The following is a 72089-nucleotide window of genomic DNA, read 5'->3' as shown; positions in this document are numbered from 1 at the left end:
ACAGGCTCATTTGTATTTAGAAACACTCTCCAAATCTTTTGTTTCCTCTAATGGATCGTGCATTTTTTTCTACCTTAACAATCTAGACTATGCTCAATTTTCTTTCTTTCTTTTTTTTTTTTTTAATTTTTACTTATTTATTTGACAGACAGAGATCACAAGTAGGCAGAGAGGCAGGCAGAGAGAGAGAGAGGGGGAAGCAGGCTCTCCGCTGAGCAGAGAGCCCAATGTGGGGCTCGATCTCAGGACCCTGAGATCATGACCTGGGCTGAAGGCAGAGGCTTAATCCACTGAGCCACCCGGGCGCCCCTATGCTCAATTCTCTTAATGATTGTGTAATCCAATCTCCTGGATAAAGAGCAAATATTTTTATCATGTTAAATAGATAAAGTCTATTACATGTCCTACTCAAACAGAAAGAACATTTTTTAGAGCTTTTTTGGCAAAGTCAAAAGTATGAACTATGTTTTTTAGTGTGTTTTTTAAAATTTTTCTAAGCTTTGCTTTTCTCTTCTATAACATAATACCCTAATGGGGTATTAATAACATATATGTAAAATAGCCAATTGATTTGTTGGCACATGATGGATGCTCAATAAATAGTGAGTTCTGTATCCCTACCTTGTTGTAATTGTTTATTCTTTTGTCCACTTATCCTTTCATGCATTTATTCTTTCATCCTTCTATCCACTCATCTAACAATTCCACAATTCCACCACCCTCCATCTTTCAATGCACATAGACATCAAACATCTTTTACGTTATGAGTGACTTTGCTAATTGCTGAGGATAAAGAGATGAAAACTGATTTCTGCCCTTAAGATCCCAGCCCAGTGGGCATGGCACCCATGAGTCACAAATAAAACACAACTTTTGTTATGAGAGAGAAATTAACGAAGTGCTATCATTTACGAAGGAGAGTAGCTAAAAAACATTTGATACATTTAAGTCTCTGCTTTCTTGTCCCTGAACCAAGCTGTGCTAAGCACTTTACCTAACTTATTGCATCTGGTCCTCACAATGACACAAAATTATACTTACTTTAGAGGTAAAGATTCTGAAGCTTATGTAAGCAAGCCACATGGTTAAAGTCAAGTTGCAAGTATTTGAGCTTGGATTTGACCCCAAACTGGTTCTCAAAACTTGTGCTGTTCCCTTTATGCATCGGGGACTTCGAGGCATATGTGAAGAGCATCGTGTTCGAAAAGTGAGGAAAAACAGAACTGCATTCTCCAGTTTCATATTTATATTTTCCAGAATGGAGTGAAAAAAGAACCTGGATACATAATGATTAATGACGACCTCTTCCCACTAGGAAAACACCTAAGTTCCTGAGAGCAGTGATTAGACAACTGAATAGCAAATAGAACGAGGCAGACTAAGGGATCATAGCACCATAAAATCCACTATATATAAAACACACACACACACACACACACACACATATATAATGTATATAATAGATGTATGTAGTGTATGTAGAATATTGGCTCTTTTGCTATTAATGGGTATTAGATTATATACGTGGAGTATATCCTAATTGTGTTTTGTTGAAAGAAGCACGTTCAGATGAACCATGTTTTTGTTGTTGTTGTTGTTCTTTGGACATGGGCAATAATTCCTGTGGAGTGTAATGAGAAAGAACAATGTGTTCAACATTATTTCAGCTAGCAACACTTTAAGTTACTTATCTCAAATGAAAGAAAATGGTTTCTCTATGTCTTTTATTTATTTTTTTAAGATTTTTATTTATTCATTTGATATATGGAGAGAGATCACAAGTAGGCAGAGAGGCAGGCAGAGAGAGAGAGGTGAAACAGGCTCCCCGCTGAGCAGAAAGCCCAATGTGGGGCTTAATCCCAGGACCCTGAGATCATGACCTGAGCCGAAGGCAGAGGCTTAACCCACTGAGCCACCCAGGCACCCCTATGTCTTTTATTTTTAATTAGAAGTTATCTAATGGCCTTCTTTCCTTCCTCCCTTCCTTTCTTCTTCCTTACTTAATAATTCTGTCTAACAGCCATAAGGTGGGATGGAGTAAGCTTAGGAGGGTTAGAGACTGCCTGGGAGTGAGGAACACCCACCTGGAGGTGAGTAGGGCACAACCATGGTGGGAAGGAGTGTCTGTGGTGGCCAGGCAAGGGAAGTGAAAGCTTGAATAGGTAGGGGAGGAATTTGTCCAGGAGTATTGTGAGTGGCAGCTGAAGCCCACACAGGATGTTGGAGCACAAAGAGCATGAAGAAGGCTCACAAACACCATTTGGTCAAGTGATCCATGTTATTATCTTCAAAACTGGGACACACTGAATCTGCAGACCACCTGTCAGCAGTCAATGACAAGAACAGAGCAGCATTTCTGTCACATTCCTGCCCCAAGCATCGTATAATGTGAATCTAATCATGAGGAAATATCAGATAAACCCAAACTGAGAGAGATTCTGTAAAACAGCTGACCTATAATCTTCAAAAGTGACAAGGTCATGAAAGTCAAGCCAAGAATGGGGAATTCCGAAGATTGAAGGAGACTGTACAGATGGACATACGATCCTGGACTGGATCCCTTTCCTACAAAGACATTTTTGGCACAGTAAGTTAAACTTGAACAGAGTCTTGAATTAGAAAACAGGTATTAATTTCACTTCTCTGACATTGATGGTTGTGTCGTGGTAAGGCAAGAGAGTGTCTGGGTTGTAGAATGTTACTTGCTAAGGTTTCCAGGGGTTATCATGCATCGTAGCGACAATTTTCTCTCAAACAGTTTGAGAAAAAGAAACTGCTATTCTTACAGGGTTTTGGTAAATACTTTCATAACAATAATTCAAAAAGTTTTCATCTGTCATTAAGATGAAGACTGAAGGGACGCCTGGGTGGCTCAGATGGTTGGATGACTGCCTTCGGCTCAGGTCATGATCCTGGAGACCCGGGATCGAGTCCCGCATCGGGCTCCCGGCTCCGCGGGGAGTCTGCTTCTCTCTCTGACCTTCTCCTCGCTCATGCTCTCTCTCACTGTCTCTCTCTCTCTCAAATAAATAAAAAAAAATAAAATCTTTAAAAAAAAAAAAAAGATTAAGACTGAAAGTCCAATCTCTAAAGTGTCATAGAAACCTTGGTTCAAATTCAAGTCCATCCTTTACTAGCTGTGTGATACTGACAAGTTATATGACCTCCATACACATGTATGGTGGGGGATATTGTTAAGTTTCCAGCAAAGCATAAAATGTCACAAGGTTTCATGTGAGGATTCAGTTCTTCAGTGCATGAAAAGCGATGAGAAGAGGGCATGACATAAAGCACCAAATCAGTTTAGCTACTGTAATCATTATTATTATTATAAATTACCATCATCGTTTTATTGACTGGCTCAATTCTAGGAGCTCATAAGACATAAGCTGGCATGTGTAGTCATGGAAACCTGGGTTTAAATGATCACTAATTAGCTAGGTGGCCCAGAGGATATTTCATAACTTGTGAAACTTCACTGTTTTCCATCAACTTCTGTGACCTCACCCTGAGCTATAACTCATCTTTGCTCACTATGCCCCATCTATACGGGCTTTCTGTCAGTTTCTCAAAAACATCTAGTTGTTTCCAGCTGTGGACAATAATGCACTGTCTTCTCTCTTCTGGGAACATACATTTGCCCTTTCCTGGCCAAGACAGCTCTACTACTTCAGAGCCCTGATTAAAATTAAGTCCTCACAGTCACTAATCAATTTTCTTTCACAGTCTCTATTTTTTAAAGAACTTACTAAAATTCATATTTTTTCCCATTTTTATTGTCTGCATCTTATCCTAGACAAAAATATTCCTGAAATTGGTGCTTAGGTCTTTGATTTCCCTGATCATTAGGCAATCCTCCTTCACAGTTTCCATTTTTTTATAGAGCTTATTAAAATTCATTTTTTCCCCATTTTTATTGTCTGCATCTTAAGCTAGACAAAAATATTCTTGAAATTGGTGTTTAGGTCTGTTGATTTCTATCGTATTTCCCATTGTGTACCCAGGATATAGTACCAGACCCAGCATGGAGCAGGTTTTTTTCCAAACTATTTTACAATGAATTAACACATAGAAGAGGAGAACACAGCACCGGGCACTTGAGATTCACTGTCTCAACTCTGCATCATACCTCCAAGGCTGACAGTAAAACAGGTACCAGTACCACCATTTCCATAAACACAGTCTTGCTCCTTACCCCAGGCAAAAGCAAAAAGTGTCAGTAGATCTTGACAATTCTCACAAAAAAAACAATTTTCAGGTATTAAACATCCAGGCAATTGAGTAAAGGAACCTCACCCAAATTATGTAAGGAGACAATGCGGCATGCAAATTTCCAGTTCCCACTAAAAAATGAATGATTACTTCAGAAGAAAATAATTGCTTTGGCACTAAATGCAGCTGTTATTTATGTCACATTATTTATAAGACTGATGTACATAATATTCTTCCAGTCCTACTATAAATTAAAATAATTCAGGAGCATATTATCTACAGACACTTACAAGAAGACATGTGTACAGTTGCTACACTGCTGATTCTAATAAGAATAGGGTATTTTCTTCAAGATAAAGACATTTTATGTCAAAAAATGAACAAATAACCTCATCATTGTCACACGGGAGTGATGGCCAACCGATGACCAAGTTATGCGGTATGAAAATGTCCTCATGATTTTAAGTCACTTCGCTTTAGTTATTTAGCCTTAGATGAGAGTAACATATAAAGAATTGTAAATGGGCATTACAACCAGAAGACATGTCTCCAACTCCACCCTCTTGTGTATTAGCTCTAAAACTTGGGGCATGTTATTCACCAAAATAAGCTTTATCTTCCCCACCTATAAAATGGGAATGACACTTATCTTGTAAAGTTGTTTTAGGGATTCAATGAGACAGTGAATGTACCACAGCTCAATGCTTAGGCTGTGATAACAAAACACTACAGACTGGGTAGTTCATAAACAGCAGAAATGTACTTATCATAATTTTGGAGGCTGGATGTTTTGAGATCCATAGTTTTGAAATCAAGGCATCAGCATTATTAGGTTTTGATGAAGGCCCTCTTCTGGATTCAGGACTGTCTACCTCTGTCATTGTTTCCTCACATGGTAGAAGGGATAGGTAACTCTGTAGGACCTCTTTTATAGAAGCACAAATCTCAAACATGAGGGTTCCACCTTTATAACCTAATCACTCCCCAAAGGCCTCATCTCCAAATACCATTAGCTTGGGGATTAAAACTTCAACATAGGAGTTTTTTGGAGGGAGACACAAAAATTCAGATCTTAGCAATGGCCATATAGAGAACATCTAACAAACGACCACAATGGTGATGAAAGTTTTGAATGCAACCATTTAACCCATTCTTAAGGAGTCTGATTGGTTATTAACGACACCTAATGTGACAGCAGTTTCAATGTACTGGCCTATTATTTAGTATTAAGAGGAGGGAAGAAAGCTTGATTTTACTTGGTGACCATGATCCAGAACATAATGAAGATGGAAACAAGATAAGAAAGATGATAGTACATCGGCTATCATCTCAGTTTTACCCTATCACAGATGAGGTCTTGCCAATAGGGGCCGGAGCAGCTGAGACACCTCACCTACAAACACCCCATGTCAGGCACGTGATGTGAGGCAATGGCGCCCAGCAGCCCTGCAGATGGGGTTTCATTGTCAGCACCCTATCACTGATGAGGGAAACTGGTACTTACAGAGATGCAGCAACTTACCTAAGAAAACCTAGAGCTGGCTCAGTGATGAATTTGGCCAGGGACTTGAGGAATTGTTCAAAAGTTTCTTCTCTGATAAAACCAACAGGGAAACTTGATTTCTCATCCTCTTCTGGCAGAAGCTATGATGCTGGCGGGGCATATCAGCTTTTAAGTGAGTTTAATGGTGTGCTTGCATGAAACAAGGTGCCTCTGAGTAGAAATGTCTTCTTGGGGTGTCCTATAAAACAGATACCTAAAATGATCCTGGAGCATAAGCATCTGTCTGCATGTCTCATTACAGCCTCCGCCAGACCACACGTAACCAGCCAGAATCCAGACCCACGTCCATCTACTTCCCCGGGCTTCGCTGACACCCTTGCTTCGGGCCCTTTTGATGGTATAACGACTCTGTTTTACTTCTGAAGAATCTCATTCTCTCTTTCTATGATGGAAATTTCTTGGAGTAAGGACCAGAATACTGAATATCTATGTGGCAGGTACTACGCTACATGCTTTAGATACATTAACTTTTTTTTTTTAAGATTTTATTTATTTATTTGACAGACAGAGGTCACAAGTAGGCAGAGAGGCAGGCAGAGAGAGAGGAGGAAGCAGACTCCCTGCCGAGCAGAGAGCCCGATTCGGGACTCCATCCCAGGACCTGGGACCATGACTTGAGCTGAAGGCAGAGGCCTTAACCCACTGAACCACCCAGGTGCCCCAGATACATTAACTCTTAAAACAAACCTGGAAATAGGATAAAGGGCGTTGTCCAATGTCGTGGACTCTAAGAATGAAACCACAGGGTTCATTAGGTCGGTCTGATTCCAAACCCATGCTTACTATAGCATGCAACTACAGCACAATACAAATTTATAATTATCCTAGTACTTTCTACTACCATTATGATTAGGGCAATTAAAAACTAATAAATACTTCGGTGATTCACAGCGAATCATTATTCTGTTCATCTAATGGCACTTTAGATTTACGTTATGCAATCTAACTCACACGCGCATTTTATGTGATTTACATCCTTGGTCCTCACGCCCGTCTGGTGTTTCTCGCCTCTTCTCCCCCCACACTTTCAGGACCATCTAGATGCAGCCAGAGACTGGAACTGAAGTTGTTGGTGTTTAGAATCCTTATTTTTTCTTGTACCTGGGCATTGGCTGATGGGATGATTCAACCTAAGTAGGCCTGAGGTAAAGAAGTAGAAAAGCTTATACATATTCTTTCTTCCCTTCATTAAGTTACTCTTTCCCACAGGTGAAAACAATTAAGAGCCCCTATCATAATCTAATTGATACCTCTGAGCTAGCATTTGAAGTTTCCCTCACTCAGGGGGGTTATACGCCAATTGTGGGAAACTGGCTTACCCAGCTTCAACTAACAGATGTTGAGTTGTAGCTTTCCACTAGCCTATCCAACTTCCCTGTTATTTCCCTAATGTAATATAGATATAGATATATAGATACTATACTATATATATATAGATACTATACTATATATATATAGATGCTATACTATATATAGATATATAGAGATAGATATCTCTCTATATATTTATTTATCTATAGATAAATATAGATATGGATATAGATATAGATATAGATATAGATAGATAGATAGATATACCTTTTCTTCTAACCAGCTAATAGGCAAAAACATTTTTACATGTATTAGATCAGAACTGACCAACAGATTTCAGGTGCGATCTCAAAACTGAGTTCTATCATAGGGGAGAGATTAGCTTGCCTGGTGTGGAAGCAAGACTGAATGTGAAAGAAGGAAGAAAGGAAGAGAGACATGTGACTCCAGAGATCATGAGATGTGCATGTAGATTACTCACAGACTTTCAGATTTAAAAAGAAATAAATATTATCTAACATAGAATGCCCATGATTACATGGTTCAAATGATCTGCCTTTACCCTTTGCTACTCTTAATTTTTTTTAAATGAAGCCTTCATGAAAGAAATGCAAACATGTGACTCGCTCCACAATGAGAATAAAACTGGCACCCATTATCTGGATTCTTTTGTGGGATCGAGATGCTAATGAGCAGTCAGTGTTCACAAAAGTCCCACCTTAGTATAATGAGAGATTAGTAAACTAGATTGCATTGCCCCTTGAAATTGTGCGTTTGAATCATCTCTCCCTACAATGCAGCTCTTTCCAAATGACACATTCTATAGCAGGCCAATAACTCATTTCTGCCTCCCGGAAGGTTTCTCTCCCTATCTCCGAACCCAAAATGCATTACTCATAAATATTAACATTTTGTTAGTGTGGGATCTTAGGCCAATTTGAATTGTGGAGACTGGGATGTGATTTGACTTGAAAAGAGTAATGAAGTTATTGTGAGTCCAAGGATAAAAATGAGTTTTGCAGAAGAAAATATCCGGAATAGCACATAAAATAGGTGACAACCTTTGGCTTCTTTAATTAAACTCCAAAGAAGGAAAATCACAATGAAGACATTAGACCCATTTTTACAGCCTTAAAACTGGATACTGACCCTTCAAACTCATTTTTTTTTCTCTCTTCCATAAGCCACGAGAACAGTCTTTGTTAAAATTAAAGAATGCTTAACACATATTAGTGGTTACTGTTAGTATCTCTACATAAAGTTAGCCGGATAATTATTGTTATTATCCTCCATGAGACTTATTGTCCTGCTACTTAACTTCCCTACTAATTGCAGAGGTGAGGTTTGAACCCAGAGCCGCTGAAATCCAAAGCCTGGGATCCTAGCCACTAAATGTACATACTGCTTAAAGTTAACAGTAAGAACGGGGTAGGGAAGAAATCGCTCTGTCCTCTGCTTTGGAAAGCTCTTCCTCGCTGTTTAGAGAATCATTTTGAATTCACATTTCTCCTAGCGTAATGATGGCACACATCATTAGGCTCAAATAGGTAAACTTAAACTATTTTTACATGCTTTTTTGGCAAACTAAGATTCTGTATTAGACACCTTCAAGGCGGTATTTGTGAGCAGTGCACATTGGATATCTCTAAATGTCTCTATATTGATGGGCTCTTTGACTACTTAATGTTTTAAGGTAATTAAACCACAAAAACTCATTGGAATAATGTTTAGGGCTGACTTAAACCCTTAAAAGCCATTAGCTGTTAACTGCCAAGTTGCTCTGAGTCTCTGTCTGCATGAAATTGAATCATATTTGAAAGGTTTTCTGGCTGGTGGCAAGATTCATAAAACCCCAACAGCTTTACATCCTTCATCACAAACCAGGAAATCAGAGGGAAGGGAAACAGCCCTTGATTTTTTCATCAACTGTGTCTCGAGGATCTTCAACTAATTAACCCCATTTTGCATTCATGTGGTAAAATTGCAAATACTCGTTTACCATTTGTTGAATTCAATTCCAATCAAGGAGTATTGGCGCTATACCTGTAGGGATCAATACAGGGGACAGATTGATTAATATGAAGGACCCTGCCCTCAAGCAGCTTTAGAGTCAAGAGACACCAGCAGATGAGTACACTGAATAAAAACATTTCGTGTGATGCGGTAAACTCACCAACCAGAGGAATGCACAAAGCGAAAAGGGTTGGGGGTGGGAGGGGTTGTGAGTGCGGTCAAGGAAAGCTAATAGGAATTGCCAGGCGAAAAAGCAGCAGTCTTTCAGACCAAAACAAACAAACAATCCAAAATACACAAGAAAAAAAGTAATGGTATTTTTCACTCAAATTAAGATTTCAAACAGAGTACCTCATCCACACACGCGCACACACACCTACACTAGAGTAAAGTTCTGACTTTTGAACACCTGGCATTCTGATAAACATTATGAGACCACCTGCTGACCCTGCTCAGCCATGACTCTCTGAAGCGCTAGAAATGCTTGTGTCACAGAGGACTGGCATGCTCACAGCCCTGTCCCTCCTGGTCCCTATGCACACCCACCACCAGGGCTGCTGTTGGTCCAAACAAACCCTTCCACCTGTCTCTCCAGGAAAGCTAAGCTCTCTCCCAGCAAGGACACTCCCACAGCCCCTTCTCTAATCACCCGGTCCTCAGAGGAGAGCCTCAGGGTTTTGAATTCCCTGGTCAGACAGAGACGGTGAAGCCCATTTAGATTTCAAGGAGATTCGACATTATTTCAGCTGTAAAATAGGGTAATATAGCAAAGAAAATAACTACCATTCACGGTACCAGTTTGATGGGACGGCATATTCATTTCAATCAGTGTGGTCAGAACTTGGCATGTATAAGGAACTGAGGTGTGGGGAAAAGCATATACCTCTGGACTGAAATACAATTCCCCTACATTGTTTCACACTCCTCCCAGAGACTGAGTTGGTGTGTCTTCATCTTTAAAGTAGGGATATTAGGGAGGCCTGGGTGGTTCCGTTGGTTAAGTGACTGCCTTTGGCTCAGATCGTGATCCTGGAGTCCTGGGATCGAGTACCACATCCCTGACCCTCCCACTTCTCATGCTCTCTCTCTCAAATAAATAAATAAAATCTTTAAAAAAATAAAGTAGGGATATTAATATTTACTTTCTGTGGCTGTTATGTGGATTAATAAGATACTGTATATATAGTACCTGTAATATAGGCAATGCTTGTACGAGCTACACAGTAAGTACTTGTTTTAATTAATACTCGGGTTATTATTAGAAGATGGGCTGAATGAGGGGCCCTGAGTGGCTCAGTCAATCTTCTGACTTGGTTTTGGCTCAGGTCATGATCTCAGGGTGGTGAGATGGAGCCCCATGACCAGCGTCCTGCTCAGCGGGGAGTCTGCTCAAAGATTCTTTAACTTCAGCCCTCCTCAGATAAATAAATAAATCTTAAAAAAAGAAAAGGGTGGGGGAAATGGGGTAACCGTGATGGGCATTAAGGAGGGCATGCAATGCGATGAGCCCTGGGTGTCATAGGCAACTCATAAATTACTGAATTCTACATCTGAAACTAACGATGTACTGTATGTTGGCTGACTGAATTTATTTATTTATTTTACAAGATTTTATTTATTTACTTGACAGAGATCATAAGTAGGCAGAGAGGCAGGCTGAGAGAGACGGAGAAGCAGGCTCCCCGCTGAGCAGAGAGCCCGATGGAGGGCTCGATCCCAGGACCCTGGTATCATGACCTGAGCTGAAGGCAGATGCTTTAACCCACTGAGCCATCCAGGCACCCTGACTGAATTTAAATTAAAAAAAAAAAAAAGAAGAAGAAGACAGGCCATATGATTCAATGGTTTCCTTTGCTGACAGAAAAAAAAAAAAAAAAAAGTGACCAAAATTGATCACCTAGCTCTAATCTTCTACCTTGTGACAACCATTTGACTACACACTCCTTCCTCAAACATATGTTCTAGCTCAGCAAAAGTAGATGAACTAACTTTCCTGAATGTGGGATTGCACCTCTTCTCGTTCTTTCCCCCAAAATTCTGTTAAGAAAGATTGAAAAAAGCACTGGACAAGTTGTTTTTGCCATTGGCGCTATTGCATTTAGCCAAGACATCAGCCCAAGGTCCTTTGGTTGTTGCTTTGCCCTATGACTGCTTGCCATCCTTCCACCAACAGTATATAGGACAGTATGACGGAAACCTTTTTTTTTTTTTTTTCCCCCTCAAGTCTAAGCTCCTCAAGGAAATAAATTTTGTAAGAATTCTGATAACCTTTTCCCCTGGGTTCAGGTTAAAGAGTGTTCCTGGAATACTCCTGGAGCCCTCAAGGTTAGACAGGACCACGTTGGTTCCCCAACCCCATTATCCCTATTGACATTTTATATTTTAGGATAATGCTACCCATATGGGAAAAAAGCTCCAGTAGCACAGCCATTGAAATTTAGCAGCAAATCACTCTTTAACCTATACTATGTGGCCCTTTTTACTACCTGCAGTATGCTCTCCATAATATGCAATCATCAACTTTATGTACTCATTTACCATTTAGTTCCCATTCCCATATAAGTTGCTTAAAATCAGTGACCTTGTCAATATGGTCTAACATTTGAATTCTTACTACGTTCCAGCTACTGTGCCTGGGGAGAACAACTACATAAATAGTTGGTGAATGTATGACTGAGGCTTAAATGCAATTATACCTCTAAAATAACTTATAAAATCCAAAATACCATGAAATATTACATCCTTTTTGTTAACGCTTCAATTGTGCAATGGCTCTCAAACTTACAGCCATGACATCTACTACCACTGTACCCCAGCTACCCTTTATTGAATATTTATTTATCTATGCTTACCTGTTTACAGACCTTATCCCATTAATCCTAATGTAATATCTATGATAAAGGCTTTTTATTTCCTCCCTCACTTCCATTTTACAGATAGACAAATTGAGATACATAGAACCTAAGAGATTTTAAAGAGAGAAGTGACAGGAAACAGGTCTGGAGAAAATAATTAGCTCATATTAATTTCTCTACTTCAGAGTTCTCATTCTGTCTTTGGGTAACAGAACAACACTGAATGGTACCAATAGTTTTTGTTTGTTTTTTTTTTTTTAGAAGTCTCAGACTATGTGAAAGAAAAGATTGAGAAGAATGCACATACACACATTTACATGGTATTTGTATATGCATAGAACACACAGAAGGACACAAAAAAAACTAACTTAAACTCTGAGACAGGAATTTAGGCTCCAAAGTGGAAAGGATCTGCTTTTTATTTGATATCTTTTGTTATTTCTTAATTTTTTTTCTCACATGCATACATTAATTTTTTTTCAAGATAAATATGGAATGGAATAGAATAGAATGGAATGGGATAAAATAAAACAAGATAAAATAAAATAAAATAATAAAAATAAAAATAAAAAAAGACAGAAAGGAGAACCAAAGGACCAATCCAGATTAGTGGCAGTGAGGAAGGAAGAGTGGTCATGGATCAAGACTTCCAGTGGAAACGTGGTCCAGTTGTGATGTGAAATAATAAGAGTTATTAAGTCTAAAATAAAGATTCTGTACTCCAGTATGACTGGGAATACTACTGGTAAACAAGAATGATGACCTCTCAATAGTATCATTTTTTTCAGGCCATTTAAATGTCTGATAGGTGTACATTTCATTCTCTAGGGATTTTTTTTTCCCCCTATCGAGTATTTCTTGGATATAAGATCCTGGGACAAAAAAACTTCGGCACGGGATCATCTAGAGCAGGGCTCAGCAAACTACAGCTTGTGGACCAAATTCAGCATGCTGCCTGTTTTCATAAATATGGAATATAGATCGTCATTCCCAATTGTTTTCATTGTCTGTGGCTGCGTTGGGACTACAGCAGTGGAACTGAGAAGTTTCTGCAGAGATCTTAGGGTCTGCAAAGCCTGACACCTTTACTATCCGGCCCTTTAAAGAAAAAGGTTGCTGAGCTCAATTCAGAAGATAAAGTTGCCAGAACTCGCTGGTCAACTAGAAGTAATGAGGGACATAAAGAAATTGAACAGACTTTAAAAACTCAAATTCTTACCAGACCCAGACAGGAAATACCAGTGAGGGAAGTGGAGGAGGTATGAAAGGATAAACAACAGTGGAGACTAGCAAAAGAAAAAGCAGACACATCTTAAAAGGGGCAGCACTTGTCAGCCAAAGCCATATAGAAATCTGGGCCAAATATCGCCAAATCTACAAAAAATGACAAATTTTCACACACAAAAAATGACAATTTTCATATTTGTGTAAACTGCTCTGATTATATTCTTTTTAAGTTTGTGGTTAAAGAAAACCTAACTGTATATGGAGTACAGCCAATCAATGGCCAATTTGAAATCTCCAGTCTAAAGAGAATTCCAGGTTATTAGATTGTTTAATTAAGTGGTGCTGATGTTTTCATTAAATGCAATTATGTTTGAAAACATTCAGTAAATTCCAAGCATTTGCCACGGACTCTCCAAATGTGTAAATACTACTACTACTACTATTACTACTACTACTACTTTTTCTTCTACTACTACCAACAACATTAATAATAAGTATGATTTGACAGTATATTCTATTTCCTTGAGAGGTGAATAGGGAGGGAATAGACGCTTTGCTGAGCTTGTATTATGCTGATATTCTACAGCTGTGAGAAGAACCATGTTTCCAGTCATAAACCAGAAAAAACAAACGCAAACACAAAACAAACAAACAAACAAAAACCTAGAATGGAGGGCAAGGAAAGCCAGGTTCCCTAGAAGAAAGTGTAGGGGGTGGGGAGGAACTTGAGCTAGAAACTCTGGTAGTACTGGTAGAAAGTGAAAAGCAAAACAAGCAAGCAAGAAATCAGACAAGAATAAGACAAAGCAATGGAGAGGATAAAGAAATGGGAGGACATGATAAATGTGAAACCACGATAGTAACTAAAGCTAAGGGCTGGAGGGAATATTGCAAGGTTTCCTTCAAAAAGAAAAGATTTGGGACGCCTGGGTGGCTCAGTTGGTTAAGCAGCTGCCTTCGGCTCAGGTCATGATCCCAGCGTCCTGGGATCGAGTCCCACATCGGGCTCCTTGCTCCTCAGGGAGCCTGCTTCTCCCTCTGCCTGCCATTCTGTCTGCCTGTGCTTGCTCTCTCTCCCTCTCTCTCTCTGATAAATAAATAAATAAATAAAATCTTTAAAAAAAAAAAAAAAGAAAAGATTTTCTTCAGTGAATACATGACAACCAAGACTTTAAAATGTCCAACTGGAAGTGCAAATAAATAAGAACAAGGGGGTCTGGCTTTGTTAGCCTATGTTACTAGATGGGTAAAATATTTTTATTAGAATTAAAATGCAGCTAGTATCAGGAAGGAAAGAGCTTTTCCAAATGATGAATCTGCTCCATGGTAATGAGTTCAAATATTTGAACACAATTAAAACTTTTGGATTTTTTAAAGAATTCACACATACACACACACACCCCATATACACACAGACATACATATATAGATGTTTATAGATACATGTATATTTATATTACTTTTTGAGAGACAGACCAAGAGAGAAGGAGAAATGTAGTTACTATGGTGTATACAAGAAGCACAAAAGCAAAGAAGAACATTCTGGCTGAAATGAAACCTTCTTCATGAACACTTATGGAGTCCAGCTCTACCCACTGAGAAGTAGAGGATTTGGTGTACATTACAAATGGGTCTAAAAATGAAAATGAAATAATCTTGGCCAACCACATTTTTAAATCAAATTTTAGAAATGTTCACGGTAATTGCTAAAATCCAAGTGCAACCTGCCAAAGGAGACCTAGTTGGTACTAAACATTTCAGCTTTCACCTTGGGGTTGATGAATGGTATGAATTCCTCAAAATAATGTTGCTGGAGACATATCCCTGTGTTTATAATTGGACTTTCATCTAGAAAGATGGTTAATATTTTTGCAGTTGGTTTTCCAACTGAAGTGACAGCTAATCTGATCCCCAAATTGAACCTAGGCAGGTTACTCCTACCAGACAGCAGGCATGGTTTTACTCCTGGATCTGATGTCCATGAACACTAATGATACATCTGTTTACTCCTTAATTCACTTGAATAGAACCCAAATTTGTATAAATCCACAAACGCAGTGAAAATGTTTAAAACGTAAATTATTTTAATAAAGTTTGAACGTAATTCTCATGGCTAAGATGGATTGAAATAAACATGTTACTGACAAACTTTGCCTAAGCACAACTTCACTGCCTTTTAATTGGGGATACCTCAAAATCTGGAATGACAATGACTTCAGTTCTTGCATTATCAAGGTCAAACATGACATTGTATCAAGACCATTTCCTTCAAAAATTGGGTTTTAAAATATTTTGAAAACAAAGGTCATAACCATGTATTGTAAAATTTTATCAAGTAACAAGTTGCAAAAATTCTCTTCCATTAATGCATTTTCCCCCAGTGTGGCAACCTTCAAGAGAAGAAAATCCTATCATCACCACTAAATCCTTCTTAAAGTTCTCATTGATCATAGCCTTAGAACAAGATTATAAAAAATAGTCCTACACTGAGATAATGTGTAAGAGATTTTGGAAAATCTCAACACTCCATTTTAGATTATATCTAGCAGGTTTTCAGGCTCATGTTCCATTCCATTGATAAAAATGGATTATCAGTGTTTGTCTCTTAATTAAAGACATACAATACCTTTCGCTTCTTTAGTTGTCACACAAATACCATAACCTTTCCCTTCTGTATTAAAAATCCTATATTTGATCTAAGTGTCATTTAAGTGAATAATACAACTATTGTGCCTTTAAAGAATCAGGTATTGACTTAGGAAGGAGCAATCCACCTTAGAGTATGTGTTTTCCATCATGATTGGATTTAAAACTTTTCTACTATTGCCATTAGTTCAAAACTAACAAAAGAGAATAGTCGAATTTTAAGTCAGCTTTTGATGGTAATAATGGAGATACAATTTTGTTTAATTGAAGTATTTTTTATTTGGAAAACAACAAGCCAATTAGGAAGACACTTCATGCTTTAGTCCAAAATTACATAAGTACTTCTGGATCAGAAGTGTTAATGATGGCAAATCTTCAAAGATACTTTTTGTTGTTGTTGTTATGTTGCAATATGTTGGTATCCATGAGCCAAAAATCAAAGCAATATTTACTCTTTGATAAAACAATATTTGTTCTTAGATCAAAGAATAATTTACACATGGAATAACCATTTAGCACCACTCTGATCTAGCACTGAAATACAAGAAACAATGTGTTACTCCACATTATAGACAGCATTTGATAACTCTAGAATCATAAAATGAAAGCATTAATAGAGTCATCTACTATAACCCTGTCTTCTTTCAGGTTAGCTAAAAAGAGAGAGAGAGAGAATGAGACCCAAGAATAAATGAATTATTCAAAGATCATGTTAACTGGAGGTGAAAATCCAGATGTTGGGGACATTATTTTTGTTAGAAGTCGAGTCAGTATAAGGGAAAAAAATGGGGAAAGGGAGCCTCGATGCACCATAAGAGCTCCATTCTGGTTAAACTTCTGTACAGAGAGAAGTGAAGAACACCCAGAAAAAGCATTAGGCTGCAGTACTGTTGTAAGAAAGTTTTGCCAAAACAAGGGAGTCCTGGAGCCAAGGCATGAATCTTCCTATCAGAGGGTCCTGTGTCTCCCAGCAACCAGCTTGCTTTAGTGTCGGCCTGCGGGTCTCAGATCTCAGGCTTGGAGCGGCCAGTGGGAAGCCTCACTCCACATGCAAGAAAGAACTTGAGGCAGCTGGAGTCTGAGCAGGGCATCTTATTGGCTGCCACCGTCCCCTCACCTACAGAAGGCCACTTGGGTCGTACATCTAAAGATTGTTCTCTAACATTCTCCACCTGCGCGGGCAATTTTCCTGCCTTCTAGAGAGAGATTTTATTTTACAGTAGGTGACGATTCACTGCTGCGGAGAAACAAGGGCCACGTTATTAGGAGGCCTTCCCAGGAGGAAGCAAAAAGAGCAGTCGATTTAGGTGACGGTGATGGTGCTAATGAACAGGAACTGTGATCATTAGGAAGTGTTTTCTGTTCACTAGTTATTCTAACAGCCATTTCACATGAATTAACTCCAAAGCTCACATTAGTTAATAATAATTCCACAGGGGGTTGTTTTTTCTCCATTTTAAAAAGGGAGTGCAGGGACTCCTGGGTGGCTCAGTCGGTTAAGCGTCGGCCTTCTGCTCAGCTCATGATCCCGGGGTCCAGAGATCGATCCCCAAGGCGGGCTCCCTGCTCAGCAGTGAGTCTGCTGCTCCCCCTTCCCCTGCTCATGTTCTCTCTCAAATAACAAATAAATAAGTAGATAGATAGATAGATAGATAGAATGAACCCAGACTCTGTGTGCAAGGTCATGGGTGACCTAATAAGTGTCAAGTCACTTACCTTCTCTCAATCTGATTTCCTTATCTGCAAAATAAGATAATAAAACTACTTTCAAGGGGCGCCTGGGTGGCTCAGTCAGTTAAGCTTCTGCCTTCAGCTCAGGTCATGATCCCAGAGTCCTGGGATCAAGTCTAGCATGGGGCTCCATGCTCCGCGGGGAGTCTGCTTCTTCCTCTCCCTCTGCCATTCCCTCTGCTTGTGCTTCTCTCAAATAAATAAATAAAATCTTAAAAAAAAAAAAAAAAAAAAAAAACAAAACTACCTTAAAGCAGGTGTTAGGAGGATTCAATGGTATGGTAATGGTAACTTGGACTAAAAACCTACTGTATCTACCAGCTGCTTTTATACACCTCTCACTTCCTATCTCCTGTTAGATTCCCATGGTGCAGCCCCTTTTCCTCACTCAGCATTTTCTGAGCACTCGTCTTGCAGAAGCCACTGTGCGACTCTCAGCCATTTGTGTATGAGTCTACAGTTTTCTTTGACTAAAGGGCAATACCACCAGCCCACAGCAGTAAAGACAATACATTCTGGAGTTGTGGAGTCAGAAAGTCAACTTTGCACAATTTCCCTCTTTTTAACCTCTAATTAATCATCCTCAAATTGACACAAGCTAGCTGTGAATTTTTCTACTTAATTTTCCTAAGCCTCCGTTTCTTTGTTTCAGGTAAAGAAAGCCAATAATCCTAATTTTGTAAGGTTCTTAGGATTAAATACAGTCCATTTATGCAAGACGTCTGAATGGTAGGAAAGTGGGAGCTATTACTATAATAATTATTATTATATATATTTTTAAATACAGTATAAAGTGGTAATTCTCTGGTTCGTAGTCTACAACTCATCTTGAATTCTAGCCATTTTCTTATTTGTCTCTCTCGTTATGATAAACATGAGGGTGCTAGTCAAGAAAGTCACTAGAAAAAAAAAATAGGACACCTGGGTGGCTTAGTCAGTGTCTGACTCTTGATTTCAGCTCAGGTCATGATCTCAGGGTCACGGGATCGAGCCCCACATCAGGCTCTGCACTCAGCTCAGAATTTGCTTGATATTCTTTCTCCCTCTCCTTCTGTTCCCCCCCACCCCTTTCATGCCCCCTCCCCCTAAAATATATAAATAAAATCTTTTAAAAAAGAAAGAAAGTCAATAGAGACACAGGAGCTATTCACATGCTAATTCACCAAAACAATAAGAAACTATCCCCAAAACTTGTCTTATTCATGGTAGGGTTAATGTAGTGTTTCTTAATTTTAAAAGTTCAGACCCCCAATTTGGAAAAATCAAAATACTTCCTGCAAATAAATTTTAATAAAAACTCCCAAGATTTATACACTGAAAGCATGATTGATGGAAAACAACAGTCTGGCAACATAAAATCCATAAATTCAATCCATAATATGGTTGATTTCTGCAACTTTCTCCTTTTGTGGCATATGGAAAGCAGTATCAATTTAATCAAAATGTGGACAATTGGCTGCTTTGGAGATTTTCTGTGTGTTCGGGAGATGGAGACAAAGAGAGAGGAGAGAATGAGAAAGAGAAAATTCAAATAGGTTTGTATTTGCAAACTTTTTGAGAAGCCACTCTATTGGCTTTTACATAAAGGCATCCAATTTTCAATAGCTAAATAGAAATATAAGGGAGCTAAGGCCCAAGTAGAAAATGCACAACCATAAACCCATTTGCTTTCCTTTCTATACCCAATTTCAATACCATATAATGAAAATAAATATTCAAATGAGATTTGATGCCCCAAATTGCTCCAGTGTTTGAGGGAGCCTTCTAATGCTTCAGGTATGAATGCATACAGTTTAAGAAATATGTTCCCTAATGAATTTAGCTCTTACCCCACCCCACTCATCTTATATACTCTCTCTGTATACCTTGATTATTTTCATTATAGCACTAATCATGAACTCTACTCATTTTAATTTTTCTCGTATGTTCTTTACTACAATGTAAGCTCTAAAAGCCAAGCATCTCTTCTTTACCCTTAAATGCCTACAGCTAGCAGAGTCTCCACACCTAGGAGATAGTGCAGTGCTTTCTGGGAAGGAATGGAGAACGGGAGATTGTAAGCAAGAGATGGAAGGAAGGAAAAGAAAGGTACGGAAGAGAGGGAAAGGCAAAGAGAAGGGCTAAGAAAAAGGAAAGAAAAGAGAAAAGGAAAAGGCAATAACTCAAGCCTCCTCCCATGGATTGAGAGGCTTACCTATTTCTTCAGGGGTCCCCATCATCACTTGCTTTATCATGTTCTAACAATCCTAGCTTTCTTTCTTCATCCCACCATTCTATCTCAATGGCCTATCGAGTCTCACTGTGGAAACCATCATTCCCTCCATATCCTATTAATTCAGGCTGTTGTAGCAGCAAGATTTAGCGAAGGTTTGCTGTGGCGGAGGGAAATTCTTTAAGGCAGACAAACCCATACATGGAATATAAGATTTCTCTATTTCTATAAACCGATGGACGGTTTTCTCTCTGGGAAACATAATCGTTTTCTACTTCGGCCATCTCTTTACTCTCCTTGTTTCCAGAAAATGCCCTCATCCCCAGTCTAGTTTGTCATGCACATTTAGATCTCCTTCCTCCCAGTCCTGTTTCTATATTCATTTTTCTTCTTCTGCAAAGGTATTGCTTACTTACTCGTAATTTATTTATACCTTGCCTCATTCCACAAGGGATTTGTTGTACTACAGGATCACCTACAATAAAAAGATAAAAAATAAAATGTAAGTACGATATGAACAAAGGATTATGATTAATCCAGTTCTGTCCAGCTGGAGTCAAAAATAGGAACAGGGCAAATTAGTTAAAATAAGAAATTAGGGGCAGGGAAAGCATACGTTAAAATGTGAACTCTAGACCTGGACTGAGTGATGAATAAAACACCAAAAAAGGTACTTAGAGTAAATTTTCGGACTCTTGATGAACCTGAAGAGTTGGTTCTGAGCTTCCAGGCAGCCAAAATTTAAAGGCAGACACGGCCTGTTTTTATAATATTTTTATTTTCCACATGCAGTGAACATACCAGCGTCTTGGGAAAAAGCCAAGCTTTCCCAAATGCTTCATTCTTAAAAAAAAAAAAAAAAAAAAAAAAAAAAAATTCCATGTACACAGATACTGAGACATAATAAACGGAAGACAGAGAAATTAGCTCAAGGCAAGATTCCAGGCCTGAACTAATAAACCTGCCTTTGAATGTGCCAGTGAAGAGCTAATGGAAAGGATAAAAGACTGGTGGACAGGAGATGGGAGAATGAGCAGGAAAGGAAACGGGTGTCTGGTGAAGAGGGAGTTTGATTTGGGAGTGAGAAGGCATCTCGTTCCTTTGGGCTCCCTGCAGGCCCCCACCTTCCCCAAGCTTCTGCTTTCTGGCTAGATTCCCTTGTATTTACATCTCGAAATGGTAGGAATGCAGCCTCCTCCCTGAGCCACGATCACTTACGCTGGAACCAGGGGCTGACAGAGCTCTGGGCTAGAACTTTAATATGCCACTCACTGAAATAGCTATTTCCCTTAATGGTATCAATCCAAAGACTAGCCCAGTGAAGGTGACATTGACTATTAACCTATTCTGAATGTGGGAGGCCCCCACAAACAACGCCTGAATTGTTCTTCAAGAACAATTTGGGTGTGAATAGAAACTGCAAAATAGGCTCTGTCACCCATAAATAAAAGATCCCTATCATATATGCAGAAGTTATTCTTCAAGATTCCCTAGTTAAGTAAGCAGGCGGATAACCACGAGTAGATCTATATGAGGATGATTTTTCAAACCAGTAAAACAAAAGTAACAGGCTTTACCACTGATTGTGTTTATTAAATTGCTCAGCATGACATTGTTAATAGTCTCAAAAAAACAATTTGGGTGTACAAAGTGACCCAGAATAGAGCCTATTATGATGCCTAAACTGTTTTAAATATCCACTGAGTGTTTTTTATGGGTTGCCCTTCAAGGAAGGAGATTTTAAAGGCATAAGAGGTAGCTTCTCTCCTGCCTCCATCGCTGGGTAATCTCAGACTAATCATGGAGACATTCACGGCTTTCCAATGAATATAGGTCAGGAAGACACAGCTCAGTCTTAGGTCTATATCCCTGCGGGGAAAAATATGTGTGTAGTGTACGGGTGTATATGTGGTATATGTGTGATATAGTTATAAATGTGTGCATATATTATGATATATGGACACATCTATATTACTATATGTACACATTTATTTAGAATACGTGTATGTGTTATTTGTACCCAAACCACCAGTACCTGATTCTGTAATCATTATGAATTCAGAAAAGGGATTAAAAATGATGACTGTACTTGGAAAAATCTTTGTTAGGGAATATTCCTAATGAATTAGACTCAAGCCATTGACTTGAATGTCAGAGACAGCTTTAAATAGCAAGTCAGGAATTAGGCAATTCATAGAAAGGGAAAGTGTAAGATGAGGGGGGAAGAGATGAGAATGTCTGGGGCAATGGCAGAAATCTTGTGGAGGAAAGGCTGTTTGGAAGTCCAATGCCCTATGTGAAATCAACGCCGAAATAGGGCTTTTCCACAGGGAGAGTCACTGTTGGAAGCCGGCATTTCTGGGGAAGCTAAAAATGGGCTGCATGTTAGGGAGAAGGGAAAAGTCAAGGTCAAGGAAGGATGAGCATTTAATATGCATCCAGGATACAGCAAGATGTTTGCTAAGCATTTAAAATATATTACCTCCTGTAAGATATATGATAAATTTCCCTTTTGAAACCCCAAATCTCTTAATAATACATTTTTGTCACTTGTTCCTGCAAAATCTGACCTGACCTACATTCACTGTGTGGCAGGACCTGACCTTATAATTGATGTAAGTCAATTGTAGTATTTTAGAAATCTGTCTTAATATTTTTAAAAAAGTTATTGAATTATTAATATGTCAGTGCTATATAATATAGAATATATGCTCAATATTATCTTTCTAAAATCTGGAAAAAAAATTGCTGAATTCTGAAATGTTTGACACCAAGAGTTTAGACTGGAGATTGTGGTCCTTTTTTTAACTAATGTAAAGACCTCAATATGTGAGATCTACTTTTTATGCCTTTTAAAGTATTTGTTCATTTAGCCTTCATTACACCTCTTTGAAGTACATGCGATGATCCTTATACATAAAGATATATAAAGCTTATGAGGATTATTTACTTGCTCAAGGTTACACAGTTCACAAATATCAAGAATGTCATTCTGGTTTTAAATGTCATTCTACACCCTAGGATTCCTATCAGAAAAGTGTCTACATGAACATAAATGCAGGAGAAAAAAAAATCAAGAAAAACGTTAAAAAAATAGATTATTTCTGTGATATCAGCACTCAAGAACATTGATCTAATGAGCCTCAATGTGTTTTGCTTTTTAAAGAAACAAACAAAAAGTAATGAATAATATTAGAAAAAGAAATACTTCTCAAGATCTGGTTAAGTTCTTAACCCAGGAACATTAGGAGTTCATATCTGAGGTTCCTGAATCGGTTTTGCAAATATAGCACCTCTCTTTGCTCTGTGATCCAGCAGTTTTCAAATCTTAATGGGAACGAAATCAATGATGAATGAAACTCACGTGTTCCTGCCTTCCTATATATTTTGACAAATGTAAAATTACCAGCACTCTGGCTCACTCCTCCTTCACATTGAAGGTACTTGATAACTATATGTACTGAATGTATCAATGCTGTTTAAGTAATAAGATTTTTTTGGCTCTATTTTTTAAAGTGTATCATTAAGCCTCAAAACTGTATTAATGGTAATAAACTGCAGAAAGACCTCACAAACTGGATGAAAAGTGCCCCTACAACCTAGGACTTCGAGATCTCCTTCTCTAAGGATTAAAGCAGGACTTGCTTGGGTAGCAGCCTCCAAGTGGCATCTCATCCGAGGGGTTTGGGAATATGGAGTGGTAGAAGATAAACTGAGGCATATCAACAAAATGCAATCAAATCCGTTGGAATGGGGCAGCACCAAACCACAAGTAGTTAGGAGCACTCCAAAGACAGAAGCCAGGAGAAAGGCTTATATAGAGAAAGTGCAGAAACTAAAGAAAGGAAATTATTCCGTGGGCTGTAGCTTAAAACCCAGCTGGCTGTTTGTGACTGGTTGTCCTGAGTTTCAAGTTTGCAATCTGGAAGCATGCATAGGCTTCGATTTGGGTTTGCTTGTGTAGACCACCAGGGCACTGAGCCATTCAGCCTGGCCTCCTTGTTTAATTAGTTCCACAGGAAAAAAACAAAACAAAACAAAACAAAACACTGTATCTATCAATGAACGACAACATACACACATGGAGACGTGGGACCAAAGTAGAAACCAAAGTAGAAACAGACCATTTCTATTTTTAAATGGAAATAAAATGATACTTCTTCACAAGGAAATCAAATGCTTAACAAGTTGCTATTTAGCAGAACACAAAGCTTTTGGCAGTCAGCAACTGTGCTAAATGCATGGTGTTGAATTAATTGCAAGTTATGTAGCATCTTTATGGTCTATACGTTCAAATGCTAGATTCCAAGACATCCTCCTGCTATATGCCGGTGGTTTGGTTGGCCATTTAGTCCAATTAAACACAGAGCATTCAGCCTAGAAAAGCACCCACATTGAGCAATCCGAAATCAAATGGTTGTGGCTGGCGATCACCCTCCCACATCCGGTGAGATGTGACAATTGAGAGACAATGGGTATGTTAATTTAGTCAATGGCGTTCCGAAGTTAGTGACATTCAAAAGAATAAATAAAAGCATAAAGTCTTCAGCTGTTTAGACGCAGGAGTCAACAATGGAATGAGTTACCCATTCATGCCTTGTTAGCACAGAACAATTGCCAGTGGGTCAGAGCTTCTGTTTTGTCTTATTTATGATGACTTGCAATCTAGTCATTATTTTATCTATGGATAATACAGATCATGCAGGAAGGGACAACTCTAAAAGTTATGTGCTGTTGGAATTTGTCACTCTGTCAAGAAAAATTCACATGAGAATTTTTAAAAGTTTAGGTAAGGTGCCCGTAGTTAATAGATATCAATTAATAAAGTTAATTTTAATCAAAGAAATAGCAATTATACAATTTCTGCCTTTTAATGGATATTGACATTTTCTCCAATCTAGCATACTGTCATATATTTAATGGTTCAACCACTATCTGGAAAACTAGTCCCAAATTTGGTGAGGGCATTGTGTTAATTACTTTTTAAGTGAACATGTGCATTATCTCCCTTAATTCTCAGAAAAAAACTAATGTTTGGGTACCAAGATTATCCAATTTACAAATCAGAAGCCGATCATATAACAGTTAAATAACTTACCCTAGGCCACACAGTTACAAGGAAAAGGGTCACTATATTACATACAGGATACCCAGTATAATTTGAATTTCATATAAACAAACAAATAAATGAAACCCCTTTCTTTTTAATATAAGTAAGCCCCACACAGTATTTGAGACTTACTGATACTAAAAGGAAAGGGTTTTTGTTGTTGTTGTTTATATGGAATTCAAATTTAACTGGGTATCCTGTACTATTATTTGCTAAATCTGGCAACCTTGCTAAAGAAAGTAAATTGACCACAGGTCAGTTTTACTCTAAAGCTAAAAATCTCTATCACTATCCCTTTTTTCAAAAGATATCTGATGTCCACCTAGTGATTCAAACTTTAAAAAAGATAATTTGACTTCCTTTCCTTGTGCTGTCAGAGAATCATACTGGTGAAGAAATATATCTCAGCACTCTTTTTTTTAAAAAAGATTTTATTTATTTATTTGAGAGGCAGTACAAGTCTTGGGGGTGGGGGGAGCAGGGGAGGTGCATGGGGAGAGGGAGAAGTAGACTCCCTGCTGAGCAGGGAGACTGATACATGAGATGTGGGGCTCAATCCAGGACCCTAAGATCATGACCTGAGCCTAAGGCAGATGCTTACCCAACCAAGACACCCAGGTTACCCCCTCTTTTTTTTTTTTTTTAAATAAAATTATTTCATGTTCTAGCTCTAAGGGAAGAAATCAACATGATAATATGGACAGTTGAACAGAAAAGATGAAGACCTCTTTTAATTATAATCTTTACTTTCTCCCCACTCAAACTGAACATGTACATATAGGAGGCTCTGGGGTATATAAACAGAAGAAAGCCAAGGCTCCAACGGAAGGAGTCTCATGGAGGATACCATATGCAAGGTTTTATAGGCGAGATAAACATGACAACAGGCAAGGTAGGCACAAGGCAAGATTTATTAAAGGCACTCTCCGGCGAAGTTTCAGGGCTCGGGAGAAGGGGAGCCAGGAAAGGCACGCCGGGAGGAGGTGGGCACCCTCGGGCGAGGTTCCTCGACTCCGAAAAGGGGAGTGGTGGAAGTCGCCCTGGGAACGAGATGGCAGGGGTCTTTTATCGGGCCAAGACAGGGCATGGGCTCACATCCATATATGGTAGGGTATTTGGTGATCAGAGGGTATGGGGTGGGGGGTCCTGATACTTCTGTTTCCTGCATAGGTATCGGGTTACCTATGGAGACATGACCTGGGCATATATCTTTTGGCGGGAGAGTCAAGGGTTAAGGAAAGGGGTGGGGGCACGAGGAGGCTGGAAGATGGTGGACCCCGGGGGTCATTTTTATTGTTCCTCCTGCATTCCCGGAGCCCGCTGAACCCAACACCATCCTAAAATTCCCAACAAACCTAAAATTCTGGAATCATATTTTTATTTTAAAAATGAGATTACTGAAACTGAGGGAGATGGGCTGAGTAATTTGCCCTAAACATCAAAAGTACCTAGTTACGGTAGAGCTCAAATCTATGGTTATTTAACCCTAACGGTTATGTTTATCTCTGTTTTTCATTCACCCCACGGATATGATGCATAAACTGAGTGCCTATAATGTGTTGGACACAGCTCTAAACTCCAGAGACACCAGAGTAAACGAGGTGAAACCAGTAAATGTGTCAGGGGCTGTTTGACTTTTCTCCTGCTGATGTAACAAATTACCACAGAATGAGTACCTTAAAACAACAAAAATATACGACCTTATTATTGTGAAAGTCAAAAGTCTAAAATGGATAACAGGGGGATAAAATCAAGGAGTCAGCAGGACTGCATTCCTTCAAGAAACTCCAAAGAAGAGTCTATCTATGATTTTCACAGCTTCTAGGCGCTTCTTGTATTCCTTGGTTGGAAGCCCCTTTACATCAAAAAGTCAACAAAGGCCAAATTTCCTTTGCATCACATCATTCTGATACTGACTCTCCTGCCTCCTTCTTCTTCCACTTATAAAGACCCATCTGATAACACGGGGCCACCTGGATAATCCAGAACCACTTCATCTCCAGATCAGATGATTAGCAATCTCAATGCCATCCGTAACCTTAATTGTTCTTTTCCATATAAATCAACACATCCACAGGTAGAAAGTGGATACCTTTGGGGAAACATTATTCTGCCTACCACATAGACTTTCTTTATTAAGTATGGGAATAGGGATAAAAATGATAATTTTTACCATGATCTAAAAATCTATTTTGGATTATACTCTCCACGAAGATAAAAAAAAAATTAAGATAAATTTAACATATATGAATATAAATATAAATAAGATAGATGGTGAATTAGAAGTGAGAGGACATGAAGGTATGGGCAATTTCAAACTAGACAGAAAAGATCTGAATGACAGGAAGAAGTTAATTAAGTAGATAACCACGGAAAGGGCACTTCAAACAGAGGGATTAAAAAGTACCAAAGCTGTAAAGCCGGGAACCAGAATGAATTTGGAATATTCTAAAAACAGAAAGAGGATAACAGAAAGATAGTGAGCTAAGGAAAGAGAAGAGAATGAGAGTAATACCCGAACTCCTTAACCTGGTTTACATGGTTTTATGTGATCTGGTCTCTGCCTATTTCTCTACGTCTCTGTAAGTGTTTGAGAGCAAACTAGTGGACAGGCTTAAGCAGTATTTACATAATAGTGGTGTTTTTTTTTTGTTTTGTTTGTTTGTTTTTAAGTTCAGCTGGCTGCTTTATGCAGCATGGGTTATAGAGGACGAGAAGGGAGCTCGTGAAACCAGCAATGAGGCAACTGAAATGCACCCTGGGAAAGAATGTATGTCCATTCAGTATTCCCCTGAGGTAAATTCTCAGTGGGGTTTCTCAACCTCGAAACATCCTGATGTGGATAATTCTTTGTCGTGGGAAACTATTCTGTGCATTGTTGAGAAACACTGATGTACAGGACGTGGCGAAGGTGTAAATGAAGAATGAGAGTGGAAGGGGAGGAGGAGGAGGGATCTGGAATGAGCCCTGTGTGTCTAGCTTTCCTAACCACGGTCTTTTCCCAATTGTTCTCAGTACACTTAATGCTAATTTTCATTATTAGTTAGGAGACTGGTGACACTGAAGTCTTTAAGAGGAGCTAAAGGAGAACAGCTCCTAAGAAAAACTTAAAACATTTTGTTAAAGATTTTATTTATTCACGAGAGAGAGAGCATGTGAACATCGGGGAGCAGCAGAGGGAGAAGTCAACTCCCCTGAGCAGGGAGCCGAACTCAGGGCTCCATCCCAGGACACTAGGATCATAACCTGGGCCAAAGGTAGAGGCTTAACTGATTGAGCCACCAGGAGTCCCTAAAACACTTAAAAAAAAAAAACAAAAAAAAAAACCCAAAAAACCCTTCTAATAATAAAATGGCACATTTGACTCTCTGGAAGCGAAATTTTATGGGCTTCTTTTCTCAGACACAAAATAATCAGTTTGGGTTCTATTATGTCGAGGGTGATTCCCTTTCTAACCTCTTATCTCTAAGCTCCAAAACCATTTTAAAGAGAATTCACTTTGATTGATTGATAGAAGAGAGAGGTAGAAGTCTGGGAGGGAAAATGTCAATATATATATTGCTAAAATCTCCTATACACAGAACAAGAAAATCACAGTGAGTTACACTCACCTGAAGCGTAAGAAATTACACTAATAATAACTCTAAGAAATAACTCTAATAAACACTTACTTTTGCCTTTAAATTTTATTCATAATTACTTAGTTATAATGATATGACCTGACACAGTAACTTGATTAGGAATTCCTCTCTGGCATAGACCATATTTTTATTCTCCTTTTTATCCATACTTCCTGGCACATAGGTTGTTATCATGCATATTCCTTGGTTTCTGTGTGCAGAATAGCTCAGACCCACCCAAACGACCTCTGGCTTCTATGAAATTCCCTTTCAATTCATGTCATTCCCACAGGCGCTTGCTAAACAAGGTACCAAGTCTTCCTAGACCCATGAGGGAGTCCATTCTAATCTTCTAACCAGCACGACTGGCCCAACTTAAAGCTTTTGCCTTTCCTTACACCAATCATCAAGTTTTCTTGAGCAGTCTTCTCATAATTATTTTAAATTTGTGATTTAATTTCAATTGTCCAGAAAGGTAAAATGCTAAGCTTTAAATCCCTGTATACAGGATTCCTATACTATGAAAAAGTTGGTCTAAAGACAAATCACATTCAAAAAGAAGAAAAAACAAGAAATATAAGTTCTGTACTTTTCTGGAGTCATTGCTAAGACTAGCTCTTTTCTAGCCAAAAAACTCTTCATAGTTTAATTTGTATGAGCCAGGCTACTGTCTCTTGCCAAAAAGAGTCTTGCATGGTAAAGTAGGCAGTTTAAAAAAAATTATTGATGAAAACGCTGATATGTTTTGGATATAACATATGTGTTTTGCTCTCTTTCTTAGCTGGAGGGGAAAAAGTGGAACAAAACTATTTAAAAGAAATATCTCATAATACATCTCATTTATAATGTAAGGACAACATGAAGAGGAAGTTTTTAAAACGGGGATATTAGTATTGAAGAGTTAAGAAATACAGGAGACTGAATGGGAGTGGAATGGCTCTCCAGAATTTATTTGGAAGCCATTCATTCACCAGGATGCTGATGAATGGCTTCCTGTGGAGAACAAAGCTGGCAAACAGTTTGATGACATCAACGATAGAGAGAAGACATTCTCCTAATCATACAGAGCTTAGAGTATGACTGTTCATTGATTAATAATTTAATTGTTCATTCATTCATTTATTCACTCATTCAGTAATTGTTTACATAGTGCATACAGTGTGCCAAGAACTACGACAGATACGGGACATGAAAACGAACAAAAAAATGTCCTTGTCTTCAAGGTCTGAGATATAAATCCCACAGAGGCAGGCAACTAACGCAAACTGGGAACGCCAGCCATTTAAAAACCAATAAGAAACAGTGGCAGATTAGAATTTGTGAGCCCAAATGCTTAAAAATATTCAGTATCAGTTTTGTTTTTTGTTTTCATTTTGTTTTGTTATATATATACATATATATATATGCATATATATGCATATATATATGTATACACACACACACACACACACACATATATATATACACACACACACATACATGCATACTAGGTAAGAGCCTGTGTAGTATGTATAGCCTGTGCCTGTATAGCCCATGGACTCCCTGGTGTCCAACCTCTGGTCTTAATACTTAAGCAAACAATTTTAACATGTTCTCTTCCCAGGTTCTATGGGAAGAGGGAACTATTAAATTCTCTGAGGGCTCAGTGGGTTAAGCCTCTGTGTTCAGCTCAGGTTATGATCCCAGGGTCCTGGGATCCAGCCCGGCGTGGGGCTCTCTGTTCAGCAGGGAGCCTGCTTCCCTCCCTCCCCCCCACCCCCCACCCCCCCGCCTCTCTGCCTACTTGTGATCTCTTTCTCTTTAAAAAATTAAAATAAAATAAAAATTCTCTGAATTCACTTATGAATGACATCCTGGAAGACCTGATACATCAATCCTAAAGAATGAGTAGACCTTACCCAGGTACACGGAGAAAAAGAATCCCAGACAGATGGAAGAGTATATTCTAAGGCCTGGAGGTTAGGAGAGGTCTTGGAACACTGGGACTATGCAAAAGCTATCACATGGCTGGAACACAGAGCCTCTGTGGATAATGAAAAATGAGGCTGCAGAGTCAGCTGATTAACAAGGTTATGTCTAAGCCTGTATGGTCTTTGGTGAAACAGTTTAATCTCATATCCACCATATTTAAAATAAACAATAAAACAAAGAAAACTGAGGTATGCCTTCTAATGCTCAGCTCAGGCTTGCAACACACTGCTGTCTCAGGAGATTTTCTTCTCCTGGCTAAGCCTCTTATGTTTAGCATAAAACAACATTGTCATATGTAAGCTTGATTCCGCCAGGAAAAATTAAGATACTCTAGACCCAGTTATTTACTACAACTGTGCTGAAATCCAGATACCTGCTCACCGAACAATACGTACAGAGAATGCCCTTCGGTTTTCCTATAAACCTCGCTATTTGGGCTAAGTACATTAATAAAACTGATAGAGATCGAAAGGAGAGCGTCTAAAGAGAAAAAAAGAAGGTGAGAGGGGAGGATGTGATATTCCCTTAACTAGATTTCTTCTTTTTCACTTTCTATTTATTGAAATCCTGATTTATATTCAATAGTTCAGAAGCTCTTTGAGGGCAGAAACAATGTCTAATTCTTCTTTTTATTCTCAATGTATTGAACTGTAGTACTTAAAGCCTATTCCTTATACACATTCAGTGGATAGTTACTGAACTGAAAATTGTATCAGTTACCTACGGCTGCATAACAAATTAAAAATTTAATAGCTTGAAACAACAAACATTTATAATTGCATAATTTCTATAGGTTAGGAATCTGAAAGTGTGTTGGCTGGTGGATCTGGTTCAGGATCTCCCATTAGGAAGCAATCAGTGTTGACTGGGGCTGTCATCATCTCAAGGCTAACCTGAGGAGGACACCCATCCAAGTTCATTCACGTGGTGTTGTTAGGCCTGACAACATATACCCCCAAGCTCACTCATATGGGCCTCTCCACAGGGCTGCCTTAGCTAGCTTCCCCAGAGCAAGCAGTCCAAGAGAGAATGGAAGAGAACACCCAACATGGAAGTCACATTTCTTTATAACCTCATCTCAGAAATGACAGCTTATCATTTCTTTCACACTCTATTCATTGCAGGTAAGCCAGTAACTCCAGTCCACACTCAAAGGCAAGAAATCATACAAGGACACGAATACCAGGAAGTGGGTTTCATGGTGGGCCATCTTTGAGACTACCTATCACAAATATCTGAAAGAGAAGCTGGTGAGGCACCTGCCTCAGGTACAGCATGTGACTCTTGATCTCGGGGTCATGAGTTCAAGCCTCACATTGGGTGTGTGGCCTAATTAAAAATAAAATAAAATAATAAAAGAGAAGCTGGGAAATAGAGCTCATTGCTACTCTGAATAAAACTGGGATACTCTTATTGAGGAAGAAGCTAATAGATATGGGAAAGTAAATTGTTACAGGCTAAGCAACTCTGCAGAAGGTCATGGCCTATGAGATGTGACCTCCTCTTATGTCTCATAAAATTATCAGTAAAAATCAACCTCAAATAGCTGCTAGCTAACAGATTTTTTTTGGCGGAAATCAATTAAACAACTGACTTTTATGCATAGTTCTTTCATAGCGTAGAAGCAACCCAGAGAAAAGAACATACAAGCACAGAGGTAAAGGCAAGACCAAGACAGCATGTCTCAGGAACTCACAGAAATTTGGGGAAGATACAAGAAATCATACTTTTGAGTGGAATTCGAGTGGAAGTTTATTGTAACCAGATCTGAGGAGCATAGAGATTTCCAATGTTTTCTCAGGTGCCTGTTTATTTGTGAGATCCTATTTTAATGCCCATTTCTCCTGCTAGACAAAAAGGACGCTCCCTGATGTCACGAGCTATATTTTATTAACCAATTCAATGGATCTGAGAATTGAATTTTAAAGAAGAAAAAAAACCTGAAATAATCAAAGACATCCTTGATTTTTCTAGCTCTAGCTTCTTCTTCTTCTTCTTTTTTTTTTTTTGGACTGAAAGAAGGAATGAAAGAATGTAAGAATGTGTTTACACATCTTATCTCTGCAATGTAGAGATCTATTGTTTTATGACTGCCTTCCCTTCTAAAAGAAGTAGCTGCAGGCTATTGCATTAGACAACATCAGCTTCCATTGCCACAACACACATTGCCTTCTGACAAATTGCACAGAAGCCTATAAGGGACTTCGCATAATAGGCTTACTCAAAAGGATGATTTGCAGCCCAATCATCCTCCTACAATAAGAGTTATACAGAGAAGCAATTAGTTGAAGTCAGCAAAGTATAGAAGCAGAAGAGACAGTGACTAAGCTGCCTTAATGGAAAAACACTAGAGTAGGTACTGCTAGGAGACCAGATGACTAAACACTCAATGTATAAATAATTATAAGACAGACTCTAACTTTTGGAAAGACATTCCAATTCTTAGTGAGAATGACTATGGCTATCAAGGCTTTGTTACATTCTCTTCTCTTCTTTTCTTTTCACACTTGCATTCCTGTTGATATGAAATTCCCATTATCTAAGCTAAAAGAATGTGTCTGTGGCTCTTGGCATTTGTATGTGAGTTATATTATTATTGAAGTCCTGTATTTCTGAAGAGCAAAGATCATATTATATTCTTTTGGGAGGACTTTCTTTAACCTTGTTCCCTGCAAGACGTTCAGATGGTAATTTCTTTGTACTCCACACTAGATAGGAAACTCCACAAGGGAAGGAAGTATATTTGTGTAATTCACTAATGTTTCCTACATAGCAAAATTCCTGGAATGTAGTAGAGTCTTAATAAATATTCATCAAGTGAATGTTTAATGAATTGGCATCATTTTCAAAGCCTCATTATAAACAGGATATGAATTTTCATTCTCTCTTGCCCTGATTTAATAGCTCAAATTCTTTTAATAAATCATGCATTGCATAAAAATCCTGTCACCAAAGACAAAGACACATCGCATTATGTTTACTTTCCTGTTTTTTTTTTCTTTATTTTGAGCCATTGATGCTTTTCTGTGTAAACAATTATGATGTCTAATTTCACTGGAATTGAGAATCAGATTTTTGGAGAAGGAAAAAAAAACTGAAATAAACAAGGTAATTATGAGTTTTTCAGTTTTGTACAGGAGGATAAAAGCATTTATGTGACTTGCTTACCTTTAACCTTAGAAGCTATATAACTTTTCTTTATAAGTAAATGTGCCAAATACCTCTAGCACCCCATTTCATATGCTTTCCACCTAATTCCTAATCTGACCATTTTTGCAGCAAACCAGCTTCCGACAGATATAACCTAATGGTAATTTTACCTGAGCTGCACCACTTAATTCTCCATGTCTGCCTGAGATCTTTTCTAGAAAGATGTCTGCCAAGGACTCAGACAACTTCTAGTCTTGAGGAAAGTTGACACCCTGTTTAGTCATAGTTCTCCAGAGAAAGAGAACCAATTGTGTGTTTGCATATGTGTGTATACACATATGCAGAGAGAGAATATATGCAGATGTTTGTGTATGTATATACATACTTATACATATAGTACATATTCAATAGTGTGTGTATATATACATATACAAACATATATATACATAGACATGTGTGTATATATATCATATAAATAGGATATGCACATATCTATGTATATCACATATAAATATCCTCTTTATATATATAGAAAGGTTTACTGTAAGGAATTGATGGGCATGATTGTGGAGGCTGACAAGTTCAAAATCTGTAGCATTGATGTTTCAGTTGGTGTTTGAAGGCCAGTAGATGCTGTAGAACCAGGAAGTCCAATGTCCCTGTCTAAGGCCTTCATGTTGGCTTTCCCTCATTGCCATTTCACTCTCTGCATCATTCTAATCGTTTTCTACATACCCCCGCCTTCCTTTCTAAAATAAATGCTTTACTTTTAATATCTCAGACTCTCCACTCCTGGGAAACGGGAACAGACTAATACAATATGATCATTAGAACATTTTTTTCCCCAGCCTTATTGAGGTATGACTGACAATAAAAATTGCATATTTAGATTGTTAAAAAAAGGTAATTATGTGAGGTGAGGGATGTGTTAATTAACTTGATTGTGGTGATCATTCCACAATGTATATGTACATTAAATCATTCCATTGTATACTATAAAAATATATTCTTTCATGGATGTCCTGTTAACAATGCAAAATTATCTTTGATTTACAATATATTTTGGTCTCCCAAATGCTCACTACCCAAGCAGTGTCTTTGGAACTCATTTTCAAATATCTACAAAGGAAGATTTACAGAGAGAAGTGATAATCTTAAGAAATAGATTGTATAATTCTTCACTAGATTATAAGCTTACTCAAGGTGGAGAATGAATCCATTTTGTTCATGCCTCATCTCTAAATGTCAGACATCTTGAATGCAAGACCACAGAGCAAGTAAAGTGAGCTGTTCTACTAGAAATCAGAACGTTGGGATGCTGGGTGGCTCAGTTGGTTGGCGGCTGCCTTTGGCTCAGGTCATGATCCCAGCATCCTGGGATCAAGTCCCACGTCGGGCTCCTTGCTCATCAGGGAACCGGCTTCTCCCTCTGCCTCTGCCTGCCACTCTGTCTGCCTGTGCTCACTCTCTCTGACAAATAAATAAATAAAATCTTAAAAAAAAAAAAAAAAAAGAAAGAAATCAGAATCTTCTGACCTTAAAGCCCAAGTTGACCTCTCACTGCCTGTACTGTGTTAGACGTGTCCTGTGGGAAACAATTTTTGGTTTCTTTTTTTTTAAAGATTTTATTTATTTATTTGAGAGAGAGACAGTGAGAGAGAGCATGAGCAAGGAGAAGGTCAGAGGGAGAAGCAGACTTCCCGTGGAGCTGGGAGCCCGATGCGGGACTCGATCCCGGAACTCCAGGATCATGACCTGAGCCGAAGGCAGTCGTCCAACCAACTGAGCCACCCAGGCGTCCCCAATTTTTGGTTTCTTTATGGGTTTAGTCCACAAACTCAAGATTTAGATTTGATCACAAAAGCAGAATCATTGCACTGATAAATATATACATTCATCCTGTTAAAATTAATCAGACATGTAAAACTGACCCCCAACTATAAAATGGAAAGCAAAAATAATATACCATGCTCTAAAATAGTTAAGAAATCATAATGGCATATTATATTAAGTCTCAGACCCATGGTCTAATAAATAATAAATAATAATAAGTAATAAATAAGTAATAATATTAAATAATAAATAATATTGTAAATATATAATATATAACATAATAATAATAAATAATAACACTAAGTTAGCATATAACCCTCAGTGTTATCCTCTATTTTTAGTTGTATCATGTTGGTTGTACTTCTGGTGGGTGTTTATTGCTTATTAGTATACAGATTGACCAGGTTCAATTACCTCCAAGAAATTTCTTTGATTTTGAGAAAAGCCAATCAGAGCCTATTAGCAGGATTCAATAATTAGTGTCACTGCACCAAATTAATGTGACTTTAACTCAAATGAAAGACAAAAGGCTTCAGAGAATTGTTAACAAATTTGGGTAGGCTTTCCGAACTCTTTTTTTTCTAATAATGAATTTTAATTATAATTTTAGGAATGTTTAAAGTCTGGGGGCTTTATGTTTGGAAAGCTGACTATAAAGTCTGCCGTCAATATGCTGAAAGAGTAAATATATTCCTCTGACAGACAGAACATGTTGAAGGAAGATAATTTGGAGATTATAATTCCATACAAACTTTGATTCACTGTGTCTATTTACTCCTATCCCACTTACTTAGGCCCACGGTATGGGACATCAAAGAGGCTACACTGTATATTTATTAAGAATAAGGATTTTGCAGTCTGACTCTGTGGGTTTCCATTTTGGTTTCCTCACTTATTAGTTATTTGGCCATGACTGAGATACTTGGCCTCTCTGTGCCTATTACGGTCTGAATGTTTGTGTCCCCAGCATTCATATACAAAAACCTTAACTCTAACTCCCAATATGACAGTATTTGGAGATGAGGTCTTTGGGAGGTCATTAGGGTTAGACAAGTGTGGGACCCTATAATGGGATCAGTGCCCTTATAAGAAGAGACACCAGAGAGCTTGCTCTCTTTCTCCCTGAGTGCTTGCTCAAAACGGTGACGTGAGCACACAGAGAGAAGACTGTCACAAGAACCAAAGAAGAGGGCTCTCACTGGAACCCACCATGCTGGTATCCTGACCTTAAGCTTTTAACCTCCAGAGTGTAAGAAAACGCATTTCTGTGGTTTAAGCTACCAAGTCTGTAGTAGTTTGCAATGGCAGCCTAAGCAGACCAAAGACCTCAGATCGCTCATCTGTAAAATGAGGATAGCAATAGGATGTTTTTAGCCTATGGCATTATTACAAGAGTTGAGTAAGTGAGAACAACACTTCATATGAAGTAAGAGATAGAATATAAGTTTCCATGGTTATTGTTCCTTTACTTTGTAATAGATGTGAAGTTAATTTCTGTCTTTATATTAATTAACCAAAAGGAAGGTTCAAAAAGGAAGACAGTCTCAGAATTGGGGTCTATCAAAGGCTCTTATCTATCTCTTACAGAGGAGGAGAGGCGATCATTGCCTTCTTGTTTTCCAAATTCTAAAAGATTTAAGAATACTGAGGTCTATAAATAAAATCCTTTGAGTTAAGTCCTCCTATATGACTTCTAACTGGATTTCCCTATTCACAGCGTTACAGCAGATCACACATATAATATCAGAAAAAAAAATTCCAATAACGTTGAGGAGATGCAGTTAAATGGAGCAGACTGAAGATGATTTTTTCTTGGCATTGTGTACATTTTCAGATGAGAAATTAGAGATGCACCATGCTTAACCCAAGCAGGAAAACACGCAGGAAGTTATATGGTGTGAGCCAACTTGTTCTGGAACATCAAATCTGAAACTCCTGACAAAATGGCATCAGGCGTTAAGTTATATTCTGGAGAGGGGATGACACCGCAGCTACCTTGACAGTCCATCTGGTAAATGTGAATGTCATTTAGCGGTCTACTTCCCAATGAGTGGCATGCTAACATCTCAATAAAATAAGAATGCAGGCTGAGTGTCAATCATCCCATGCCTTCTCAGTTTCCAAGGGATGTGTCTCATCTGTAACAGCATGGAAAAATTGCTCTTTCTCCCTAACAGACGAAAATATTAGAGCAGCTGGAAACACAGCCCAGAATACCATCAATGAATTCTGCAAAGAGGGTAGAACTTGGGAAATAATGGATGACTTTTTTCTTGATTAATTAATATAAATCAATCAATTTCTTGGTTAATTAATATAAATTAAATATAAATTAATATAATCATAACCTTCTTTTTATATTTAATCCTCTATAGTGTATGTGGGGCAGAGAGAGATAGTCCAGTAGCTATCACACACTCTTTCTCCTTTGGTAGTCTTTTACTGTGGAAGCTGGGATATGTCGTTTACTCCCTTCTCTGACCTCTCTAAACACTGAAGCCATGTATACTGTTTGGGCTAGTAAAACACAATAGGAGGTCTGCTGAGGTAGGGAATAAAGGAGAGACTCCAGAAAAGGGGCCTTTTCTCTTCAGCTTCTCAAACATATACACTAGACATTTAAAGCTGCAGCAGCCATCTTGTGACCATGAGGCAACATGCCTGACAGCGCTAGAAACTGGAGTTTACCAGTAAAGCTAGGAAGAGTCTACCTCTCAGATGGAGACCCCCTGTGATTGGCAGAAATTTGGCATCCATGAACCTTAACCTCCCCTGTCGTACCTAGGAATATGTTACTTACCATGTCAAAAGACACTTCAATGATAAAATTAGTTATGGACTTTAAAATAAGGAGATTCTCCTCTAATCACTTGAGTCTTCCAAAGCAGCAAGTTTCTCAGGCTGGGGGGTCAGAGAGATGCAGTGGAAGAGGAAGACAATGGAGAAATAAAGCAGACAGATTTGAAGGTAAGAAGGATTTGGTCTGTCGTGCTGCTTTTGTTAAGGAATGCAAGTGACCTCTAAAAGTGGATCATAATCGGGGCACCTAGGTGGCTCCGTGGGTTAAGGCCTCTGCCTTCGGCTCAGGTCGTGGTCCCAGAGTCCTGGGATCAAGCCCCGCATTGCGCTCTCTGCTCAGCAGGGAGCCTGCTTCCCTTCCTCTCTCTCTGCTTGCCTCTCTGCCTACTTGTGATCTCTGTCTGTCAAATAAATAAAATCTTTTTTAAAAGAAAAAAGAAAGAAAGTAAAGCATAATCCCCAGCTGACAATTAGCAAGGACAGGGGGACCTCAGTCCTGTAAGACCCATGGAGCTGAATTCTGCCAACAACCTGAATCAGTACAGAACCCGATTCTTCCTGAGAGGCTCCAGACGAGAAAGTAGACTGGCCTATACCTTCCCTGATTTCAGACTTGCGAGACTCAGCACTGAGAAATTAGCTAGGCCAACTAGACTTCTAACCTATCGTTTCATGCCTGTCTCAGCCTATCTATAGTAATGTTATTGGCTAAAAATGCCTGCGGGCACTCACCAGGCCCCTGGTAAGCTTCTCATCAATATGCCCCCTTCCTGAACCAGTGTTACAACTAGACAGACCCTTGTGCTTCTTACAATTATAAGACTCCCTTCGGCAACAACCATCAGGGAACTTAGAAAAAAACAAAGGTTTATTACTTATCAGTCCTAAAATTAGTAACATACCTGGGGCCATACAGTGAGTTCACAGAGGGGAGAGGGAGAGAGAGAGAATGATCCTGAGGTTCTACTTTAGGGCGGAGGACTAGGATTTCCTTGCTTATTCTTTATTGGTGAATTTAAAACATTAGAGTGGGAATGTAGCCGGGGATGAGAAAAGTCAAGTGGCCCAAATGGTCAATTACCGAAATTAATCAAGATCTCTGAACACGAGCTTCTTTGTGAGGGGTGGGCTGTGCAAGGAGGAGTGGACAGGTCCTAAGGAGGTCGTAGGAGGTCCTAAGGCTGACAGTGTGTGTTTCCAGATTGTGTCTTTGAAATGGATGCCTTGGTAATCAAAGCTTAAATCGTGTCCTTGTGTTACCAAAAAAGAAAACAAACAACGACAAAGGTCTGGGCTTACACTATACGCTATAGAACTGTGAGATACTGCCGGTGTGTTTTTATGCCACTAGGTTTGTAATAATTGTTAGAGGAGCAATAGAAACTAACATACTCCCCTTAAACCAACTTAGTTATTAATATGTTATAGAACACAGGCCAATCTAGGAAGTCAGATAATAAAAACAATGACAACAGTGGCAATGACAACAACTAATGATGACTAGATGTTTCATGTTGTGCATCAGGCTCTGTCCCAGGACAAACAAAACAGATGAGGGAATCTCCCTCGGAGTTTCTGTCTTAGAAAGAAGAGATAGACAGTCAACCCCCAAAAACATGGAAAAAAAATACTAGTAAGTGTTGTAGAGGTAATTACAACTGGGCATTTTAAGGCAAATTAGTCATTAAATAATTTAGATTGTATGGTCAGAAAAAGCCCCTGTGTGAAGGTAATTAGTCTCTATGTGAAATCTGGGTAAGAAGCAACAAGCTAAGAAAACTCTGTGAGGTGGGTCATATAGACACTTACAAAGTCTCAATGATAAAAATAAGCTTGGAGTGTTTGATATAAAGGGCAGAATCATGGTGGTTGGGGAAAAGATGGTGGAGAGGAAAGGCATGAAGTTTGAGAGGGAGGCAAGGCAAAGACTTGAGAGCACTTTATAGGTCCTGAGCAGTTTATGTTTTATTCTTAGGGTAACGGGAGGTCAGTGGAGGGAAGTAACCTGCACTATGCGAAAACGATCACTGATGTTGTAGGCGCATGTTATGGAGGCCTGCGGGTAACAATGGAAACAGGGGAACAGGGAGCAGGAGATCAGCAGGGTTTAGGCTAAGGTGGCAAGAGAGGAGCTGGATGCTTTCCAGAGACTGGATAGTTCCAGGTGGTTTTACAGGCGGATTAAATGGGACCTTCTGAAGCAGGTGTTGCGAAGATGAAGTTAGAAGCAGACTCAAGAATAACTCAAAGTCTTCAGTTTGAGCAGATGCACGGATAATTCAGATTAAGGAAAGAATGGAGAAAGCTTAGGAGGCAGAGTGGATAGATTGAGAGATTAATATTGCTTTGGCTATTTTCATTTTGAGTCGACTATTAACTATTCTAATGAATAATTTTAACATCTATTGGCTAATAGTCCCCAAACTTCATTTTTCTACATTACTCATATATATATATATTTTTTAAGATTCCTACCTGATGTGGAGAACAAAGGCAGAAGGAAAGATAGATAAAACTCATTGTCCTGGGGCGTCTGGGTGGCTCAGTGGGTTAACCCTCTACCTTCCACTCAGGTCATGATCCCGGGGTCCTGGGATTGAGGCCTGCATGGGGCTCTCTGCTCAGCAGGGAGCCTGTTTCCCCCTCTCTCTCTGCCTGCCTCTCTGCCTACTTGTGATCTCTATCAAATAAATAAATAAAAATCTTTAAAAAAAATTCAGTGTCCTTATAACCTGCAGCCTATTGACAAATACTAGAGGTAGGCAGAATATAACTTTCCTCCAGGTAACTCCCAAATGCCTTAATGTTAATGCCTAACTAGGGGGAAAAACAACCTTAGACTGACAATAGTGAGGCCTCCGAATCCTGTGAGTCTTCTTTAGCATGTGAAAATCTTTTTGGAACTTCCCTCAGTTTTACTTCCTCCAACCCCAAAGTATAAAATCAGTTGCCCTTCACAATCCCAGGGCAAGAGCTCTTTCTGCCCACGGGTCCTGTCCCCCTGCTTTAATAAAACCATGATTTTGCACCAAAGATGTCTCAAGAATTCTTTCCTAGCCTTTGGCTCTGGACACCAAACACCACCAACACTGCTCCAAAAACAATGCATCGTGACCTGCTTAATCTCTTACTTAATTTATTTTCTCTAAACAAAAACCAATTTTCACTTATGAAACTATTTTAAAAGAAAATGTTAAGGCAAATACACATTCCATTCATTTTATTTTTGCGGTAGTCATGGAAAAGGAAGATAATCATAAAAACAAATGCACTGTTTGAAAAGATGTTTTGACTTTCAGTTTCTGTTGCCTGCCTAAGGATCTGAACATGTAGCCAGATTGTTTGATTGAGAGGGTGTGTGTGTGTGTGTGTGTGTGTGAGAGAGAGAGAGAGAGAGAGAGAAAGAGAGACAGAGAGTGTGTCTGTGTGTACACATACATCGTTGGGTTGAGAATACATATACGTCATATGTATGAGAGAAGGAGACATACAAACAAATATTAATTAGATGTGAAAGTCACGGCAGCTAAAAAATGACCCGTCCTTTCAGTTTAATTTTTATTGATTATCTCAAAAACATTTCTTTTTCCCTTGTAAAAGATTTAAAGTAGATCATGCCATATCTATGGGCCACCTAAATTCCTCTCGTTTAGGGCCTAAAATCATTGGGTGGTACCTGAGCCCCACTTTGGGAATATTGTGTACAGGCCAATAGACATAAATCAATACATGATGAGAGGGGGAGGAATAATTATAACTCATAGTACACTCTATTATCCTGGTCCTCAAGCATTTGATGGCTACTGCACATATTGTCTCAATAAATGTTGTTTTAAAAAGGGATCAAAAAATTTATTACATGCCAGGCACTGAAATGATACTTGCATGTTGTCATTTATGCCAAGAACAATTTTTATTATGCTATCCAACCATATTTTTCCCTTACTATGTTGCCATGCCCCCCCTAGTTTGTAAATCAGATTGGGTTTAGGCCAAGCTAAAAATATTTTCTATGCACAAAGCACTTTCCTAGCACATCAGTGCTTAAATCACAGACATGCTTTGTCCATGATTTGGTTCTTCATATATAGACAGGCTTGGGGGAAAATTTGTTTGTGGGATGTACCAAAAAATTCTCCCTCCACCAGCTGGACCCATACCACCCCCGCTGCTATTCAAAAAGCTCTTCACATGGTTTCTTTTCCAAGGGCATTTTGCACAAATGTATAATACCAAGCAATCTTGATTTTGTTTAATATAAAGATGCTGAATAAACTTTGTTAGAAGAGTTAAAATTTGCATCTGCTTTCTAGACATAATTGTGCACTTGTGTAAATGTGGGGTTGGAGTGGGGAGACAGGGTGCTGTAATTTCTGCTCTTTGAATATCTCTCCCAAGACCAATGAGGAAGAGAATAATTTCTTCCAATATTTGGATGTTCTAGGCATTCTGATATCTGCCCATTTGTCCAGGTATGAAGATGTGATAAACTGATTGGCTAAATGGACTGACTGAAACATCTAATGGGAGGGATGAATAGAGTGGAGAAAGGGAGGTGACAACGCCTTGCCCTTCTTCCCTTTCTTGAACACTTATTTGCACAAAATGCTTTTGTAAGCTTCTGACAATGATTTGGGAAACTAACCTGCTGATCCTGTCTTTAACAAGTCCAGCCATCATTCTCCAGGTTCCAACCCCTTTGCCATGATTAGATGAATAAAGCAGACAGAGACTGTGCAGGCATCTGAAAATTGAAGGAGAGTTGGAAATCCCATTCTCTTGGAGAACAGAGGCTGATCTCTAATTTGGTTTTATCAGAGAAGCCCGCTACCTGTAGAAGAGGGTGGGAGAAGGCAATGGTGGAATACGTGAAATGTGGGGACCCAACCATGAGTAAGGAATGACATATATATACACTGCATGAACTGGGTATCTGGCCCTGAAACTCACTATTGCATGCCTTCTAGGATTCTCTGCTTGGAGAGCTCTGTATGTGAAGACAAAAGCCAAATCCTTAACATTGTCAGATGTAGTATTTGCAACATATGCATGTGCTTTATTTTTTCTTTTTGCAATTGCACACAGAGTCAATCACTTTAAGCCCATTTTGCATACAATACAGGCTAAATTGTCTCTTCTGACACTCCTAATTATTTCCACACTTGTCTCCGGTATCTTTCTTTCTTCATAGACCTGTACCTCTTACTGCTAGGATCGGTGCAATTTTTGTCATTCCCTATCCAGAGCCTCATGCCATGACATATATGCATGCTTGGACACATTTTGTTTTATATAAAAAAATATACTTGCAATCACAATTGGTAACAAAGCTGAAAATTAGCTGTGCTTCTCAGTCAGCACCATTATAAGCTAACTCAGAACATTTATTCAGCAGCAAACAAATTCGGTGTGCAAAAGGCAACAGAAAAATATCAAAGTATAAAGGATGAACGCTTGCTTTGTTTTGAAATCAATTGGCAGAAAATCAATGACCCATGATTTAAGAACCCGATTCTGAACCCTAGAGACCTCAGTATTATTGCAGTGATTTACGATTTTCTTAAATGACAAATGTTAACATTATAATAATGAGTCATTCAAATGGGTCAAAGTTTTCAGCGTTTGACTACATATGTCAAAGCGGTTCTTAAAGTGTGGACCCTGGATCAGCAGCATCAGTATCCCCTGGGAACTTGGAGTTGACATATTAGAAACTCAGGAACTCTGGGTGGGATTGACACCTGCGTTTTAATAAGGGCTGCCAGTGGATTCTGATGGTCATGAAAGTTTAAGAAGCATCATTTATAAGAGGTATAAAAAAGGCATTCCTTTTGCATCAATGTTAATTACAGAAATCTATTCTGATGACATAGTCATGGAACATGGGCGTGTCTAAAGATTTATCCAATAGGATGTCCATCACAGAACTGTTCGTGATTGTGATAAGTCATAAAACAGTGAAGTTTCTATATAAAGAATAATTACCTGAAGAATATTAATGATGGGTGCCTAAGATCCTTCCAATTTTCTCAAAATCATTCAAATGACTACATTTAGCTATCAAGACCGCTCATCAAAATAAGCACAATATCTAGAAAGCTGATCTATTTGTAGGATCATGAATGTTCATAAGTTTCATCTTTATATGGGTTTTGACAAAATTTCTGTTACTGATATATGTATGTGGGTATATGCATGCATTATTTTTTATATATGATTTCAATTTCAAAGGTTTGGGAAACATTTTCCCTGGCTTTGCCAATTGCCTTTTTCCTGGTTCTAAAAGTGTAAAAAATATTTTCACTTAATATGAATGTAAAATTAAAGTTTACAACTCAGATTCACGTATTACTGTGTAGTATATAATATAAAACAGTGGCAACGTGCCACTGTTTCATATTTGACACATAAATATATAATATTTATGTTATATATTAATATGTAATATAAAACAGTGGCTGCCACCGTTTTATATTTGACACCTTACTTACTAGAGAATAATTCTGATAACATAGTTATGATCAAGTACATACAGAACATGAGAATTCTGTTGGCATTACCCTTCACGGAATCTAAAATTTTGCTTTACAAATCAGGTGTGGGTCTCACAAAGAGGATGCCGCTCAGAAAATGTTCCTAAGGTTGACGATTTATTTTGTCTGGTAAGTCTATGTTTTCATTAAAATAACACTAATTTGACAACTACAATTCCTCCACTAAGTTTCCTTGGTTTTCCCTTTATATATATGCTCTATGCAAGGAAAAATAGACTTGGCAGAATCCAATATATGGTAATAGGGTTTTGAGGTTTTCTGTTTACAGTAAATAGTCATTATCATATCTCCAGATACTCTAATTACCAACTGCTTTTTCTTTCATGAAAGCATTCTCTGGAATGTGAAATGCCTGTTTGAATGCCAGCTCTGCTTAATGAAAAATTACAGTTCAACATTTTTTGTTCTATCCTTGACTTCATCTTAGGACCAGGCAGAGTGATCCCGGGATGTAACTTCAAATGAATGGATGTCCTCAAGGTTCTTCACAAGTAACAAATTTTGTTCCTAGGTGCCAGATATATAGCTATGTGTTTCTTTTGCAGCAAATAAAAGCTAGCCACTCTTTCCAAAACATTAAATAAAAATGGAAATAAATAATGAATGGCTCTCAAAGTCAAGAAAATAGCTAAGATTCAGAGGAATTATTATTTTTTAAAGATTGTATTTATTTATTTGACAGACAGAGATCACAAGTAGGCAGAGAGGCAGGCAGAGAGAGAGAGAGAGAGAGGAGGAAGCAGACTCCCTGCAGAGCAGAGAGCCCGATGCGGGGCTCGATCCTAGGACCCTGAGATCATGACCTGAGCCAAAGGCAGAGGCTTTAGCCCACTGAGCCACCCAGGTGCCTAATTCAGATGAATTATTTGAAGTTTCTCATCTCTATCTTTGTCAGACACTCAAGTTCTCCAAGACATTTCTTCTTTACTGGTCCTTATTATAAGGATAGAGTCCAAATGTTCCTCATATATCCAAATTTCTTGAAAATCTCATGCATGATGTTTGAAAAAAAACAGTCCTTTGTTTTTGACATTTTGGTTTAATTTGAAAATGAGACCATTTCCCCCCCGCCTGTTTTTCAAACAGAGGAGACTGTTAAAAATAAATAGTGTAAAAAACAGAAAAATAATACAGTGTATTGTAATCATTGTTTTGGTCACTAGCACTGTGAGAAGACTAAAACTATCAACGTGGTACGGTATATAGCGAGGAAACCAATCATTTCTTTTTACACAAATTTTGATTTAAGAGATGACCTTCCTCCCCTTTACCCAATGGGTACAGGATACATGGATACGAGATAACCAGAAAACGCTCAGGGTTACCAACTGCTATGGTTTGCCCAGGTCTAAGGGATTTCCTTGGAAGTGAGACTTTCAGTGCTGAAATCTGTACAATCTCAGAAAAACCTGAGATGGAGAATCAGATGAAGAATGAGAATTGAAGTTGGGATAGTCCATTAGTTTCTATACTTAGGAATATGGCCACCACAGAAGTAAAGGAGAGCAAAAAACAACATTTTAGAGGTACTTGCCAGAAATACCAAGAAAAGTATGTAGAATTAGCAAGTATGATGAACAGCAAGGCAGGATCTGACATTTTTCACCAAATAGAGGTAAGAGTTCAAGCAAAACATGGCAAACACTGGGGGATCCTGAACCACTGTAGTCCCAGGTATCTGGGTGACAGGTCTTCTCAAGAAACTGACAGTAATGAAGTCTTTTTTTTTTTTTTAATTTTGTAATATAAAGGATATTAGTTTTTTTTTCCATTCCTTAACTTTGATGACTTAAATCTCCCTATCCCCCAAAACATACTTTTTACCTGCTGTAACATGCTGATAAGTGGGATTTCAAGGGGGAGAAAAATCCACGCTTTCCAATTATGATATGTAAGGAAGCATTTTAACCTATTTTCAAAGCTTTACCTGCTGCAAATATGAGAGTGATTTTAATTCCCCTCTTATTATAGTCTAGTGTTCACATACTAATCCTTATTATATTGCCATGAAATTACAAAAAGAATATCATAGCAATTTTGTGTTTACTCTAAATACACTAGATAAGCTGTTAGCATTAATGGAGCTGAGATTTTATTATTTTTCTTCCCAGAAAGAATGGAAATGAGTTTACTTAATATGGAATGATGGTTTCATATAACTGTTAGGATTAGGCAATGTTGAAAAGAAGAAATCTTAATAGAAAAAAATTGCTAGATTTTTATTCAGTGGAAATATGTGGACTTCATTAATAAGGTTGGAGCAGCTGGTCCGATCTAGTCGTCTGCAGTAATTAATTGATAGAATGCTACATTCTGTCATCATCCTCTCCAGACCCCACTCAAGTTTGTAATATTCACAGTCTCTGACTGTGCCTTCTGGAATCTCATATAAAACAAAGACTTTTCTGTAATTAAACTAGTTTAGCCTTTTCACTGGAGAACCTTAAAGCATATTATGTGTAATTTGACTGCACATGTCAACTTAGAGAGCCACTCAAATATACAGTTAAGAAGAAACTTGGCGTAGGCTAACACACGTTAAAAAATACTTCTTATTTATTCCTTGATAAAGAGTAAAAAAAAAAAAAACTCCTTGATTTTAAGTGATTTGTGGCCTAGGAAATCAGAAACATCTAGGTTTGAATCCTTGTTCCATCCTTGTACTATGGGACCTGAGATGCTTCCCTTATTCTTCTGGAAAATAGAGATAGCAAGGTCTCTCTTACTGTGCAGTTGGGCATCTGTTAAAATCATTTCAACTGTAAAGGCCAAGACTCTTTCATTATGTAACCCTCCTTGAAATTAAAATTATAACGATGCATAATGGCATTTTCCAAAGTGACCAAAAAAAAAAAAAACCAAAAAAACAAAAAACCCAAACAAAACAAAAACCAATCTTGCAATTCTACCTTCTTGTCTTTTTGAGGTACAGGACACTTGTAGCTGACAGTCTTAATGAGGCCAGGATGGGATGAAGAAGGTGAGGTTACTAAGTATCTTATGTTTCAATGTTGCCATTAAGCTACGGTATAAAAATTTTTGACTTGAATATAGCCCTTTGGAAAAGTATTCATGAAGACAAATCCTCCGCCTTTTTAATTGAAAACTACTGTTTTCCTTTTGCTCTCTAGGTCGTTATATTGGCCGTCCCCTCTCCAACTGTTGGTTCTTAGGAGTTTTCTTACATATGTATTTTTGTGAACACGTATTTTCATTGCTTTGGGGTAAAAACCTTAGAGTGAAAGGGCTGGGTCACAGCGTACATACTTGATTAACTTTGTGAGACACTTCTACCAGTTTGAAGGGAAGAGAGCCACCCTTTTCTGAGCGCTTACTATGGGTGGGACACTAGGCTATGCACTTTGCATTGATTGTCTCATTGGATCCTCTTTGAACACCGTGAGCTAGGTTCTGTTTTTATCCCTGGTTTACACCGCTATAAACTGAAGTGCAGAGAGGTCAAGAAATGGGACCCAAATCACTGTTAGTAAGTTGGTCTAGGTATTTGAAGCCCACACATCTTGCACAGACATTAGTATGAACTAGGGAGAAACAAAACAAAACAAAACAAAACAAACCTAATTTTTGCCCCACATGTGCTCATGAAGTTCCAGAGTGTCACTGAGGACCAGTGATACAGCCCAAGGTGTTCTTAGTAAAATAACTTTGTGGATCTGGGAAAGGGTGATTTTTATGTATCTAGAGAAACACTTCCATTTCTTGGGAGTTACCCTTGACCAGTGACATGCTAAGGCCAAAGGAAGTGGATGTTACGGCATTATTTTATTCTGGATTCGGGGAGGCGTTTGTCACTCTCCCCTCCACCATTTTGCACAGCCCAGCACGCCTCCCCACTACCCTACAATTAACCTATTTGAATTAGGCTTCCAATTACTATCTAAGAAAGCTGGCAGTGCCCTTTGGGTATTCTCCATCAGGGGCTGAGTTAAGCATACATTTACATGTAAATGGTCTCCTTGTCTCCTTCTTCTTAGCCTGCTAATAAAATATTCTGCAGTGCGTGCATGCTGTGTTACACATACATTTTGAATAAAAAAATGCTTGTGATGAAAAGGAAAATTAAAGCAAAACTATACGTAAAACATAGCCCTTGGAAAGAGCCATTTACCCTTTGCTTCCCATTTCTTCCATAATACAGTGCATATCTTAGGACCTACCCTGTGCCAGAGGCTGGGCTAGGAGCTGCAGGAATGCCACTGATCCGGGCCTGAGACCTGCCCTCAGGGAGCTCACCGCTGGATGCTGAGGGCGTCAGTTACTGAATTCACATGCATGCCAATAATTTTCCTGAATTTTGGAATTGTGGTGAGTACAGGAAAAGGTGGACACATGGAGATGTGAGAGCAGTTGCCAGGGAAATGGGACCTGGTCTGGAGGGCTGGAGATCTCCCAGAGGAAACTGCAAGGTGGGTAATTGTTGAAAGCTGTCAGAATACTACCGCTCACCCACCGTAGCCGTTACTGAGTGTTCACTACGAGCCGGATACCGCGCCCAACACCTTACAGGTGCCATCTCCACAGATTTCTGAGGTGGGTCTTGTTACTTTCATCATTTCACAGACGGGGGAAATGAAGCCAGGATTCAAACGACGCTACTTGAATCTGAATTATACACAACCAACCACCAAATAACCACACAGCTCTGGTTGCTGTTCCTTTCCCTTTTTAAAAAATTACTTCTTTCTGGGGCACCTGGGTGGCTCAGTCGTTAAGCGTTTGCCTTCAGCTCAGGTCATGATCCCAGGGTCTTAGGATTGAGCCCCGCATCAGGCTGCCTACTCAGCAAGGCGCCTGCTTCTCCCTCTTCCACTCCCCCTGCTTATGTTCCCTCTCTCTCTGTGTCAAATAAATAAATAAAATCTTTTTAAAAAAATTACTTCTTTCTGTATTTTTTTTCCTCTGTTTTCAGTTGGCCTGATTACTATTTCATTAAAACACTGAATTTGCCCCTTGATTCTAGCCTATGTTAAAATAGTTCTGATATGCACAACTTGTTACTTTATAAATAAGCAAAGGTGACTTTGGTTTTCATTTATCAGCCATAAATATGCACCAAGTACTGTAGGAAGTGTTTCCTCCCAGCACTTCTTTGGGCATCTTTAACATCCCTGTCCCAGAGGAGAGAAATTTAGGTAAAGAGAAGTTTATTGGCTTGCATGCCATCCATGCTTGGAAAGCCTGGAGGAGATGGGAACGGAAGCCAGGTCCGCCCACACTGCTGCAAACACTGGGTGGACTCTCTGATTTATTATTAGTGGTTCACTGGCCTCAAAAGAAGGCTGCACAGATACTAGGAAACATTTCTACTTCTTGGGTATCCCCAACGACGACGAGCACAATCTCATGCTTATGAAATAAACAAGTGCTGATCAAATGAATGAAGTGACCCATGAAACCCTTCCGTTTCTTTGCCTCAGTCATCAATTCCCCAACCAATATTCTGATGATTAATTCTTTCCCTGGTATTTTGATATCAGAAACATGTTGTCCTGAGTGCCTTCAAAAAGAAATACCTAGTTGGCTTGGTTAAATGCTTTGCATCGTAGATATCCATAATTACTTTTATATCTAGTTCAGCCTCCTGAGAATCAGGATGGGGTGATTTCCAGATACCTGATAGGAAGGTCACCGTGCTTCTGCCATTTTATTTTTTTCTTGACATTTTCCAAAAACTCTCTTTATTTTCTCTCCATACTTCACATTTCTCTGTCCCCGAAACTTACTCCCATTTTCCTACTCATTCCTTCCTGGGAGAACCTTTTGATTTCCAGAAATTGTAAGATAACACAGGATGACATGATGGCTCCTATTTCAAATACTCAGAGCCACCTTCCCCACAAAAACCCTCTCAGCTGTCAGACCGCATATTCTGATGCTGGATGGAGACAGTAGATCTCTAGCAGCTCCCCACTGCCATCTCTCTAGAGCCAGTCCCTAGAGAGGTTTTTAAAAAAAAAAAAAATGCAGATAGCACTGCTGGTGTTTTGGTACTTTTGCCTTCAGTCCCTCACGTGTCCTACCTGTTCTTCTACAAAGTGTAATTTCAACTCCACAGACTTCTCTTAAGTGCTCTCTTTTGCTTGGCCTCACATCAGATCACCATCTAATCTGGCCCAGAGATTTTACATTAGGTTTCATTACAGGACCTTACAGTTTTCATTGCATTGCTGTGCTCTCCACAGAGACTTTTCACTGACACTATACCGAGAAATTAAGTGATCTGAAGTGCGGCAGGAGCAGCACCTGTTACTGTCAGGTTTTTAAGCCAAATAAAATGGAAGAGATCATGTTTGGAACGCTGAGTGTGCCAGGTAAGAGCCAAAGACACTTCGTTCACGTAATAACGATGATAATGATATTAACTGAGAGCAAAAACTACGTGTTTCCAAAAAATGTTCCATTTGGCCATTCCTTCCTTCAACACATTTATTTATTTATTTATTTGACAGAGAGTGATCACAAGTAGGCAGAGAGGTGGAGGGGAAGCAGGATTCCCGCTGAGCAGAGAGCCCGATGTGGAGCTCGATCCCAGGACCCTGGGATCATGACCTGAGCTGAAGTCAGAGGCTTTAACCTGCTGAGCCACCCAGGCACCCTCGACATATATTTTGTTATGGACCTGCTATGTTCTAGGCCCTAGCATCAAGGCAAAACAAATTGTTTATGTACTTTTATCATCGGATACACAACGGTGATAGGGATTTATTTGATGATATGCGGCTTATTGGAATATCTAAAGTTTGCAATAGGGTAAACGTTGATGTCTCTGGAGTGGTACACACGTAGCTTGAACAGAAGCTTAGTAACGGGGTCCCTCAGGGAACTCCAGCTACTCCCTGTGCCCCCGTTAGGAGAAGCCTCAGAATATTTTCATAGCCAAAGACCACGGGTTCGATTCCAAAAGTAGCGCTAATATAAAATGGACCAAAGTTCTTTCAGAGTACATAAGCGATACCACAAATCATTTGTCAAGTGAAACTACCTACGTATTCAACTGTCTCTTTTCTTTCCCTTAATTTCTTCTTCTCGGCAGCGATGGACTCTCACTCAAGCTTTCTCAGTTTGTCCCTCTCTGCCTCTCTTTCTCTCTGCCCCTCTCTCTCTCCCTTGCTCTCCACCCTCTCTACCCATACCTTCTCCACTCCCCCTTCTTTTCCTGCCTCGTCTGTCCCCTTCAGAACTCTGCTGCTGGAAATTCTCTTGACACACAGGAATGGGTTCCTCAGTCGGCTCCTTTCCTTAGCCTCTGGGGGTCCAGTCTCCCCATTCAGCACAACAAGGCATCTCTCCTGTACCCAAAGTCCTCACAAGGCAGAGCAGAGACTCTCCTGGTAGTGAATATTGTTTTAAATTCTTAGTTGTTGTCTTTTTTCCCCCCATACTTCTTTTTGTCACCTCCATTTTTAGTTTTATCATTGTGTTTATTTTTTTAAAAGATTTTATTTATTTATTTGACACGCAGAGAGAGATCACAAGTAGGCAGAGAGGCAGGCAGACGGGAGAGGGGGAAGCAGGCTCCCTGGTGAGCAGAGAGCCCGATGCAGGGCTCGATCCCAGGACTCTGAGATCATGACCTGAGCTGAAGGCAGAGGCTTAACCCACTGAGCCACCCAGGCACCCCTGCCACCTCCATTTTTAAAAACAAAATTTTATCAGTATACCCACAGAATCTTAAGAGTACCCGTTCTGAAGATGGAAGCCTGATTTTAAAAAATGATAGTAAAAAACAGTAAGTTGGAAACCTCCAGTGCCCATTTATGTAAATTGAGTTATTATTCACTTGGGAGACAATCACTGTGGGAACATGATTTAGTGCTTACAGTCAAAAATGTAAGTGGATTTCTGATAAATGACAAGTTGATACTTTTGTTAATAAAGTATCAACCCAGGAAGTGAGCGCTGATTGCAAAAATACATTTTGTAAACTCCAGTGCTTGGCAATACCTATTTTCCATTCACTTCGAAAGTAACAGCCCGAATTTTCCATTTGGTCTAAAGTAATCTTTACAATATCTGAAATTGTGCAAAAACTATATACTACATTCAGCTGCTAAGTGAACTTGTACTAAATTGAACACTGTAATCTAATACAACAAAGATATTTTTATTTCCCTAAAGACATGCCTTTCTCATTTCCTAAGACATGTTTTGGGATTTAACAAACTTCTGGTGTGGATAGAAACAAGATGGTTTCATTGTAGTGTAAAGTTTAAAAAAAAAAAACTGTAAATAACTCTAACCAAGCTGTGTGATATATTTTTTTTTCACAGCTGGAATACTAGTTTTTATTACAGCTCAACTGGCATTGCAAATTAAAATTCATCTCTGTTTGTTAAACTGCTACTTAAAATGACTTCCGCCAACTGTTACAGTTGGATATTACGTTGTCATTTATGCATTTAGTGGGAATGGTTCAATAGCATGAATATTTAAAAACAAGTACACAAAAAGTACTTTTTTCTCCCCCCACTGGTTTTCAATAGTTTACTAACTGAATTATGTTTCATTTTTTTTTAAATTTTTTTTATTTTATTTTATTTTTTTAAAAGATTTTATTCATTTATTTGACAGAGAGAGATCAGAGAGGCAGGCAGAGAGAGAGGAGGAAGCAGGCTCCCTGCTGAGCAGAGAGCCCGATGCGGGGCTCGATCCCAGGACACTGAGATCATGACCTGAGCCGAAGGCAGCGGCTCAACCCACTGAGCCACCCAGGCGCCCCTGAATTATGTTTCAAATTTTTGGTCAAACTTGGCTCAGTTTCCACTGGTGATAAGGCAGCTGTCGGCTGAATTAATTAAATAGTCTTTATAGGTACATTATAGCTGTAGCTCCTGATTATAGCCGAACAACTCTGATTTGTTATTACTTCTCTGTTACATTACCCTGCAGATTTGCCACTTACAGAAAACAAAGGGTTTCCAGTGACAATTCAACCACCTCCACACAAGTGACACATTGTTAACAACAACAAAAAAGCATCCTTTTGCTTTGTGCATTTCACATTTATTTTTATTAGGCACAAAGGCCTGCAGGCCATCTTGAATGCATTACATATCTAGCATTTGAATGTTCACTATTCTAGGTAATGTGGTTTTACGACTACCTTAATTGTATGTATTAATGAAATAAAGCAATGAACGACACTCAGGGTCATGATACATCTTCACAGGAAATCAGCCCGATTAGTTCTCCCTTTAATACTGATAATCCTCATTACCTTCTTTGGGAAACATTTACTGTCACTCCAGACAGAGTAAATCATGTTCTTTTCTGAGTTACTCTGTAACTCCCGAATCATCCTGTTATCTTTCTTACTAGAATGTTTTTTTTTTTAAATTCTTTGTTTTTATGCCTATCACAGAGATAAAACCATAAAATGTATCCTACCCTCTGCTATATATGGGAAGGCCCAGCAATTTCCCTTTCTCAGTAGGCCCCCTTGCTACTAAAATGCCAAAGTACAATTTTGATGGCTTGTCTGAACTAAGGAAAAATGCTAAAAATGCAGCTGAATGATTCTATCTAAAACTCCCTGTTCATACCCGATCTTGAAGACATGATTCAAGTTTGTTTATTGCACCATCTTTCCCACTTAAATAGCCCATTTTTTCCTGAGAAAACAGATCTCCATAGCTGATCATTTATTTAAAAGTAAATGTAACTTCATATTCAATTTTTTTTCTTGTGATTTTCTTACATTAGCCTCAAATGAAAAGAAAACAACAGCTTATTAAAAGCCTTAAATTGAGAAGAGGGACTTAGGTTCAAAGACATAAGTTCCTAATTTTGCTTTGAAAATAAAAATGTGGTTACAATTAACCATTACTTTTTGTAGCGTCATCAAAATTGCAATTCATCTACTATTTTATGAGACTGACGCGCTACCTACTGCGCTAACGAGGCACCTCATCTACTATTTTATAGAACAAAGAAACCCTGCCTCGTTATGTATAGTGTTTCTTAAAAGATCAGATTCTTGATAACCACTTAACACTGAGAAGGGTATAATACATGTCTAATTTATAATCCATTTGTTTTCAAGTATTTTTTCCTAGGATACACCATAAAAGGTGGCAAGAAAGGAGGAGAAATCTTTGTGATAGTTTTATAGCTACGAGTAAGAAAAATGCTAACCTTTTCTTCAGTAATATCTTGCTAGGAAAACACTTTTTACCCGGCATTTATCCTCTTAGCTATCTTAATCATATCATACATTGTGAATTCCAAGAAAAATGTGTATTCGATGTCCTTAGTAAAATGTCATCTGCCTGGCAACTAGCCGGTGACTTACCACTCAGACCTTGAATAATTTCATGCATTCTAACTTGTCATAGTTTTGAACATTAGGGAAACAGAGGAACATCAAAGTCTTTTGACAAACAGCATAGTTTACAAGGAAAGAGCAGCAGTCGAGTACTTTTGATGACTCTGAAACCATGATATTTGAAGATCCAAGAAGTAAACTTTAAGTTAATTTACGAAGTGCTTATATTCCTTACATAATATCCTTTTCTTAAAAAAATGAAGAATGCTTATGTCCTATCAAGTAGGAAAGGACAGTTAGCACTAATTTTATCTTATTTTTTTAAAGACTAACACATTCCTTAAGCTTTGAACAAATGAATTTTTCAGCATTAGTATTTCTCTACTGGTAGGTAAATACTTTCCCATCCATCATACTTCATCAAATTAAAAAAAAAAAAAAAAGTGGCAGTTTTACTGCTTACCAACTGGGAAATGGTGTGTCCAATCAGGAGGGTTTTTCTTCTTCCTCTTTTTATTTTTTTTAATTAATTTATTTTTTTTTAAGATTTTATTTATTTATTTGACAGACAGAGATCACAAGTAGGCAGAGAGGAAGGCAGAGAGAGAGAGAGGAAGAAGCAGGCTCCCCGCCGAGTAGAGAGACTGATGCGGGGCTCGATCCCAGGACCCTGGGATCATGACCTGAGCTGAAGGCAGAGGCTTTAACCCACTGAGCCACCCAGGTGCCCCCTTCTTCCTCTTTTTAAAAGATGGTTATAAAGCATTCTGTGGAGTTAGTTTCAACTTTTTAACTTCATAAAGTCAGATAATCATGTCATATCTGAAAGTTAAAAATAAAGATCATTCTATAGTTGGGACAAAAGGAAAATTATTGCTTTATTAAGGAATATAATAAGTGTAGTTTGAATCCTAGGTGGGATTTTTATATGATTATCTTTAGGGTATATTAGATAAGCATCTTCAAGTCTGTCCTTTGAAGTAGCTTCTCTAATCTCAGTATGAATTCCTAACAAGATTTTCACATTGTTTTTTTTTAATGCTGTCCCAAAAAAGTGTGTGTCTATGTAGAGAAGAAGATAGTCAGTCCCCCCACACACACATTCACAAATCTTTCCTGTGAAAATTGTCAAGTATGACGCCCAAATGGTATGGTTCTAGACATGCCACAGTGCTTGGGTATGGGGTTAAGAACATTAAGCACTTATGCCACCCCAAACCATACCCCTTTGGCATAAGCATTATTTTGAGCTGAAGGCAACCCAGAAGAAGAAGATATAAGAATAGCTCTTCTTCCATGTGCCTAAAAGCAGAACATAAATTTAACAAGGTGTGTCACTCTCCTTCCTACCAGGAAGGACAAATGTTAGTCATTCAAGAGAAATTTAGACCTGTATCAGCTGGAGACAGCACCAGAGAACTGTGCATAATAGACTCTACTGATTAGCTTTTCTTTACCATTAGTTCCCATCTATTTGCCTCTTCACAATTTGCCACTCTGGAAACTTAAAATCCTTTTCCTTTGTCTTGTACTTCTCTAAATGTGTGTTATTCCTTCGCTAAGATGCTGTATAAGCCCAAATTCCAACCAGTCCTCTGGCGCTCATCCCTGAGTGCTCCCACGTACAAGCGTGACACACGCATGCTAATGAACCTCTATTTGTTTTTCTCTTGTTAATCTGCCTCTTGTCAGTCCAATTTACAAGGCCTCCGCTGGAGGATCCAGGAAATGTTCCTCCTCACAGCAGCCACTTCCTTAGGAGTATAAACAGTTTCAACTTTAAATTATGATGTCTTATCCCTGTATAAGCTCTTCGACCACCTCCACATCCCTTCCGGTATTTTGCTGACTTTTTCCCCCAGCCATATGGTCTATCATTCCTTCCATTCATCTATACAAAAATATTTACAGCAACTATTTGCCATGATCGTACTTTGCCTAATAGAGTTTAGAGCAGTGGCAATTTGGTTACTAATACAACTTTGTGTGCATTTGCAAGTTATGGTAGGAATTTGAAAGAAAGGAAGAGAGGTCTTGTGAAAGCAGAGAGCAAGGAGACGTGACCCAGGTTAAATGAAGGGGAGGAGCAAGTCAGATTTAGCATGCCTCAGGAGATGATGTAACCGAGTTCTGGGCGTTGTGTTCTGTACAACATGGTAGCCATTGGCTACCTGGCTATTGAGCACTTGACATACAGCCTGGAGTGAGTAAATTACATTTTTAATTTTTCCAAATGTAATTAATTAAACAGCCATATGCAGACAGTACCGTTCTAGAAATGCTACAATACTCATCGGGTCCCATTCACATGGTGCTTCCCTATTCCTTGGTGTCCTGCATACCATAGCCTTTTCCCCAAATACAAAGTTTTCTGGTTAAAAGTATAGTCCAACAACCTATTGATGAATAAAAGAATGTAAGACAAGAATTACAATTTCGGACCATGTAGGCCTTTCCATCTCACCATTTAACTAGAGGTTCTCAATTGGCATCTTGGGGAGAGAATAATAAGGAGGAGGCAAAAGTAGAGTGGGGGGACACAGGGGAAAAAGAAAAATCAGAATTCTTTAGGTTATCTCCTGATAGTTTTACAGAACCTTGTTTCTACTCTGGGTAAGAGACCTAGTAATACAGACTATTTATCTAATGCACATGTATAAATTTAACTTAGAAATGGAGTCCGAGGACACGACGTTTACAGGACTGTGATAATGATGGATTTCAAGCATCTCTCCCGTGAGAGCTGGAAGGTAGATTTTCCTACATAGTTCTAATGTCATCCTGAAAGGAGGTCTCCCTACAAATGTTTTGGAGTATAATCACTCTTGCCTAAATGAACAGTGGTTTTTGACGGTCCTATCTCTTTCCTGTTTGAGCTATAACTTATTGTCTGAGTTAAAAAGCCTCAACTGTGCTTTTGCAAAAGCAGCAACCAAGTCTTTCTACAAATTGTTAAAAAATTAGAATGAGAATACTGTAAGTAGGGATGCCTGGGTGACTCAGTGGGTTAAGCTGCTGTCTTCAGCTCAGGTCATGATCCCAGGGTTCTGGGATAGAGTCCCACAACAGGCTCCCTGCTTGGCAGGGAGCCTGCTTCTTTCTCTACCTCTGCCTAACACTCTGCCCATTTGTGCGCGCTTGCGCGCTCTCTCTCTCTCTCTCTCTCTCTAACAAATAAATAAATAAAATCTTAAAAAAAAAAGAAAACTGTAAGTAGCTCAGGGATACTCTAATGTGCATAAAGTTGGGTGTGACATTCTAACCTTCTCTTTCAGTTTTGGAAATCAGCACATTTTATAGGTCTAGAAACTGTTAGTAAATTAATTTGTTTAAATGAGTGGCAATAGGGTGTTCAGAAGTGTGCGTGGGGGAGGAGCAGGGACAAGGAGAAGGCAGAGTGAATCAAGCTTCATTCTGTCCTTGTTTGGAAAGACCTACAATAATAATTAGCTTATTTATTAACATACTAAGAATACATTATGTTAGCTATTATTAATGATCAGTTACTTATTTAATTCATCATCAATTAATTTATTCAGTTTGTGGTTGTTACAGAGGGTGCAGGGGTGATGAAGCTCAGGGTTTATCATAGAAAAATAAACATCCATGCGAAGAGGGAAATGGCATGTGATCATTTAGAAGCACAGAGGATGGGGCGCCTGGGTGGCTCAGTTGGTTAAGCGACTGCCTTCAGCTCAGGTCATGATCCTGGAGTCCCGGGATCAAGTCCCGCATCAGGCTCCCAGATCCACAGGGAGTCTGCTTCTCCCTCTGACCTTCTCCTCGCTCATGCTCTCTCTCACTGTCTCTCTCTTCTCTCAAATAAATAAATAAAATGTAAAAAAAAAAAAAAAAAAAGAAGAAGAAGAAGCACAGAGGACGGTTTGCTGAAACCAAACCAAGTAGCAGGGAGGCCACTCACAGTGCTTGTGCCTTGTTATGCCCCAGTAATGGGTCCGTGATTAAAGGAGCGAGACTGATACAAAGCGAAAGTTAAGCAAAGCTTTATTTCGCGTCAAGCATTAAGAATCTAACCGAATATTTGGGGCCGCACCTCTTACAAGAGAGGGTGACCCTTCTCTGTTTCACAGACTAGCTTTTAAGGGCAAAGGCCATGCGGTCGGGCCTGGCCACGCACAGGTGGCCAATGAGATTGTAACACACACAGGAAACTCCACAGTGACCAGCTGAGTTACAATTTACCCTAGTAGACATTTGACCCAGCCTATCACCTTGGTTGGGATTGGCGCCCAAAAGGCTCCCAAAGGGAGGGGCCCATACTCCTTGGTACCCAGGGAGACAGTATGCATCCCCCCCCCCCCCACCGGCCACTGATTGGATGTCTCCACCTGGCCTGACCCACCTTTGTATCTGGGCTATGTTACCTGAAGCTGGTTTCCGGGACTTGTCTCCAAGTAAATCCCCTGGAGGAAGGGGATCAGGGACAGTTTCTAATTAGGTCCTTACATGCCTGAGGACATGAGACCTGAACTGAGGTCAGAAAGTGCCTGGCAAGGTGGAGGCAGGAAAGAGTGGAGGTTTATAATAAACAAGTTATACAAAAGTGAAGAAGAAATAGATACTGCATTTGATTTAGATCCTGGTAAATGTTTCATTATGGATGCGATGTAGAAGAGGAGAAAAATAAAAAGGAGAAAGAGATGAATCTGGAGATGGAGGCAATGGCCAGATAATAAAAACCCCTGTAACACTAAAGGGCTTGGGGGGCACCTGGGTCGCTCAGTTGGTTAAGCATATGCCTTGGGCTCAGGTCATGATCCCAGGGTCCTGGGATTGAGCCCCATATTGGACTCTCTGCTCAGTGGGGAGCCTGCTTCTCCCTCTCCCCCTGCCTGCCTCTCCCCTGGCTTTTGGTTGCTCTCTCTCTGTCAAATAAATAAAATAAATAAAATCTTTTAAAATAAAGTAAAAGGCTTTGTGTTAATCCTAAAAGTACTATGTAGAGGATATTTTAATTTTTGCCATCCTAGAAGGATTTCTTTTTTTTTTTTTTAGATTTTTTTTTTTGACAAGAGAGAGATCACAAGTAGGCAGAGAGGCAGGCAGAGAGAGGAGGAAGCACGCTCCCCGCTGAGCAGAGAGCCCGATGCAGGGCTCCATCCCAGGACCTTGAGATCATGACCCGAGCCAAAGGCAGAGGCTTAACCCACTGAGCCACCCAGGTGCCCCTGTAGAAGGATTTCTTTTAGAAAATGCTTCATCATCTATCCCACGGAACACTGGTAACACCATCAGCCATAAACCATGAGAATTTTAGACATTCATTTTGTGATTCATTGGGTGCCTGTCCATGGAAGCCTCCAATAATTAGTTTGATACGTGAGCCTGGCTGGAATATTTGACTACTACCAAGGTGTTCAGTAACTCTGGCAAATGCAACTGTCAAATTTGCAAACAAAAGTATGCAAATGGAAAAAACAGAAATATTACTGCACAGGAGGTACTGTGAGATATAAAGAGAGCTCTTCTCAGAACTGCGTGGGATGAAGCAAATAGTTTTGCCTGGGGTGGGGCAGGTCACAGCCTCACTGATAAAGGGCCATTTAGCTGGACCTTTACAGAAGGATGCTATCTATCAACCTATTATCTATCTGTGTATCTATGCATCTATTATCCACCCACCCACATCTACACGCTTACATACACACCGTTTTTTGTTTTTTGTTTTTTTAAATAGAGATAGCCATTCCAAAAAGCAATGCATACAAAGGCACCTAGTCATAAAAGAGATTTCATCTAGAGATGTTATCCACTAGGAAATGAGGAGTCTACATAATATTTATAAAAAGGAACAGTGTATTTAGATTTGTGTTTTCCAACAGCAGCTCCCATAGAAGTATGGGAATTGGTTGTAATAAAGAGAAACTATTGATAAAACATATACTTTTGAAAGTTAAAGTGAAATGTAATGAGGGAGTAGTCTACTGCTTCTGTAAACTTTGTTTTCTTTCTCTCCTAAAATTAATTTGGGTGGGCATTTAACAACACAGATGTCCAGACCTCACTCAGAAATTCTATTAATTTTAATGTCATAGATTAATTCTTAGTAGATAAAAGAAGTGGCAGATTTAATGATAGAAATGGCCAAATTTGTGACATTTCTGTTTGCTATACTGAGTATTCCTTCATTTTTCCAGTATTTTAAACACTCACTATGTATAAAGCATTTTCCTAAAAGCTGACGATACAAATTTGATGTAATGAACTTGGTCCCAAATACTTTATGATCTAAATGTTATTTTTCTCACAGTTTGGTCTATAGACAACCTAGAATCACCTGAGGAGCCTGATAAAAAAACACATTCTTTACCCCAACCCAGACCAAATTAGTAAAAATTTTGGCAGAGGGAGAGAAAATTGACATCTACAGGTGCCTCAAGTAGGTCTAATATATGTCAAGTTTGAGAATAATTGATCTAACGTGATGACAGGATTCGGGGTGAATATTGGTATATATCAAGGTTGTTACAAGTGGTACTTAGAAAAAATAGGTGGATGATGATTCTATTAACTGAAATTGAGATTAGAAGAGATCATGTCACCACTGGGAGAAGATAAAATATTCTGAAGTATTCTCAATTAGATGAATCCAGGAGACTGCTGGAAATAGATATTTGTCGTTTGGAAAGTACCAATAATTATTTGGGCATCATTAGTACAAAGATTATCACTGAAACCACAGAGACTGGTAATATTACTCAAGAAGGATATTCTTCAGTACAGTAAAAATTTTCTTAATTTTTTAAAGAATTAAAAAAAAAAAAGATACTCAGGAAAACTCATACTCCAAAACAAGCAGAGAATGTGAAGTAATCCAAAGCAAGGAAGGCAAAAGAGACATTTCAAAATTATATAAGTTAACATCGGAAGAACTGGTCTGCCCTCAACTCTGGTCAGACTAACAGACACTCATGATGACATCAAGACAGGATTCTCCATTGCTTATTCCATCATTTTTGTTGACTTCACTGACTGCCGTGTTCTCTTTTGTGGCCCCATTAAGACTCTAGCATCTACAGATCTCATACTCTATCATCCTATAAGCTCTACTGCAGAGAGAGGCTACTCTCTCCCAATGAATAAAACAAGTTCTGGCCCTATCTCTCAACGATCCAAGTATGTCCCATGCCCACACATCAACAAGTCACTTGGAACAGGGAAGTAAAATACATTGATAGTCCTAAGTCATTCTGAACCCAGCTAGAGGAGCAGAGGTAGGGTTAAATGACATCACAACCACAACTAAAACCATCAAATCATATGACCTGAGATTCAGAAAAAGGATAGATTTAAAAGAAAACATGTAATAGCCTTAGGAAGTAGGAATGCAGATGAAGCAATCCTATGTGACAAAAATGTCAACTTCATTGGGTATTAATGTCACAGCTCACAGCTCATTGTTTAAAGAATAGATCACTTCCTTGTGTTTCTGAAAATCAGGATATCGCTTTTCTGCCCTCAGTCTCCTGTTCCTCTTCCACTCCCTATTATTCTTCAAAGATCAGTGGCTTGGCAATGTAATTTCATACTTATTTCGACACCCTGGGAAGTCACAAATCCTGACTGGAATCCTTGAACTCATTTAAGACCTCTATTTTGGTGTCATTATGATGTACACACACATCTAACTGTGAGATGCATTAAATATAACTACTCATTTCCATGATCATTCAAGGTTTTGCATTGTACTGAATAAGACTCAGTAATTTTTTTTTTAACTTCTCTCTGTGCTTTGTCCATGGAAGAATGGTGTTTAAAGGGCAGCCTTAGATAATTCACACAGCTAAAGGTCATGAAGTTGGAAAAGGAAGAATGATAGAGCTGCTCATAAGTGAAGGCAAGTAATACTAAGTTGAGGCTATTTGAGTGTAAAGAATTCATTGAATAATGAATAGGAAGAGAAAGTTTGAAAAAAATATATATATCTTAAATGTTGATATATTATAGCTATTAAAAAGTAAGCACTGTGAATATATACATATATATATATACATATTTATACTCATGGAAAAATATTGGAGAGCAAAGTACTGAAATCATAATAAAATTATATGGCATAATTATTTTATTCTGAATACTTTCCTCTATTTGCCAAACTTTCTAAGTACATATTGCAAGATTATATTAAAAGAAGATAAATGTTTGTTTTTTATCCTTTTCTACCTCTCTCATCAAAAATATTAAATTTTATTTGCTTAACCCTCTGATTTTTCTTAAAAAAAAAAAAAAGTCACAACATCTTGAAGCCATATCTCAAGCCTTCTGTTTGAGTTAATCCAGAAAAAGAGTGACCAGGAAAAAAAAACAAAACAAAACAGGACAATAGTTGCTCTATTGTTTTCCAGATCTCTGTGACTCAGAACCGTTTTGTTTTTGTTTTTAAGATTTTATTTATTTATTTGTCAGAGAGAGAGAGAGAGAGCAAGCACAGGCAGAGAGGCAGGCAGAGGCAGAGGGAGAAGCAGGCTTCCCGCCGAGGAAGGAGCCCGATGCGGGACTCAATCCCAGGACGCTGGGATCATGACCTGAGCCGAAGGCAGTCGCTTAACCAACTGAGCCACCCAGGCCTCCCAGTGACTCAGAACTTTAACTATCCTGAAAACATCTAGGAAGCTACAGGGAAATTATAGCAAAAACATGGGAAGGTATGAGGAATTTTGTTATACATAAACAATGCATTTCAAATTCTATTGCCTTAGAAAAAAATTATCATAAGAAAGATAGTTATTTTTCCCTGTAATATTTTTAATACATTTATGCTGTATTCTGAGTGACCAAAATTTTTTTAAAGTAATAATACAAAAATCACATATAAATCAGTTCTAAACACAAAAAAACAGGGTTTTCATTTAGGTCCATATATGCCTGATCAGGAGGTCAGCTGAAGTATGTGCCTTACTCAACTTGACCCTCCTTGTCCTGTCTCTCTCTCTCTCTTTTAAGGATTTTATTTATTTGTTGGAGAGAGAGAGCATGCACATGCAGAGGGAGCAGCAGACAGAGGGAGAAGCAGGCTCCCTGCCGAGCAAGGATCCTAATGCAGAACTCAATCCCAGGACCCTGGGATCATGACCTGAGCTGAAGGTAGCTGCTCAATGGACTGAGCCACCCAGGCATCCCCCGTCTCTCCTCTTGCACACACTTCAACACATTTGCCACTCTTGGGATAGGTCAATGCTTCTCTATCTTTTTTCCCCCCATTAGAAACCCCCTACAAATACTTCTTAGACATATTTTTCCTAATCATCCTCCATGAAATTTTAATACAACAGGAATACCATTATCTCTTCATTGATTGTTTGAGTATCTGTGCTTCACATGTAACAAGAGGAAGATTTTTTTTTTCCTGTCCCCTAGAACCAATTTTCACATCTCTGGAGGTAATATCACTCCCATTGAGAATGCATGTCCTAAACTATTTCCTCAAAAGCAAGGCTACCAGTGTTTAGAGATATAAAATTTTTCATGGTACAGGAACAACCCACAGATTGTAGAATCCTTGGATTCTGCTCGGTAAATATCAGTAATATTTCTAGTCATTATGATAATTAAAAAAAAAATGCTTCTTAAGAAAAGAGACAAAGTTTCCTTACAGAAGAATTCCAGAGAATATATGGAGATACTCCACATCTAGGAAGTGAAGCTTCATCCCTCCTCCATGGCTGCTGGTCTAGATTTAGGATTGGCTTCCAGTGAATTGAGAAGGAAAGGAAAAAACTGTAACTTTATGTTGGAAGAACCAGGTCCACACCATCTTAACCATGTGATAAAGCATATTATCCACCAGTACTGTCATGTGGATATTAGGTACCCCTGATATTGTCTGATGAGAAGGGCACTTACTTTTTCAAAAAAAGATAGAACTCTGATCTCTTCATGAAAAAAAAGTTATAAAAATCCAAACTGGGGGGAATTCTATATAATATCTGATCAGTCAGTACTAGCAAAACTGTTTAGGTCACAAATGACAAAGAAAAGCAGAGTAATTTTACAGACCAGAGGACATGAAACTGACATGACCATTTAAGGCAAATAATTAATTTAGATCCTGGCACACAAAGAGGGCATAAATGGAAAAACTGGTGACATATTAATGAAATCTGGAATTTAGTTAATAGTAATGCACCAGCATTAGGTCTGACCAATGGACTGTGGTAATATTAGTTTTAACAACAGGTGCAATTTGGTGAGAGATACAAGGAATTCTCTGTGCTAAACTTACAAATTTTTTTTTTTGCAAATCTGAAATTATTCAAAAATAAAAAGTTTTATTTTTTTTTTAATGCTCCGCTCCAGACACACACAGAACACTTCTACATACTCCCCTGAGTAATAGTGCCCTGAATGGAGAAGAAACTATTAGATTAGCCTTTTTAAAAATGCACAACCAGTCAAGCCACTTCCTTGCCCAAATTCTTAAATGACCATCTCCCCTTATTCATCACATGAGACCCATATGACACGGTTTGTGACGACCTTTTCAAACTCATGTCTCTCGACCACACCTCAGGTGTCCTTTCCTTACCTCCCTACCCCTGGCTCCTTGCATTTCCCCAAGTGCATTTGCTGTTTCGTTCTCCCATACACTACCTCATATCATGCTAGTCGACATGATTTAGAAATAGATTACAATGAAGATTTGTCTGAGTTTAAAAAAGATTAAATGGACCAAGGAGAATGGCTGTTTGTGTTCATTTTAGTTATTCCCTGCTACCTACAATAGTCATCCTGTCTGACAGAATCTTTTGATCAACGATCTAGTCACGTAGATTATTGCTTGCTTGAAAAATGGCCTGTGGTGCCCCAGGAATGAACTAGAGACGGAGCAGCCCAACGTACGTGCAGTATCAGACCTCGCCATTCCGTGGCCCAGCTTCGTTCATAGCAAAATGTTGACAGATGGCTCTCAGAAATAATATATTTAATTTAAGCATTTGTTTGTTGTGATAATGAGAGGATGGTCATGATTAAAACACAGGTTTAACCTCTCAGGAGATGGAACTAAAACATAACTTGTGTGAGAAGCAACAGACGGGGTTTGTTTGTTGTAAAGACATTAGCTAGTAAGATATATTTGTTTATCGTCTTTGCATCCTCTCTGATCCATAAGGAATTTGAATCTTTATGGATTCAATGAAAGATTCACATTGAATGAGTATCAAAACAGGACTGACTGCTTAGCCATCATTTTTTGAAGTAGAATTATGTACGGGTCCTATGGCTTTAATAAATAATGTTCCTGCATACTCACTCTCTCCTCCAAATAGTTCTACTTAAATAAATATCTAGTTAAATAAAAGTTAATGTTCACAGGTCAGGAGATTATTTGCTGTTTTCAAACACTATAGTATATTTCTATGAAATATTAAAACTTAATTTTTGAAATATGTCTATACCTTCCTTCCAAAGCTGTCAAATAAGTAAAATTATTGAGTATAGATGTTTAGCTGTAGAAAAGTCCTTTTCTGAGATGCTGAAACACTGAAGGCAGAAAGCAATGCAGGACCAGCGAGCGCTGACTCACTCACCCTGGAAAACGTGAAGATGCACCATAATTAAATCATTAGTTTGGTTTCAGAGACATGAAAATCCAATGATTTTAACCAAAATTAATGTTGTTCATATTAAACAATCATTAAACAATATAAACAATCATTAATCAAGTTATATATAAAAGAACAGTAAAGAAGCAAGTTCAGGGGCACCTGGGTGGCTCAGTGGGTTAAGCCTCTGCCTTTGGCTCAGGTCATGGTCTCAGGGTCAAGCCCCGCATTGGGGTCTCTGCTCAGCGGGGACCCTGCTTCCGTCTCTCTGCCTTCCTCTCTGCCTACTTGTGATCTCTTTCTCTGTCAAATAAATAAATAATATTAAAAAAAAAAAAAGAAGCAAGTTCAGATTTGTGGGAAAGCAGTAAAATTCATACCTCCCATTCTTGATAGACTATTTCTATCAGTATGGGTACAAATCTACCCTGACTACCCAGTGTCACCGAAACTAAAAACCCCACTAGAGACCAATGAACTAGAAAAGCTATTATATAATCTACTGTCTTGCCATCTTTTTACATATCCTCTTGCTATCCAGTAACTTCTATATTATTGGTTAAATTAGCTGGGAACTTCCAGGTCTGTCTGTCTGTTGCCATAATGCCACTATATCAGGAAAAAAAAAAAGGGAAGGAAAAAAAGGAAACTCATTAGAAGTTGCTTTAATTAGAAAAATGAAGATTAAAATTGTTGTGCAAGAAATAGTTCTTCTTTTAGTAACGACAAAGTAGCTTGTATTAGACTAATCATGTCACAGAGCAATTATAAAATCTTGACCCAAAAAACCCCAACTTAAGAACATCCTGGAATAAGAGAAAAACTGGTCAGAAACCAAAGGAAAGAAGGAAACTGCACTGAGTAAATTTTAGGTTTATGTGACCTGAGTGCACATTCCAGTTTACCTAGGACTGTATGGCTGGACTTACAGTCTTAAAAAATGGAAGGATGGCGTTGGAGTCTGTCAGAGTATGTGGAGAGTGAGAGAGAAATCCGAGAATGATGGGAACAACAGAGGCGAATGTTTTAAAATCTGCTCAAGAACTCCACCCAGATCCCTGGCTAAGTCCTGAAAGGAGGCATACTAATGCATTAGAGATGCCATGGTTTTCAGTGAAAGCAGTTCCTGGGAGACTGGGAGGACAGAGAGAGGAAGAAAGGAAGGAAAGAAAGGAAGGAAGGAAAGTAGAGAGAAAAAGAGAGAAAGAGAATGTATGTGAGAGAGAGAGAGAGAGAAAGAAAGAACCTTAGGTATTTCATCCAGTGCCTACTTCAGAGAAGATATAATTTGGAGTCTGAGTATAGCAATGAAGTTTTCCTAAACTGCTAAAAAAAAAAAAAAAAAAGAAAGAAAAAAAAAGAAAATCAACGTTGTTCAGAAAAAGAGAACAGAATCTGGAGCCTCTCCAGAATACATCACCTAAAAGGCCTACAAACAATTAAAAAAAATAGGGGTGCATGGGTGGCTCAGTCAGTTAAGCCTCTGCCTTCAGCTCAGGGCATGATCCCAGGGTCCTGGGATTGAATCTCGCATCAGGCTCCTTGCTCAGCGGGGAGCCTGCTTCTCCCTCTGCCTGCCTCTCCCCCTGCTTGTGCTGGCTCTCTCTGACAAATAATTAATAAAATCTTTAAAAAAAATAAAAAGTACTAGACTTGCACAGACACAGAAGAATGTAACCCATGGTCCGGGGGGAAAAAAAACAAAGAATAAAAACTGATAACTAAAAGACCCAGATGTTGGTATTTGCAGATAAGGACTTTAAAGTACTTATTATAAATATGTGAAATAACTCAAAGATAAGTTGGTTAAAATGGATAAATAGATGGAGAATAATAAGAGAAAAATAGAAACAATAAAAAGCACTAAATGAAAATTTTAGACCTATACAACATCTGAATTAAAAAATAATCCCCCACATGGGCTTACGATCAATTTTGAGACAGTAGAAGAAAGGGTCAGTGAACCTTAATATAGAGCAATACAAATATAAATTATCCAAGCTAAAAAACAGAAAAAAAATGTATTTTACCAAAAAAAGCAATATAGCATCAATGAATACAAATACATATGAAGCTGTCTAAATATATGTAATTTGAATCTCAAAAGGAGAGAAGAGAAAGAATGGAACTGAAAAAACAAACAGAAAACACCTTCAAAGGATAATTTAAAAATTCCAAAATTTTGTGAAACACACTAACTTAAAATAAGACAAAACACAAAACTCATCAAACACCAAACAAGAGAAGAACAAAGGCAACAGTACCTGGGTACACCAGAGTCAAAGACTGAAAACCAAAGATATAGGGTACATGACCAAAGAAAAGGGTCAGTTATACTTAACTAATGAAAGGCAACAAGAACCCAGACAGAGGATCTCATCATCAGAAATACTGAAGTTCTGAACAATTCTTTAAGAAATAATTAGAACTACCATACCATAAATCATGTCAACCTTATTATTTTCATATAATATGGCCAGATCCAGAAGTGAAAAGTGAAATCACATTACATACATGCAGACAACAATATGAAATTAAAATAGCATCTATAAAACAATGGTATAACATCTTCACAGTGTTCAAAAGGGTTAAATAGGGGCACCTGGGTGGCTCAGTGGGTTAAAGCCTCTGCCTTCAGCTCAGGTCATGATCCCAGGTCCTGGGATCGAGCCCCACATCGGGCTCTCTGCTCAGCAGGGAGCCTGCTTCCCTCTCTCTCCCTGCCTGGCTCTCTGCCTACTTGTGATCCCTGTCTGTCAAATAAATAAATAAAATCTTTTAAAAAAAAAAGGGTTAAATAACTGTCACATCAAAATTCTAGGTCTTGAAACCATACCCTTCCCAAAGAAAAGCCAATTAAAGCCATGTCATGATAGAGGAATCGCCACAACACACCTACACTACAAGAAACACTAAAGAACCATCTTTGGGCTAAAGGGAAATGGCACCAGATAGAGGCATGCATCTAAAGTTAAAAATATATATATAAAGAGTATTAGCAATGGTGGATATGTGTGTAAATACAAAAAAATTAAAAAATACAAATTTTCTTCTCCTAATTGCTATAGGAGACATAAGTCTACCGATTACCATCAGATATATAAACCCTGCCATATCATGGGGATTATACACTACAGATCTGCTATACTGTGTATGACACTAACAATACAAAGAATGAAGGACAAATAGGACTATACAGTCACAGTGTCTTTTCCATTTCATGTGACATAATATTAATTCTGAATGGACTGTGATTAGTTAAGAATAAGTATTTTAAACAACCACTTAAATAATTATGCAAAGCTATGCGCCAACGGTGCCTTCAAATAAAACAAAATTAAACTACATTTTTATTCAAAATTCTGACACATAATAAGTCACAGCTATGCAACAGATATCGGGCTAGGTATTAGGTGTCCTTGTTAAAAGGAGCAGGAAGGAAACCAAATGGTGAGAAAATAGAAGGAAGAATATGGCAGAGAAGAAGTGGCTGCTTTCTTCCTAAAACAGTTACTCAGGACATATGAAAACTTCATCAGATTTTTTTAATCTACAGATTCCTGTGCTGGTTAATAAAACCAATAAGAGAGAAATGATGCCATTATTTATGCTGTGAGAAGGAAACTGATGAGATGAAAAGTATCACTTCTTTCTGTAAGTAGTTGGGAATTTGGAAGAAAAAAAAAATTAATCCCGGTGAAGCAAAAGAAAAGCCATGCAAAATTCAATGTGATTCAGATGTCTTGATACAGCCTCAGATTCTTGGCAATAATATGTTTCTGAAAGGATGTGGTAAGTCTTATTCCAAAATAGAAAGAATACATTTGAGCATAGCCCTACTGACATGACATGACGTTTACAAAGTAAATATGAAGTTACATATCATGGAATAACCAGAATGACATGTATAAAAATACAGTGCAGAATAGAGATGGTTATTTCCATAATAAAACCATTAAAGGAAAAAAGTAGGAAGGCAAGCAAAAACAAGTCATAATCTGAGCTAGTACTACATGAACACTGAATAGTGAATAAAGCAAACCTGATATTTTATTACAAGTTGGTAATTGAACATGATTATGTGTCTCTGTCTCTTTCTCGCTTTATAAAATACCAATTGTTTGAAGTTTGAAGAACTGACTTGGCATATCCAACAGTTAATTCATTAGTTTGTACACATGACTGTTCTGAAGATTTTTTTTTTTTTAAAGATTTTATTTATTTATTTGACAGAGAGAAATCACAAGTAGGCAGAGAGGCAGGCAGAGAGAGAGGAGGAAGCAGGCTCCCTGTTGAGCAGAAAGCCTGATGTGGGGCTTGAACCCAGGACCTGGGATCATGACCTGAGCCGAAGGCAGCGGCCTAACCCACTAAGCCACCCAGGCGCCCCTGTTCTGAAGATTTAATGAAAAAGTCATGTTAAAACAACTTAGCGCAGCGCATGGACATTATATTAACCAAACGAAGGTTTTTGTTAATGTTTTATCATCATCATCATAACAGCAGCAGCAATCTTTGTATAGGAAAGAACTTGCCCAATTAATCAGCTACAGAAAGAGGAATATCTTTATTCATCAACAACATTTATTAAGGGCCTACGCACCAGTGCCATCCTGTCTGAAAAATGTTGTGGGGGCGAGCATGGCTGGGACAAAGTAAATAATCAGTTATACTTAACGAACGAAAGGCCACAAGAACCCAGACAGAGGATCTCATAATTAGAGATAACTGAAGTTCTCACCAATTCTTTAAGAAACAAATAGAACTATCATACCAACAGCATTTCAGCTTTATTATTTTTTATAAGATGTGGCCAGATCCAGAGAGAGTATTTGCCATTCTATCAGTAGTCTACCCTTCTCCTCAAATTCTGGTGCCTGCCTAAACTTAATTCTTCATCCTTCATTCTTAATTCAACTTAATTCTGCCTGCCTAAACTTAATTCTTCATCCAGCATTAGAATCACCCAAAATGTTTCCTGAACATTCAAACCATGTATAGAATAGAATGGGTTTGAGGGGAAGCATAGCAATGACAATTATAGTCAACCCTTGAAAAACTGGATGGTTTTGGGCACTGACCCCCACACAGTAGAAAATGTGGGCAAAACTACTGACTCCCCAAAAATGTAACTCCTAATAGCCCACTATTGACTGGAAACCACACAGATAACACACCCCAGCGAACAACATATATTTTGTATGTTACATGTATTATATACTGTATTCTTTTTTTTAAAGATTGTTATTTATTTACTAGTGAGCGAGAGAGAGATCACAAGCAGGGGTGGGAGGGTAGAGGGAGAAGCAGACTCCCTGCTGAGCAGGGAGCCTGATAGAGTACTCAATCCCAGGACCCCGGGATCACGACCTGAGGTGAAGGCAGACGCCCAACTGACTGAGCCACCCAGGTGCCCTATATATGCTTATAAT

The sequence above is a fragment of the Enhydra lutris genome, unplaced genomic scaffold (genome assembly GCF_002288905.1).
Source record: "Enhydra lutris kenyoni isolate GAN:26980312 unplaced genomic scaffold, ASM228890v2 scaffoldscaffold54, whole genome shotgun sequence".
Lineage (NCBI taxonomy): Eukaryota > Metazoa > Chordata > Mammalia > Carnivora > Mustelidae > Enhydra > Enhydra lutris.
Note: the sequence above shows the minus strand (reverse complement) of the source record.